The sequence below is a fragment of the Arachis ipaensis genome, chromosome B10, assembly GCF_000816755.2.
Source record: "Arachis ipaensis cultivar K30076 chromosome B10, Araip1.1, whole genome shotgun sequence".
Classification (NCBI taxonomy): Eukaryota; Viridiplantae; Streptophyta; class Magnoliopsida; order Fabales; family Fabaceae; genus Arachis; species Arachis ipaensis.
Window position 1 is genome coordinate 133,154,421 of NC_029794.2, and position 61,462 is coordinate 133,215,882.

General features: G+C 36.4%; 2 protein-coding genes and 1 long non-coding RNA gene across 10 annotated transcripts; all 3 read right to left on the reverse strand.

Annotated features, from left to right (window-relative positions):
* LOC107623374 (E3 ubiquitin-protein ligase RGLG4) lies at nt 11,024–17,885 on the reverse strand. Of its 4 annotated transcripts, none has more exons than XM_021113022.1 (12): nt 17,198–17,885; nt 14,331–14,415; nt 13,895–14,035; nt 13,699–13,812; nt 13,337–13,434; nt 13,183–13,262; nt 12,828–12,933; nt 12,630–12,757; nt 12,201–12,339; nt 11,672–11,728; nt 11,235–11,327; nt 11,024–11,157 (listed from the first exon to the last, which is right to left on the reverse strand). In XM_021113022.1, the coding sequence occupies exons 1-11, from the start codon at nt 17,522–17,524 to the stop codon at nt 11,241–11,243; spliced, it is 1,362 nt and encodes a 453-aa protein (XP_020968681.1). In that variant the 5' UTR covers nt 17,525–17,885; the 3' UTR covers nt 11,024–11,157; nt 11,235–11,240. The 4 variants fall into 4 exon arrangements, with proteins under 4 accessions (XP_020968681.1, XP_016181095.1, XP_020968680.1 ...); XM_016325609.2 differs by having other exon boundaries at nt 12,201–12,327; nt 17,198–17,883; XM_021113021.1 differs by having other exon boundaries at nt 11,024–11,327.
* On the reverse strand, nt 22,957–25,928 carry LOC110268047. The gene is made up of 4 exons (XR_002356081.1): nt 25,712–25,928; nt 25,565–25,619; nt 25,326–25,476; nt 22,957–23,249 (listed from the first exon to the last, which is right to left on the reverse strand). It is a non-coding gene; the product is annotated as an uncharacterized LOC110268047 (long non-coding RNA).
* On the reverse strand, nt 55,832–61,071 carry LOC107623337 (replication factor C subunit 3). Of its 5 annotated transcripts, none has more exons than XM_021113090.1 (13): nt 60,869–61,067; nt 60,370–60,433; nt 59,858–59,966; nt 59,612–59,722; nt 59,371–59,403; nt 58,706–58,874; nt 58,167–58,348; nt 57,399–57,535; nt 57,166–57,264; nt 56,896–56,965; nt 56,636–56,710; nt 56,484–56,529; nt 55,832–56,140 (listed from the first exon to the last, which is right to left on the reverse strand). In XM_021113090.1, exons 3-13 carry the CDS (start codon nt 59,939–59,941, stop codon nt 56,082–56,084), a joined length of 1,065 nt encoding a protein of 354 aa, XP_020968749.1. In that variant the 5' UTR covers nt 59,942–59,966; nt 60,370–60,433; nt 60,869–61,067; the 3' UTR covers nt 55,832–56,081. The 5 variants fall into 5 exon arrangements, with proteins under 5 accessions (XP_020968749.1, XP_020968748.1, XP_016181038.1 ...); XM_021113089.1 differs by having other exon boundaries at nt 59,858–59,986; XM_016325552.2 differs by lacking the exon at nt 60,370–60,433 and having other exon boundaries at nt 60,869–61,071.

A 61,462-nucleotide genomic window follows, 5' to 3' on the forward strand; every position in this document is an offset into this window, starting at 1 on the left:
CATTAACATTTTTATTTATATCTACTTTCTTTTCATTTTTTTCTTTTATTTTTCATAATTTATTTTAAATATATATCTTCTTTTTTGCAATTTCTTCTTTTTTTTTTTTCTTTCTTCGTATTCCTTAAATGAATGAAAACACACAAGATGAAGAAAGATAAAACAAGGGAATAATATAGTTTTGAAAGAATTAGTAAGGATAACGATAACCAATACTTTTTCAGAAAGAGGGGAAATACAATAAAAAATGACTTATAGTTTGCAAAAATTCAACAAACATGCATGTAAATCTAAACAAAATAAAGATTGCTTTAAATGCATTTTCTATTTTATACTTACCCTTATTTAATATACGTTTGGAATTTAGTGAAATGTATTACTTATGTTTATTTTGTTTCAAATATATGTTTATTTCTTTGTTTATTGTATGTTACATTTATTGATTATACAAAGCGTATTTGCCATAAATAAGAGTGGTGAATAAGTGTTAAAATATTTTTAATATGATAATTTCTGACATAATGGATAATTAAAATGGTTTTGAACAACAGTATACAGTATATTTTAAACTTTTAATTTTTATTTTAAAAAATAAAATATGATCTCTTATTTTTAAATAATTTTTTTATATTTTTTTAATTCCACTTATAAAATAAATAATAAAAAATTATAGTATAGTAAAATTTAAAATTTAAAAGAACTAAACCCTAAACAGTTAGATATATGATAAACAATGTACAATAAATTTAAGAAGGGTGGTACTTGCATCAAAAGCATCATTAATTACCACTGCTACTTTGTACATAGCTTTAATTTCCTTGGCTATTTGCAATTCTTGTGAATTAAGAATAAGATGAATGAATTACAAGTTTTCGGTGGTTCACTATTTTATGGTTATTCTTGTGTTAAATTTGGTGGTTTTAAATTATCGATCTTTAATTTTTCTTTTTACCATTCGATGTCGTGATCTGTGTGTTAAGTGTTTTCAGGCTTTATAGGGCATGAATAGCTTGGAGGATGGAAACAAAGTTTGCAAAAATAGAAAGAACACAAGAAACCAAGAAGCTGACCAGCAAGGATCGACGCGCACGCACGGCTCACGCGTACGCATGACTTGAAGCATTCCACAGCGACGCGGACGCGCACTTGACGCGTATGCGCACCTGACGCGTACGCGTGACGCGCACAGAAGACCATCGACGCGTACGCGTGACTGACGCGTACGCGTGATGTGCGTAATACTCTGCGACTGCAGAATTCGCTGGGGGCGATTTTGGGCTGAATTTTGACCCAATTTTCAACCCAGAAACACAGACTAGAGCCAGGGGACAGGGAGACTCAGGACATTCTCTCATTCATTAGTTTTAGTTTTAGTTTTTGGATCGGGAAGAAAAAAGAACGCTACTTCTTCCAGGTTTCTTCATAGTCATATCTTTTCTAGTTTTACATTTTGGATTGGATACTGAGAAGAGTTACTACCTCCGTTGAAGTCTTTATTATTCCAATTTGTTCTCTATTTCCTTCCTCTTTTATTTTCCATTTACTGTGTTTAGAGCTACGTATGGATATTTTCGATTTTGGGATTTATTAATGCAAAGAGTAATTTTCTATTTAAATTCATTATTTGTTTGCTTGCCTCCAATTAATTTGATTACTATGTCTTCTTTCCACTCCCTTTACATGTATGTGAAGATGACATCCATGTCAATGGAGTAGATTTCCAACTTGACTTGGGAATTGATTAATAGGAGACTCTTGAGTTGGAATACTCAAGAGTTAATTGGTAATTGGAAGTTGTTGGCTGGCTCTCTAGTCACTAACGCTAATCCTTCCCAAGGGAGAGGACTAAGACTTGTGAATAGAAGTTGGCTCAACTACTTGACTTTCCTTTATTTGGTAAAGGTTAACTAAGTAGAAATAACAACCTATCACTAATTGATCTTGGAAAAATCCAATAAGGATAGAACTTCCGATTAATCTTCTCCTAGTCAAGGCTTTTTATTTTAATCACATAAAATCTCTCGTTAATTTCCATTGCTTTAATTTGCAATTATTTATTTTTCCACTCTCCAACTCCAAAATTTCTCAGAAAACTCCTGACCAATAATTAGCACTCTCTTAGCAACTCATTGGGAGACGACCTGGGAATCCTACTCCTAGTATTTTATTCTTAAATTGTGACAACCCTTTTTAAATTGATACACGAAATTTTTGTCAGTTAAGAACTGTACTCGCAACGTGATCTCCACTATAAATTCTTAATCGGCAATTTTTCGCACGTCAATTTTTGGCGCCGTTGCCGGGGAGTTGCAACAGTATGCTACGTTATTGGTTAGTCTAAATATTTTTAAATTTACATATTTACATATTTTATTTTATTTTATTACCCCGAGCTCTATGTTTCTTTCATTGAATGACGCGTTCGTTACCGGATTCGAGCTTAGCCGCGTTTGACCCCGAAATTAAAAGAACTATTTCACGTATAAGGCGAGTTCGGCGTCGGCTAGCCTCTAAGGGTAGTGAAGTGGTTACTACCAATTCACCAGTCCTATCTGAGGGCGAATCTGAAGTGCCATTTGAGGAAGAAACAAGCTCCTCTTCTACTGATTCTATTGATTTACGCGCAGATAATATGGTGGAGCCCCGAAGGATTACTCTCCAGGAAGCAGGAGCTCCAGATTTCAGACTGCCACCGTATCAAATGCGTCATCCAAATCTGGCTACAGATTTTGAACTGAAAACTGCGCTAATCAATCTACTACCTAAGTTTCATGGCTTACCTGCTCAAGAGCCCCTCAAGCACCTCAGAGATTTTCAGACAGCCTGCTCAACTGTTAGGCGTCATGGTGCAGATGAGACTACTATTTTACTATCTGTCTTTCCGTTTTCTCTTGAAGGAAAGGCGAGGAAATGGTACTACACTCAACCTGAAGCAATTGTTACTAATTGGGATCTGCTCAGAAGGAAATTCCTGGACAAATACTTCCCTGCTGAAGTTACTGATAGACTGAGGAAAGAAATTTCCTGCATTATTCAAGGTGAAACAGAGACTCTTTATGAGTATTGGGAATGCTTCAGGAATCTCTTAGACTCATATCCCCACTACATGATTGACTAGTTGGTGTTGATTGGCTATTTCACTCAAGGTATGAAGCCTCAAGACAAGACTACATTAGATGGTGCGAGTAATGGTTCTCTGAAGAAGTACAAGACTGCAGCAGAAGCGTGGCAACTGATCACCGATCTAGCTGAGTCTACCCAGAACCACAGGCACAGGAACAACTATCCCAAGGCTGTTGCGGAGGTTTCCTCTGGTAGTGAGATGGTTGCTCTCACGCAGACTCTGGGAGAGATGACCAAAATACTGAAGTAGCTACAGCTAAATCAACAACAACCTCAGCCTCCTCCACAACAATAGTGTCAACAGCTAGTTCCGCAGAGAGTGTACGGAATATGTGCATGCTATACTCATTACACTGATGAATGTCCGCAGCTCCAGCAAGAAGACACCACCTTGGCAGCTACCCATAACTTCTATGACCATCCGAATCAAGGATACTATCAACAAGGCGATAATTATAACCAAGGTGGGAACTACAATCAAGGTTGGCAAGATAACTCCAACCAAGGGTGGAAAGGTAACTCTAACCAAGGATGGAGGGACAACTATAACCAGGGAGGCAGAGACAATGGTGGAAATCAGAGGTGGAACCACAACAGCAATCAGTAGAACCGATATCAACAGAACCAAAACCAGCCTTACCGAGCACCTCACCAAAGGCAGGCACCTCAAAACAACCAGCAGCAAGCCCCTCAAATTACTTACCCCCTTCCTCTTCCAATAATGAGTTGCTTCACTCTATTTCTCAAGGACAAAAAGACCTTCAGAACTCAATTAACTCTACTATAAACGATCTTAACTCCACTTTACAAGCTCTCATCTCCCGGTTGGAACCATCTTCCACCCCCAACAATCAACCTGCAAGCTCCAGCACACTTCCTTCTCAGCCTTTACCCAACCCCAAAGGAGGAATCAATGCCATTACTTTGAGGTCCGGAACCACACTGCAAGAGATGAGTCAGGAGGAGCTAAGCTCAAAAGCAGACATCCCAGTTGAAGACATTGTTGACGTAGAAGATATTGAAGAAGAGGATGTAGTACATGAAGTGGTTGAAGAAGAAGCGGCTCAACTAAGGAATGAAGCACCAAAGGACGTTGAAGCTACAGGGGACGCCATTCCTCTTCCATTTTCACACCTTGCTAGGAAGCCCAGAAAGCAGATGGAGCTAGATCCCAAGATGGTAGAGATCTTCAAAAAGGTTGAAGTAACTATTCCCCTTTTTGATGCCATTCACCAGGTACCTAAATATGCTAAGTTTCTAAAGGATTTATTCATGAACAAGGATAAAATAAATGATTTAGAAACCATTCCTCTAGGTAGCTCTATTTCAGCTTTAATGGGTGCCATACCGAAAAATGTGGGGATCCGGGTCCATGCATGGTTACTTGTACTATTGAGGGTGTACAATTTTTCGACTGCATGTGTGATTTAGGTGCATGTGTAAGTATTATGCCATTATCTGTATATGATGCTTTGAGGCTCCCTCCCTTAAAAAGGTCGGCAGCACGTTTTATTTTGGCAGATAAAAGCATAAGCTCGGTGGTTGGAATTGCGGAGGACGTGCTAGTGAGCATTAAGGGGCTAACATTCCCTATTGACTTCTACATTTTGGAGATGCCCCCTAATGACTCAGGAAGACCATCATTAATCTTGCTGGGGATTCCATTTCTGAAGACTTCAAGGTTCAAATTGGATGCCTTCTCAGGGACTTACTCTTTTGAGATAGATGGTAGAACAGTGAGCTTCAACCTGGATGAAGCTATGAAGCACCCACCGGAACATCACTCAATCTTCCAGTGCGATATTATTGACGAAACCGTGACTGAAGTTCATCAAGCAGGAGCAGAAGAGATGAACATGAAGCAAGGTGCAAGTGTGGGGAAGCCCTCTGAGCTTCTTGAAGATACCGTGCCACCACAAATAGCTCCAGATGATCAAGTGCCGAGCCGTGAGCAGAAAACGGAATTGAAGCCCCTTCCACCCCACCTCAAGTATGCTTACCTTGAGGATAATTAGAAGCTCCCAGTCATCATTGCAAGGGAACTCACTTTCCAACAGGAAGAGCAATTGCTTAGTGTGCTGAGAAGCCACAAGAAAGCTATTGGGTGGAGTTTGGCGGATATAGTATGCATCAGCTCTCAAGTTTGTGAGCACCGCATATTTTTAGAAGAGGGAACAAGGCATGTCCGTCAACCTCAAAGGTGGCTGAACCCCACCATTCTAGAGGTTGTCAAGAAGGAAGTGACCAGACTGCTTGAAGCTGACATCATCTATCCAATCTCGGATAGTGAATGAGTCAGCCCAGTACAGGTGGTACCAAAGAAGTCTGGCGTCACAACAGTGAATAATGAGCATGGAAAACTCATTGCAACTAGAGTGCAGAACTCCTGGAGGGTGTGCATTGATTATAGGCACCTCAACCAGGCTACTCGCAAGGATCACTACCCACTGCTTTTCATCGATCAGATGCTTGATCGCCTGTCAGGTAAATCACACTATTATTTTCTAGATGGTTACACTGGCTATTTTCAAATTCATATAGCTCCCGAAGATCAGGAGAAAACTACTTTTACATGTCCCTTTGGAACGTATGCATATAAGAGAATGCCTTTTGGCTTATGTAATGCACCGGCTACGTTCCAGAGATGCATGGTGAGCATTTTTTCCGATCTTCTTGAGAACTGTATGGAAGTTTTCATGGATGACTTTAGTGTATATGGTGATTCATTTGACCTTTGCTTGGATAGTTTAGCTAGAGTATTAGATAGGTGTGTTAGTTTAAACCCTGTACTGAATTTTAAAAAATGTCGTTTTATGGTAAAACAAGGTATTGTTCTAGGACATGTTGTTTCTAATACAGGTATTTCAGTTGATCCAGCAAAGGTAGATGTCATTTCTGGTTTACCTTACCCCTCTTCCGTGAGGGAAGTCCGTTCGTTTCTTGGCCATGCAGGTTTCTACCGGCGATTTGTCAAGGACTTCAGTAAGGTAGCCCTGCCTTTATCCCGACTGATGCAGAAGAATGTTGAGTTCGAGTTGAGTGCAGACTGCATGAAAACATTTGATAAGCTGAAGATCGCCTTGACCCAAGCCCCTATTGTGAGAGGGCCCGACTGGAGTCAACCGTTTGAGATAATATGTGATGCTTCCAATTACGCAGTAGGAGCGGCGCTGGCTTAGCGCGAAGGTAAGGACCCTTTTATAATTGCATATGCTTCTAAGACCTTAGACGCTGCTCAGTCTAATTACACTACCACTGAAAAAGAGCTTTTGGTTATTATTTTTGCTCTGGATAAATTTCGAGCCTACTTACTTGGTACTAAGGTGGTAGTATACTCAGACCACGCAGCTCTAAAATATTTATTAGCTAAGAAAGAGTCCAAACCAAGGCTGATACGCTGAATATTGCTTCTGCAAGAATTCGATTTAGAAATCAAAGATAGGAGTGAGTCCCTTCTGCCTAGTCTATAGAAAGGCTTGTCACCTCCCAGTGGAGGTGGAGCACAAGGCTTTCTGGGCGGTACGGGAATGTAACCTGGGATTGGCAAGCACCGGAGCTGAAAGGAAGCTGCAACTACAAGAATTAGAATGTCTTCGCCTAGAAGCATATGAGAACTCTAGGCTATACAAGGAGAGGGTCAGGGCTGTGCATGACAAGAATATCAAGCGAAGAGAGTTCAAACTTGGGGATTTAGTTCTCCTTTACAACTCCAGGTTGAGACTCTTGCCAGGCAAGCTGAGATCTAGATGGGAAGGCCCTTATAGGGTGGAAAAGGCTGAGCTATATGGCGTTTTCCACTTGAGTCACCCTTCGAGCCCCAATATCCTCAAGGTCAATGGCCACCGCTTGAAGCTTTACCATGGTGAGAAGATGACGGACAACAAGGAGCTAGAGATCTTCCTCTTGGAGGATCCGCTAACAGAAGAAGATTGAGCTTGTGGACCGTCCAACTTAAGGACGTTAAAGCAAAGTGCTAGGTGGGAGACAACCCACTATGGTATGATTGTCTCTTTTCATTCTTAGTTTTATTCTCTTTCATCTTTATCTGTGTTACTTCATAAATCATGCATCATCACTTGCATTCTGCATAACACAAAAAAGGGGGCGCCATTCGACGCGCAAGCGTTTATGACGCGTACGCGTCCTGCGTGGCTGCGACCACTATTGGGATTGAACAGAGAGTTCTGTGGGAGGCGTGCTGGAAGCGTGCTTTGCGAACAAACCAGTGCACGCGTACGCGTACCTAACGCGTCCGCGTCCCCTGCCTTTTTCACAACCCACACGTAAGCGTCTAGGACGCGTCCGTGTGCATCAGGAAATCGGCGTACACCCCTGTTCGAACAGAGAGTTGTGATGCCATGGCGCTGGATTCGCGCCTCTAGCACAACCAGTGGCAACGCATACGCGTGACTGACGCTCGCGCGTCGCTGTAATTCATCCAACCCACGCGTATGCGTGCTGCACGCGTACACGTGGGTCTGTCAAACGGCGTCAACGAGTATACAAACAGAGAGTTACGCTGGGGTGAGGCTGGATGCACACGATTCGCACGGATCCTGGTCATGCGCACGCGTAACTGACATTTACGCATCCCTCACCTGCACGCTCCCCCACGCGTCCGCGTAGGCGACGCGTCCGCGTGGGTTGCGCCGTGCCACTCAATTCGCGCGCTGCCCCGTTCAGCGTTCCGAAATCTTTTTCTTTTCTTTCTTCTTTCTTTCTTATCTTTTCTTTTTCAATACTAATTCTTTCTTCTTCTTCTTCTTCTCTCTCTTCACCCCTTCTTCCTCAACCCCTCTTATTCTTCTCCCACTCTTAATTACTTCCCTATTTTCCTCTTCTTCCTCTTCTTAAGGTTCTTTTTCTTTCTCCTTTTCTACTTTATATTTTTTCATTTTTATGTTGGTGTTAGAGATTTATTTGGATGATTACTTTATTCTATATTTGCTTGTGGATACTATGAGAAGTAATGTACCAATTGACATTATAGGTCTCATATTTGCTTGAATTACTTACCTTGCCTTCCACTCTTACAAGTGCATATCAAGTGTTTGTGAAAAGGCCAACATGGCATTTTGAATTATTTTCTATTCTAATGCTCTTTCTTTCCTTCCATGTGATTCTTATTGTTGAACTTAATGCTTGAGTTATGCTTCTCATGCCTCTTACTTGCATGCCATTATCCCTCTTGCATCTAGTTGTATGACATGCCTTTATGATCTTCATTGATGTCTTACCTGCATGCTGTAGCTACCATGCACTCAAGACATTGTTTATTTCCGCGGGCATTTACTATCACTTGGAATTTCTTCCTTCCGGTTCTAGCTCTCTATATTTAACATTTTTTCCCTCTTTCTTTATTCCTTAGGATGGGTACCAAGAAAGGAAAGGAGAAGGCTGCTGACAAGACACCGGCAAGGCAAGGCACTAAGAGAACCTTGGCTAAGACACAACCCTCTACGAGCGTCAAGCCGTCCACAAAGCGGATAAAGAGAATCATCAAAGTTGATGAAGCTGAGAAGGCTTTTCATGCTAGAGACTCTGCACGGTTCGCTAACCGTTAGTGTGAGCAGATGTTCCCCATCTTGGTTGAGAGGAACTACAATAATGAGCACCTACTCATTCTTCCAACACACTTTGTGGATTTGTGGAGCCCCGCATCGAGAGGAGACAGTGGGGATTCTTGCGGAGGTAACCGCAGGGGCCAATCTATCATGGGTAGTTGAATTCTACTCCAACTTTCACCTGCCAACCCTGCAGTCTGTTTATGTTCGTCAAAAGCAAGTCCCTGTCTCCGAGGGGCCATTCAGAGAGTTTTGGATCTTTCACCCAGACCAGAGGGGTTGGACGCCTATCAAGAGACCTCTTTCAAGCGCCAGACATACCAGTTTGACTGGAATAGCGTCCTCGGCGTCATTGCACAACCTGGTAGCACATGGATCTATGGACAACATCGGACTCAACCTAAGAGCATATCAGCTTCCGCACTTACCTTAGAGGCTCGCGTGTGGGCACAGATTATGTTCCACTATGTCTTCCCGAGCACCCACGAGTCCACCTTCACTGCAGACATAGCTGTTCTCATCTGGTGCATTCTCATAGAGCAGCCTCTCAATCTACCAAGGCACATCCGGCAGGCCATGGGACACGTACAAATTGCGGACAACATTCCCTTTCCCGCATTGGTTTCGGATCTTGTCTCTGCAGCAGGCGTTTCCTATAGGGCTGGGGATACCAAAGTCATGATCCCAAGGGCTGATCAATATGTCCCAAATGAGAAGTATACCAGACCCCAGTACCCTCTGCTAGCCGCTACCCAGGCCCATCTGTGGACACCCCTCCTACTTTCGCCCCACCGTCACCCACATCCCTTATTCCATCCACTGCTCAGATGTTCCTTCAGATCCTTCAGAGGTTAGACCAGCAAGACCGGCAGTTGGAGTGCATGGAGCGCCGCAACAAGCGCCGATACACCTATCTGAAGGAGCTCTTTGTTAGCGCATACCCACCTCCAGAAGAGAAGGATACCCCGGACTCTACTTCACCTACCCGCACAGGGAGCCAGGCCGAGCCCACCTGTGGAGGTGATGCTACCAGCCCCACCTTGTTCCTTACGGATGGCACGGAGGACCGTGCCAAGCCTTAAGTGTGGGGAGGTCAGCACTTGACTTCCGGAGGTAATCTCTCTCTTAACACCAATATGTTATTTTTTCTTTAGTTAGATAGGATAGATTGCATGATAATAATTGTTTGCATATATGTTCTGCTTGGTTGAAATAATGAGTTTCTCTTCAAGACCCTATTCTAGAGCATTTCACTAATTCGAATTGAAAAATTAGTGTTACACTTGTTTGAAGATTGTAATTTAGAACATAGTTTAGAGCTAAGAACACACAACCTGTGAAATTTTGAGCTTAATTACATGGTTACATTATTTAACCATGATTTTTTTCTTGTGTGTTTTCTTCTCTATGATTGTAATCTCTGCTTTGCTCCATTCTATATGTCCATTGTTTAGTATATATTCATTCATACATATGATTGAGGCCATCATTTGTTATTAGCTCACCTCTCCCAAATAGCCTACCCTTTCATTTGCCTTTGTTTGCCACCTTGAGCCTTTTTAACCCCCAGTTGTTCTTTATGTTACCACATCACTAGTCTTAAGCGGAAAAACAAGTAATTACCCCAAATGAATCTTTGATTAGCTTAAGATAGAGATTGTGTGTCAATTAAGTGTGAGAAAATGTGAGAACGTTGGTTGATGAGAGTGTGTATTGTCTTATTGACAAGTATTGAAAAATTTGGGTGTTACTCACGTGAAATTATGAAAACCATATACATTGATTTACTATGCTTCCAAAAAAAATATATATTTAATATAGGAAAATAAAACCACCCCAAATGTTAAGTTCAATAAAAAGATCAATGCATATGGAATGAACTAAAAGAACATTCAAATACATGAGTATGTGAAAAATACAAAAGTGAAAATATGGGTATCTAGGCATAGTTTTAGAAGCATCTAGAATGTGTGTATGTTAGGTGAGAACTTAGGTTAGTGGAAGATTCAAATTATAGCTCACTTGGCCATATATATATATCCTCACCCTTACCTTAACCTCATTACAACTTTAAAAAGACTTCATGATGTTTGCATTTGTACACTAGATATTTGTTGATTGGTTAGATGAAGAGCAGGGTTTTAGAAAGCATGATTAGAGGAGACTAGAATGGATTAACCCTAAACACCTAAATGATTAGAGTGCATATACATTTCCAGTGAGAGTTCAATGCTTGATTCTATGTTCTCAGCTTTTATGAGCTATCTTCCCACAAGTTTACTTGCCTATTATTGTGTAATTTGAATTAGTGGAATCTGATTTTTGTTTATCTTAAAAACAAATTAGAATTTTAAAGAAACACATCCAAATTTCAGCACACTGAAACCATTCTTGAAGAGATAACAAGCTATCATGTTACAACAAATAAGTGCATTTTCTAAGAACCTAATAAGCCACACCATCATCATTCATCAACACTTGCAAGGCATTTATCATACACATCCTATATTTTATATACAATGTCATACATTATTTTGATTTTGATTCTACTAATCAGCCAGTGAATACCCTGAGACGACTAGTGATCCTCTCACGGCATATGGGACAATTACTTAACCTTGATGCACAATCTCTGCAAGTCTGCTCCCCCAAAAATATAAATATATATATAGTTAGAACTTAGAAGTTAAAAACCACTATTAATAAATAACTCTAAGATACTATTTTTATCTGTAACCAAACATTCCTTAATGTTTGTGTTTGGCATGTATCTCAGGATAAAATGTATAGAGACAATATAAAGAGACAAAATAGGTCGTTTGAAATCAAGTCATTTTGTCCCATAATGACAGAATATTTTGCCTGTCTCTGTATTTATCTCATTCTTCAAACAAGTTATATAACTTCTTCTTTGCATTTTTATCATGAGAAAAATATCAAATAGAGCCCGATGAAAAAAGAGTTAGGGATTTAATGAGGCTCACCATGTGGCCACATCCAAAAGCCAATTCCTTTGCATTAGTGAGACATACAGGGCAGGCCTACAAAATTCAATTGGTTGCATAAATGATAGAGCATGCAATATTTGATGATACAAGAGAAGACCCTGCTATGTGTTCATGTATTTGGAGACATGATTCTAAATTTCTAATGATTATCTCAAATTCTGTAACTGTGGTGTTATGGAATATTGTTAGACTCATTTGTTGGAATAGTGTATCTTTTCAAAGTGCATTCCTTTTTCTTGCTTATGTCTGATTCTATGTAAATAATAATATACCAATGCCAAAGCATGACAAAGTATGCATCCATGAAGATTAACACGAAACTAGTCATCAAGCAACTGCAAAATTGAAAGAAAAAGTAAAAATTGTTCAATGAATAACTAATTACTAAGCAGAATTTTTTTCCCTCAAGCCTTTCACATTACTTGTACCCAAAGAAAATCAAACCTATGTCTTATCTTGTACTCATCTTAACAACGTTGACTATGGAAGTTTCAGTTAGAAATACCGTTTGGTTTCGATCATCTGGTGGTGATGCTTGTGCACTGCTCATTACATGAACAGGGGGAGCCGGCCGGGAGTAAGGAACTGGAGGAGGCTTTGGAACTATTTTCTTCGCTCTTCCTGTTACACGTCTGTTGTCCAAACTCCAAAGAGACAAGCATAGGAAAATTTTAAATACCAACTAGCAAATCCTTTCAGATATTCAGTTAAACAAACATAGATCTAAAAAATATAGACTCAAGTACCAAAATTACCCACCAAAGATCATTTTTAGTTTTTGGGTAGATTTGTCAAGCAAATCAAGTCTTTTGGGTATATATAGAGGGCAAATTTTTGTACTTTCATGGGTAATTTTGTAAGCGAAATCATCTTTTGTGGTAATTTTGCTGCTTTTAAGCTAGGAAATCCTACGCTAATGTGACAAGGATCATACCCAAGTATTCCGAATTCAACGGTTGCTTTGTATTGGAAAGGGATCTCCATGAGTGCAGCTAGAGCAAAAGCTGCTTCTTTCTCAGAGGGGCCAATATTTTTGGACATTATGCCAGTGAAGTTAACAAACTGCATAAAAGGGTAAGTAGGATATTTTCATTGCGACAGAGTGCGAAATTTTCAGCTGCAAGTTCTATACCTGAAAATTGTCGAAACCACGCGCCGGTATCTTGTCATCAAACTTCTGCATGTCTTCCCATGGACCATCACCAACCCCAACCAGAATAATTGCAAGGGGGTATTCACTGATATCAGAAATTAAATATTTACTGTTATTCAGCAACTGCATTTTCTTTTAGGCAAAGCCAAGTACGTCTCTAAGCATGATTTAACCTATCAGCATCTAATGGAGAAAACTAATCATAGAAAATCACCAATTTTACATTACTAAAATTGTTTAAGGCTAACAAAGGCTAATCAAAAGATTGGAAACAACAAAATGGTATAAGCATTAATAGGAATGCTGTAAGATTATCAATCAGATCTATGTCTACCTTGCATCAACTATAGCTTTGATTGTCTTCTGTTCTTGAGGACTCAGTTCTCCATCTTCAGTGTTGACACTCCTAGTAACCTTACAAATCAAACAAACTCATATGAATAAGATTAGAGAGAGACACATGCAAACACATAAACATAACTATGTACCTGCCCATCTGCAATGATAACCAACACATGGAATTGGCCCTGATTTTTCTCAACAATGTCTATTGCAGCCTCGATCACAGGAGCATAAGAAGTTGGTCCTGCAAACAAAAACCAAATCATTTCTTCACCAAACATACTGAACTAAGGCCTCGTTTGGCATTTGGTAATTGTCTCTAGACAGAAATACAAACCTATTTAGAGAATGAGACAAATACAGAGACAGGCAAAAGATATAGACAACTAGAACACCAAGGACAGTGGAGACAAGGATATAGACAACTTTTTGGTCTTGTTTTTTATCCTGAGACACCTAACTGATTGTAACAAAAACACGCTTAAAAAAAGCTACAGATGAAAATAACCTGAAAGTTTCAAGTTTGGAACTATCTTTTGGTAGCACGCAAGAACTTCCTCAAAACCATGACAAGGTGTATGATCACTGTGAAAGCTAAACACTTCTTGATCATGGGTTGTTGCTGCACAATAATAACAAAAAATAAATAAGTCAAATTGATTACGCTTGTCAATTTTTCTTATCATACAAAATTTATGACTTACCATCACCAAAGCCAAAACATGGAATCAAGTTATCATCATCAAAGGGAGCCAAAGTCTTGCCAACAATAGAGATGGCCTTCTCATAGGGGTTTGATGTGTCTCCAATGGCATGCAGGCTTCTATTGTTGAATGAGATTCTGCCTTCAATAACAACATCGATGCATTGGCTTCATAATAAGTTAATTATTCCAAAATGTTTCAAAAATTATGATCCAAAACCCATATTTTATTTTCTCATGAAATTCTTAAATTTGGTTCCTATACCGTGCCAGATTAGGATTCTCTCAAGGTTTAAAATAACACATATCCTCATGAATCTTTTTCTATTACTTATTATTTATTCTTTTGGCTTTCTTCTATTTTACTATATATAGTAATTGAATCAATCCTGAAAATATGAACATGAGAGGATCCAAATCTATGTGGTACAACCTACCAGTCCATTCATTGCTTTTTGTGAAATCAATTCCAAGGATGAGATTTGATGATTCTAGACCTTCTTTCCTTAAGGCAGTTGTAACCTGTATAAGTAATCGAGATTCATTGAACACAAATGATATATTAGAAACTTTATTTTATTTATTTATTTTTTTAAAAGTCTATTGAGAAGAAATATTAGAAAATTTGAACTAATGAATAAGGTTAAAACCAAATTTCAACCCAAAACCTTTAGTTAACGAATTTATGAATTATGAGCCGTAGATAATATATATCTCCCTTAATCTATTTTCAACCAAACTCACATTATATCTTGGTGATGATAAAAATAATTATTATTAAATTATGGATTGTGTTAAAATGTATGTCAACTTAAATTTCATAAATCATACATCAAAATAATCCAATAATATATATTTATCTAAAAATGTATATGCTTTCTGGTTTCATTAAACATTTTTCACGAAGCATTATTTGGAAAAGAAGGTAATAAGTTAAGCATTTTATCATAAAGCCAAGGTCCACCTCACTTTTCTTTTCTTTTCTTTTCTTTTCTTTTTTTTCTTATGGATAATCAATTGGCAAAGTAACAGTATTATATTTAATATGTACACATAAAAACTCAGCCAACAAATCATTTATCATGTACTTATGTATGTATATTTTACATTTTAATATGTATTTTATAAGTGTAGCTGATTTGGTAGTTGATTTTTGTTTTTGTGTACTTGCATAGTTGATATTTGATTTCAGTCTCACTAAACATACTTGGAAAAAAGGAGAAGGAGTTTTAAAAGTGACGAAACCTCAAGGTCAAATTAGCCTTTTAATAACAAGATTTGGATGATACTGGTTCCCAAACGGCCAATCCCCATTCCCCACCAAAAGAGAAAAAGAAAAAATAACATTATTATACCCCTGCATGGTGTTTTAAATAGAAACATCCAACAAGTTAAATAAGTAAGTGACTGAAGTAAGCTTGACCCACAAAACGCGTGTGTACCATGCTATGACTATGAGTAATGAGAAGTAGGGGTGTTCATGGATCGGATCTGATTCGCGTATCCGCGGTGTTTATCCGAATCCGATCCGAAAATTGTGGATATGGATCCGATCCGCAAGGCTTTCGGACCGGATCGGATCGGATCCGCACACTAATCGGATCGGATTGCGGATTTTGTGTTGGTATTCGCATATCCGCGTATCCGCAAAAATAAAGAAATAAATAAGTAAATATTCTTTTTATGTTTTATTTCAACTAATAATTATCATATATGTTGTATTATTTTAATTTATTATTTTAAAAAAGTAGGTTTAATATTATTTTAAGAGTAAACATATTTAAAAGAATAGAAAAATGAATTTTATTGATATTTTTTTAATAAAAATAAGCTTTTAAAAATATTTTTGTGTTTTGCGGATATATCCGATATCCGATCCGATTTGCAAATGTGCGGATCGAATCCAACCTTAAAAACTGCGGATATTAGATCCGATATGATCCGATCCGATGATTTTAAAATAATAAATAAAAATTACATTACTTCATCATAAAAATTACATTACTTCATTTGAGTTATAACTCATACCCTTATTATAATATTAATTTTCTAGCGCGCTGAAAGTAACTTGTCCAGACAAAACTACGTTCTTTGCTAAGCGCATTAATTAAATACAAGTTCTTGAATTTTTTTACTTTACTATCTCAATATCTTTAAAAGATTCTTTAACCGAATCTTTATTTCTTACAATTAACGAGGAAAAATAATAAAGAAAAGAGCACATCCTACAAAATACGGGAAAAATAATACAATTGATGAGGAAATTTTGAAAAAAATGTCTAATTTCGGGTTACCGGTCTATAAGGAAAAGACTTGCTAGTTAAATAGAATCCAACATTTTGTTGAGGATCAAAATGGATTAAGAAAATCCTAATTTTTCTCAAAAAAAAAAAAATTCTAATTCTAAAGAACAAATATACTTATTCGAACTAGATATCATGCTAATAAATATTGAATGATTCTAATAAAGACCAAGAAAGATACTTAGAAACACAAAAAAGTAAGTTTCTGCCAAAATTTAGAATTTAAGTTCACCTATCTCCCTTTGACAATTTAGTATACTTTTAACTTCAAGAGATAAAATTTGAAATTTGAAAGCAACAGCCAAATTTAAAATCTTGTTTACTTCAAAAGTTGTGTTTTTAATATAACAACTTTGAAAGATGTGAAAGACATATTAGTCTCTAACAAATTTTTTATTTTATTTATGTAAAAAACCACAAGACAAATTAAACATAAATTAACTATATATAATACTTAATTAATGGTTATATCAAGAAATAGTTATAAAATTAATTCAATTCTCAAACATAGGATTAATATCTTTACCTTGGTAACAAAAAGTAGTCCAACATTTTATACTAATCGGATTATCTCAAAAAATATCCCAAACTCGGAGTCAACTAAAAAATATCTCAGCCGCATTTTAAAATCAGAAGATGAAAAAGAAAGAGACTTATGAACCAAAACATATGATAGGTGAGAATGAACCAACAAGAGAATTATCAGCACAAAAAGCTCGAAAAAATAGAGAAATTCATACATATTCTAACTATTTCTAAGGATGAATGTGATATAACGATAGGTGAGACATTCATAAATTAAATTAGTTTTATATATATTTTTATCCATAAATCCAATTCTTAGAATTTTGTTTTCACAATATGCATACAGATTAAACGGAAATAATAAAAAAGTACACTAATAAGAGTATATTTTGATTAGGCAAATGTGTAACTTTTTTCCCCAATCGAACATACACTAAACATGTTAATGAGAAGGAATAAAGATAAAGGAGCAAAACCTGTTCAAGAGAAGTGAAATTATCCTTAATCAAAGCATATTTCTTTGCTGCATCCTTCTTTCCCATGGCTGCTGATCCCTCCTGTCCTGACTTATTTTGTGCCTTAGACATGGATTGTACTCGTTGTGGTTGCAGCGGAGGCAGTGGCAGCGAAGGATACTGTGGTGGAGCTAACTGTCGCGGTGGCCTTAATTGTGATAACGATAAAGGTCTATTGTCAATGGCTGAAGAATTATTATTACTATTATTTCTTCCACCACTTCCTTTGGTATTGTTTCTTGAAATTCGAGCACCACTGTTTTTGTTTCTGGCTATGAGGTTGCCCATGGCATCTTCCGCTATAATAAAGGCGTTACAAGAGATGAATACATGTTTTTGTGTGCCGAGAGAGAATTTATAGTCAAAAGGAATATTGAAGGCAAAAGAAAGAGGAAGGTAGAGCGTCTATTTGAGACTTTTGAGTGTGGAGCGGTTAGCTACTTCCTAGAAACCACTGGAAAAGGTCTATTTATTCTGATCTGATAGAAGAAATAAGCTAAGTAGGGGAAAGTATCTGATTCTAGCTTACTTTGTTAGCTTGCTTACCATAATTTTTTTTGAAGGTAATAGAAAGCTTTTCTTTAGTTTCTTGCCCAACACATAGGCTGAAGAACACAAAATAAATACCAAAACTGGCTTTGCGTGTCATACTGGTGTAAACATTAAACTCTGCATTTATGCTCTGAATCGACAACTGTCATTTGCATACTCATGTATAAATTTATGGGAAAAAGACAAATATGTCCTAATCTTTTAAAATTGTAATAAATTAGTCTCTCATAAATTTTAATTAGATTTATTTATTTTGTGTCTTAAAATTATTAAAAAGTTTTTATTTGAAATAGAATGTATTTGTTTTATATTTATTAAATAAAAAATTTAAAATCTTTTACTAATGGTAAGTTTATTATGTATCTTTAGGTATTATTTTGGGAGTTGCCTTAACTCTTTAAATTGAAGATTGAAGTTAGACTCTATTGCAGCATTATAGTTAGAGAATTTTTTGTGTTTAGCATTGCTCTAATGTGTAAATGTAGAGTGTATATTATATTGTACAAGTTCACGACACCAACTAATCCCAACAGGTTATTCCTTGGGTGCCCCTTCTTCAAGATAAGATAGTTATATACATTTTGAAGTAGATTGATTTAGTTAATTGAATTTTTTTTTAAATTTACAGTTGAAAAATCCATCCCACTGTAAAATTTTTGTTTGTCTTAATGATTATGTTACAGAAATTAAAGGCACAAAAAATTAATTTGTGACAATAAGATTGATAATGTGAAAGAGTATTTGTGCAAGAATAAAGTGGAACAGAAGCTGATTAAGTTGGAGAAGAAATTGGCATATATAGAGAGGAAGAAAAAAAACTAATATGTTGGTTGTTCTTGTATGTTTGTTAGTAACTAATGTTGCTGTATTTGTCATTAAGTCTTGAAAATAGACAATTAAAGAAGGTCTATTATTGTTGTAATAAAATGTGATATGAGTTCACAAATTTCAATTATTTTATCATTAATAAACGATGTTATTCTTTCATTTAAATCTATAATATTATTCTGTCAGTGGGTAATTATCACATCGATAATTCCTTCCTCTGTTCAGTTATTCTGCTCTTTCCTTCTACCCTTATCTTCTACACTCAATTCTGCCCTAACAGTAAGGATACTAGAGGAACCGTAACAATTGGGATCGGATCTGGTGGTAGTAAAGGTGTGGGAGACTAGGAGATGGGTGCTGGAGAGCTCTGGTGAATGACTCTTTCGGCTTGACGGGTTGAGGATGAGGTGGAGCCACCTGCAAGGACTCCAACGCTCAAGTCAGTGTCTATACAAGAGGCGGCTGTTAGAGTTAGGGTTAGGTGACGTACCTCTGGGGAAGGATATGTCCCTCCCCCTTTATAGTCCGTACTTGGCCTGTACTTCGGGTGGGCTCTTGATAGCCAAGCCCATACATCTGGAAGCTTCTGCCAGTTGTCCAGGTTCACGCAGGAGGGGAGGTGACGTGCGAGTCACCTCCCGGTTCGGGCTCGGTAAACCGTCGGATCGGCCGGACATCCGGACCCAGATCTTTGGTCTGTTGGGTTGGGTTGGAATAGCTATATATAGTAAATAATAGTATAGCTATGTGAATTTTATTAAATATTTTGGTACATTAAACATTCAAACATAAGATATGATAAGTTATTGAAAGGATTACAATCCTAGCAACATAAGCTAACATAACAAAGTTGGTTACCACAAAGCACCAAAGATTTGTCAAAAAGATGCTATAATGTACTATATACCAAAAAAACAAAAAGCTTAATCTCAAGTAACTTCTTAAAGTAGCTTAATCAATTCTTTGGTTTGTTGATTCTTGGAGTGGGGATGAACTAATATCCTTTGAGTTTTAGTGTTTGCTGCAGTTAAAATCTCTGGTCCTCCACTTACTTCTGCATTTAGTTGCTATGATGGTGCTGTAACATATTATTTGTAAAGAGCCTATTTACTAATTGTTGCTTGGGTCTAAAGGAAATTTTGGCTAGCCTTGCTAGAACTTGGGCTAGAGGTTTGAATGGTGCTTGGCTTGGCCTTGTAAGGACTGTAGATACAGACATTGATTGGCTTTCTGGAATAGGTTGTCGTTAGCTCATTGTTGGACCTGAGCTAGCCTGTAAAAAAATATGCACTTGCTTGAGTTACAATCAACAAAATGTATTCACAATACTTGACTTTTGCTTACTGTAGACTATGGTCTTAGAGAAACTCTATTGATGGTCTTAGAGAAACTCTATTGTCCATCCTGAATAATTACAACACAAGCATTCGTCACATGGGTGTTATAATAAAAAAAAAACAACTCAATCATTCACTTTTTTATCGGACGGATAGATTTATCCTTGAATTTTATCTTTGGTTGAGGTGCAGACTGTGACAGTGTAAGCTTAGCTTATGCTTAGTCATTTTTTGTGCCATGCTTTGCTCTTTTTGTCTTAGGTTTTCAGTTGTGATTTGAAGGTACTCCTTTGCATGTTTTATAATTGTGCCCCTTCTCACCACATTTGCTGGAAGTTACCTTGAATGTTTTCTTCAATTTATCCCCTTGTATCAGATCCTTAGCCAGAATCTTTTTTTTTATGCATCTTAGGTTTCCTAATAAGTCATTTTATTATTGGTAGGTCTAGTTTAATCAATCCAGTTCTAGTCCAAAGTTCTTCAGATGGAACTGGTTGAATACACTGACTATATGTTGTATGGAATGAGTCCATACACAACCACTTGTAGACATAATCCTCTGGTTTGTTAATCATAAATCGGTTAATTGTCATTTGTAACATGAGCATGTGTGCTTTATAAGATCAACATCAATCTTCATGTTCTTGCGACTGACCTCAAATCATTTCTTATCACGGTCACTAATCCACTCAGTATGCCATCTATTGCTAGATTTAATCATGCAATCAAGCCTCTTCTATTGAACAGGTGCAACCTTTCAATGTATGGAGTCAAGAGTGTAATGTGTTTAGTCATTCTTCTCATAAGATAACATCTCAACTCCCCGCACATTGTTAAAATGGGCTTGCAGCAATATTTCTCAAATTTTGCATTCCATAATTCGCACATGTTGCTGGTCAGACTATTCACTTTAGACCATGCCTTCGGATCAAAACTAGTTAGATAAGTTTATGCATCTTCATTATTTTTTATTTTTTAGTTTCTCCATGCTTTCAACAAACTCTAGGGAGTTGTACAATTAGCATACTCCCATACACTCTCTCTCACCTGCAAGTCCTTGAATTGGTTTATGAAGTTCTTGATTCATGAGCATCTTCAATTATTTTGAGTCATTATTTCTTTGAATAAAGTTAGTGACCTCTTGTTTTAATTAATATTTTTATGCTTTTAATCAATGTTTGTTGAAGTTTCATTCTTTGAACAAAGTTAGTGAATTCCTGATGTTAATTGAGATTTTTGTGCATTAATAATTGTTTTTTGGAGTTACTTTGTGCTTTGATATGTTTAGGGAGTTGTTGAAAGATTTGAGGCAAGAACAAATGAGGAGAAGGACAATTAAAGAAGCCTTTGGGAAAAGTAAGGAAGGTGGTATGAAAGAGGAAGCACACTCCCAGGGAAGCAAGAGTTGGAAAAAGCTCACGGAAGTTCAAAGAAAACTTGTAACCCTGACCTCTTCATACTCCAACAAGGATAATGTGAGCTAGAGAGGTCCATATGAAGCGGTCTAGCAGCATTAGAAAGGCAACTTTTAGAGCTTTTCAATGATATATAATACTTCATAGTGGATACTGAATCTTAGGGTGCAAATCATATTCTTTTCCACACACCACTCTTGGCGTATTGTACGCTAAGACAATGACCCTCTCATATTCCAACATGCATAACTTTATCTATAGATGTCTAAATGAAGAGCTTCTAGTGGCGTTAGAAAGCTAACATCCAGAGCTTTCTAACGATATGTAATATTCTATGGTGGACATTTAGTTTGGGCCACAAAAAATGAGCATCTTTTGACGCCCAAAAATTGAAGCGCCCCATACGCCTTCGAAAATAAGCACCTCCCAGGGACTTGAAATTGGCATTTTGGATGCCAAATCCTTGGCGTTTTGTATGCCTACAAGCACACTTTAGGAGCTTCATTTTGGCCTTCATTTTGGTACCTTAGACGCCATCCTCATGGGCATCTCCAACGCCAATCCATTGCACTCCTAGAGACTCAAACTTGTGCTCTATTTTGGCACCTTCAACGCCATCCAATTGGCGTATTAGATGCCATTCCATGAAGGCCAAATTGGTGAAACAATATGGCATCTTAGACGCCATTCTTATGAAGCGTTTTGGAGCCAAAGAAGCCTTCGAGCTTCAAGGAAATCCAAGGCTTGAAATGGCGTCTCCAATGCCACACATTGGTGTCTCCAACTCCACCAAGAAAGCACACTTCCAGGACTTCATTTGGAGCAAGATTTTGAGCTTCAATTCTGGCTTCTAATGAGCACCTAAAATTCCAAGTCCTTAACCACATCTAATGCTCATCAAACCCAACTAATCAAGCCCACAACCATCAAGACAACAACTCACAAGGCTCAGGATCCAAAGGGAGCAAGGAAGATCACTAGGGTAATAGTTAGTTGGAAATTGCATTTGATTTTAATTTGAATTTCATTTTGAATTTGTAATTTAGGATAGATTATAAAGAGAGATCCAGGGAACCTTTGAAAGACACTTTTGGGAGGAAGGGTCTTTGGACTCTCTTCTTCTCTTCTCATTTTTTTTCACATTCACATACCCATTTTGTAATTCTTTGAGATATGAGTAGCTAATCCTCTCTTCATTGGAGAAAAGAGCTATGTTGATTTCAATGGATTAATGTGATTGATTGTTCAACTTGAATTCATCTTTCAATTGTTACTTTAGAAAGGGTCTTCATTCTTCATCAAGGATCCAAATCTATTGGAAGATAATTTAGATCCAAATTGATGTTTTATGATCACTTAGAAAAGTGGATTCATGAAATCTGTAACACCCTACTATACTTAATCTTATGCTTAAGTCATAAGACTGAGATAGTAAGATATTACGACCTCTAAAAGTAAAAATATATATATAATAATAGTAAAAGAGATATTTAATTGGGAGCCTTGAAAAACGGGTAAAACAAAATCGCAAAATAAAAGCACAATGTTCAGGAAACGAGATATCTTGCGTGCCAAGAAAGCTGTTGTTAACAAGTGAAAGATAACAAAACTGGGAATAGAGGATCAAATATACAAAGTAACAAGCTCCTAACTTAGCCTGCGAAGCCAAGGCTGGCCGGAGAATATTTACAAACATATATACATATCCCAAAATATATAGAAAAACCCTAACTCTCCTTAAGCCTCTAAGAGGAATAAAATAAAGAAGTTTCTTGGAGAGAAAGCTAAGTACATATATACATAAGTTGATAAACACAAAAACCTAGGAACCGCTCCGCTTCAGGGATCCAGACGCCTAGCGATGAGCCTCTCGACCTGCATCTGAAAACAACAACACAGTATGGGGTTAGAACTGAAGGTTCTCAGCATGGTAAAGGTGCCACGCATATAATATATAAGGTCCTGGGAATGCCAGAGGCAATCCTAGAATGCCGACACTCAGATTATAAAACTTAACAAACTAAACAAAAACCATAAATCAGGGTGGTTCTCTAAGGCTTTCTAAACTAAATCAATTTTTTAAATCTAACTGAAACTTAACTAGAATCCCCAATCTCTCCGCCTTTCCTCCATCTCCGGTAATTATAAAGACGAACAAGCAGACAAAGCAAGCACAAGTAGAATACAGATAATACAGATATCAATTATGACAATTAGCATATTATAATCAATTAGGCAATCCCAATTAATGAAAAAACAAGTAATACATACAAATACATATGATGCATGCCTGTCCTCTGGATGTTGATATCAATTGTCGGTTACGTAGCCATCCCGATATGTTCTCAAGCTAAAAAATACACCATGGGAAAAATCCCCAAGCTGACATGGGGAAAGAACGCCCCAAGCTCAAATATATCCATGGGACGAATCCCAAGCTGACATGGGGAGAAGAGACAACACCCCAAGCTGACATGAGGGAGATAACACCCTCAAGCTCAATATATTCAATTATTTCTCATATTTGTCAGTTTCATTTTCCATACTAATTCATATCTCATCTAATCATTCTCAATTTTACTTAACCCATTGCTCATACATTTTATTATTCTTGATTAATTAACATCATCAATTCTCAATTCCTCACATTACTCTCTTACTTGCCTCATACATTTCATAATGTAGAAAATCAATCATTCGAGCCTTAACATCATAATTCATTCATATATACACCTCTCTTTTATACAATCCATCATTTTTAACCTTGACTTCACTCCCAAGTTATCTCTATTTCCTAGCTTCAGCTAACTACTCGGCTTACTAATAAATTCTAGGGTTAACAGGGCAGAAATAGGGGTTTAGAGGTTCGAAATCATGTTTAGATCATAAAAACACATGTGCTGGAAAATAGGGTGTGTGCGTACGCACACATGTGTGCGTGCGCACAACTTGAGAAAAAACAGGACGTGTGCAGACGCACAAATGCGTGCGTGCGCACACCAGTCAGGAATTACTTGGTGTGCGTGCACCTCACGTGTACGAGCGTCACCAGCAGAAAGCAAATCCTGGTGTGTGCGTGCGCACAAGGGTGTGCGTATGCACCCTTACTAAAAAACACCAGGTGTGCGTGCGCACAAAGGCGTGCGTACGCACCGATAAGTTTCTGCTACTGCTGGGTGCGTGCGCACAGTAGTGTGCATGGGCACACACCAAAATTCCTGATTCTGCTGCAACTTTCAAAATTTCAGTTTTTAGCACCAAATTTCCGGCATCCATAACTTCCTCTACAAAAGTCGGTTTTCCACAAACCTTTTATTATTTTCAAGCTTATAAAACATTCTTTATTTTAAATCAAACCTCATTTTCATCCAAAATTTGAGGATCAAGTTATGGACTACCAAAGTTCATCAAAAATTAATTTTATCCAAATTATACCAAACCCCCATTTTTACCAAATTCACATACCGTTACCCACAAAACCTGCACATTTGCAACATAACAAATCCCTTTTCATCAACACCAACTACCAACATATTAATGCTCATACCAACCCACAAAACTCATACATTATTCCAAATTCTACCATTCCAACCACAAGCTACAACTTTAAAATTCATTAACTCAAATCCTCAATTCATTAATAGCACACTATCAATCACCATTAATCAATCAACAAGCAACAAACCACAAAATTCCATTATCATGTATCAACAACATCTTCAAGTCTCCATTAATTCTAACAACTCATATTCATTAATTCTAATAACTTATATTCATTAATTTCAACACCAACATCCACATTGTCAAGTGCCCAACACAAGCCCAACACCAAATTATCCATCAACATCACATAAACTATTCATTTAACACATTTCACTATTTCAACTTATCTTATAGTTCCCTAGCCTAAGTATTCACAGAGCCTTACATATTAAATGCGTGAAACCTAAACCATACCTTGGCCGAGCACCCCGTTTAGTCCAAGGCAACCTCACAAGTCACACACACACAGCCCCTCAAGCTTGAGAAATCAACCAAAATCTCAGCACCAATCATCCACCAAGCCTCCAAGTGTCCACAATGCCAAGTTCCAATTATAACATACCACCTAACACAAATATACAACATATACATATATCCAATTCAACATCTAATACACCAATTCAGATTCTTAGATAGGATTTCGATCTCTTTACCTTACCCACGCGCAGAGCAACTCAAACCCGATAAGCTCCGCAAGCTAAAACAAACCTAGAACACCAAATTGGGCAGAGTCTCATCACAAGAGTTCAATTTCACAAATAGAAAGAGGGTAGAGAATCTGAAATGGAATTGAGGCTTACCCGTAGAATTGATCCAATGAAAACGTAGAGCTCGACGCGCTGGACACGTGGCCGCAAACGGTGCGGTGATCGGAGCTCAAACGGGAAAGTTATGGTGGATTAAAGGGTTGATGAGGGTTTGGAGCTCTCCTCTCCCCCTTGCTGTATTCAGCGTGCTCTTTAGCTGAATGGGGAAGGAGATGGCTCGGCCCCTTTTAAGTTATGGGTCCGGTTGGACCCGCGGGCCAGATTTTGGGCCCGGTTCAACCGGTTTGGCCCATCCAGTCTAATTTTGGGCCAAATTTTTTGAAATTTGTGTCAAAATTCTCGTTTGAAGAGCTTTACCCTATTTTAATATTAGATTTATATTTTTAATTTTCCTAATTATAATTTAATTTATTGACTAATTATTTGCTAATTTTGCGGGGTTTACAAAATCAAGCTTGAAAACTCTTTCTCTCAATTCTCATGATTATGGATTTGGATTTGATATGTGACGTTGAATGAATCCTATCTAGATCTTGAAGAATTGTGTGGTGATAAAGTCAAAAGAAATTGAGCTACCAAGGAATTAGAATTCAACTACTTATGATTTGCCAAGAGATCAATGATTGCATGATTGAAGTGGAGATGAGAATTATTGATCTTGGGGACTCAACACCTCTATACCTCATTGTTCTTCCCATCATTATCTTCTTATCTTGCTCTAGAATTGTCTTTAATTGATGCATTTACGTTGATTCTTTTTCTTGCACTTTACTATTGCTTTTATTCACCTTAATTCTTGCCATTTACATTCCAGTTATTTACGTTCTTGCAATTTAAATTCTAGTCATTTACATTCAAGTCATTTATTGCTTTCATTTACTTTTTTTATCAAGTCATTTAAATTTCATCCTATATTACCAATTGTTCATCATCCAAATTTGAATCGTCTAACTAGAATAATAAGTTGATCATTGCTTACTTAATCCATTAATCCTCATGAGAACGATAACCCACTCACCGTGGTATTATTTGATGCGATTCCGTGCAATTGTCGATGAGTTAAGCACATAAATAAAAAACTTCATGCTATCAAGATTTCTACAATGTTACTGGAGATTAATTGTAATTAACAAACTACCGGTTGATTGATTACCTAGATTAGATACTTTTTCTTTTTTTTTTGTTCTAGTTATTTATTTGCTTTTATTTCTTTCTTTTCTTTTGTTAGTTTATGTTATTGTCTCACTGAGAACTTTCTTAACGGTGACATGGGGAATCCCATTTTTTTGTATCTTGGTGATTGTGTTTTTACAAAGTAATAAGGAATGATGGAGTTTGCATCACCCTTTGAGCAAGCAAATTATATGGGATACTTTTCACTACCACAAAATGATTCATGTTTCCATGAATGGATGAACTATCTTGATTGTGGTTAGGAATGTCAAGAACAAGGAATGATGGAGTTTGAGCAAGTAAACCATATGGGATACTTCTCAGGGCCACAAAGTGATTCATATTTCCATGAATAGAGCAACTATCCAAATTGTGGTTGGGAAAGTCAAGACTAAAGAAATTTTAGTATTCATATCCTATCCATCAAAAGTCATCATCTCTTGATCGTGCCATGGAAAAACTATAGCAGACAATGGATACATTTATACAAATTTTTCTAACATCACCTCCTGATTATTCATATAAAAAACTTTCACCACTTGAGCTTGCCTTAGCACAACTCTTTCAAAATCCACAAAATTCCTTTCAAAATCCATAAAATCCACTTCACACTCCACAAAACTCCTTTTAAAATATACAAAATTTATTTCACTACCCATAAAACTCCTTTCATATCCCCCAAAATAACCTCAAGACAGCACCTACACATCCACAAAACCCTTCTAAACGTTCATCTTTTGAGTTGGCCTTAGAACAAATTTATCAAGCTACTACTTCATTTACCCAAACTGCCAACAATTTCTTTCAAGAGTCCATAACAAATATTAAAAACCAAGAGACTCAAGAAAAAATCTAGAAGTGCAAATGAGCCAAATGGTATAACATCTTGCTGAGAGACCTACCAATCTTTTCCCTAGCGATGCAATTCTCAACTCAAGGGAAGAATGCAAGGCCATAAGCTTGAAGATTGGAAGGGTGCTTAGTAAGAAGAATGAAAATCAAACTGAGGCTACAAAGAAAAAGTTAGAAGTGCAAAAGCAAGACCAAGAGGCCCCTGTACCAAGTAAAATTTCAATGAACAAGGAGATAATTGGGAAATATAAGCCTTAGGATTCCATATCTTCAAAGGCTACAAGAGGTGATAGAGAAACATGCAAATTTCTTTCCAAGAAAAACAATGCAAAATCCTACAAAAGAATGTGAGAGAATCAATTGAAGGAGTCCATACTCTAGTGCATAAGAGAACTCTCCACCCTCACACATAGAAGAAGGGGAAGATGCACAAACAAAGGAGGAAGCCATGCACACTCCATGCTACGTTCCAATAATTAAGGAGGATGCCATGCAAGTTTCTTTAACTCTATGCATGCAATCCCCTAGGAAGGAAAATTTGAATGCACCACCCACATTTGAATTAAAGCCTCTTCCTCCAACCTTGGTCTTGGTGAATTAGAGAGATGCATGGGGGTTAATGTTTGGTGGGTATCCTTTTTCTCCTCATATCCATTGAAGTCATTTCTCTTAACCAGCTAGAAGAAGAGAAAGAGGATACAAATTTAGCAAGAACCACAATCTTTTGGTAACTCATTTTTTGACTCTTTTCTTTTAGTGCTCAATTAATCTTGATGTGCATTGCATGGAATAAGTTTGGTGTAAGAGTATTAATTGATAAGAGATGTGCAAGCCTTATTAAAAGTCGGATTTATAAGAGAGATCAAGTATCCTTTGTGGCTGTCTAATGTGGTCGTTATAAAAAAGTAGAACGGAAAATGGAGGATGTGTATTGATTACACTAACCTCAGCAAAGCCTGCCCAAGGATCCATACATTCTCCCCAATATTGACGCCCTGGTTGACTTGGCTTCAGAGTATAAGTATTGACGGAGAAAAATCGTCGGTTAGGAATTTTCACAAAATAATTTCGTTGAAGTATAGATCCAAACCAACAATCAACCCTCAATCAAAGTTTGATTTTATTTATCACTTAAGTCAAACCAATAAAAATCAAGAGTATTTAAACCTTGGGTCGTCTCTCAAAGGAATTGTAGGAAATTATGCATATTATTGGTTATGAGAATTTTGGGGATTTTTAATATGATGAACAAGAAAGCAAAGCTAACAACCAAGATAATATAAGTGCTAAAATATACTCATGGCAAGGATTAAGAGTCAAGGTTTCCTATCATAGATCATTGACCACAACATGGTAATTACAAAGGGTTAATTCCACTTAGTCATCCTCTAGCATCGAAGAGTTAAGTCAAGTGAACATAATTGGTCCTAAAACTAACTAGCAACCCTAAATTACCAATCACACTAGACATCAATGATATCAAGGAACCTAAGTCCTCAATCACAGGCCAAGAGTATAAAAATCTACTCTAAAATCCAACCAAGCATTTTATCAAATACTTGAAAGGCATAAAAATAAAAGCATAGTAAAATTGCAATAATAACAAAATCTAAAGCTACCAAATGCAAGATAACAATAGTAACAACTCAATTAAACATCAATAAACAAATAAATATCAAACTGCACTAATAGAAATCAAAATCAACAAGAGTTCATAAACATAAAAGTGACCAAATAAAAGAAATAACATATAGAACTAAGAGAGTAAAGATGTAATAACAAGAAATTGCAAGAAAAACTAAATTAAAGCAAGATCAAAACCTAAATCTATCCTAATTCTAGAGAAAAGAGAAAGCTTCTCTCTCTAGAATACATCCTAAAACATGATTCTAACTAAACCTAATTGCTCCCCTCTTGATCCTTCTTGAATTTGGCCTCAAATACTTCAGAAATGAGTTAAATTGGACTTGAGAAGGTCCAGAAACTACCAGCCATGTTTTTCTTAAGTGAGTCACATGATTGCATTCGTGTGTACGCATGCCTGACAATGCGTACGCATGATTGTAAAAAATACAATCGTGTGTACACATCAATTCTTGTGCGTATGCATGGCTATAAAAATTGCAATTGTGCGTACGCATGGCTGTAAAATACTCCAAACTTCATTTTTTCATGAATTCTTCACTTTTGCATGCTTTCTCCTCACTCCTTCAATCTTTACTTGTCTTGTAAACCTGAAATCACTTCATCAAACACATCAAGATATCGAATAGAATTAAAGTGAATTAAAATTAGCAAATTAAGGGCCTAAAAAGAATGTTTTCAATCTTAAGTACAATTTAAGAAGAATTCACAAAACCATGCTATTTTAGTGAATAAGTGTAAGAAAAGTTGATGAAATCCACCAAATTCAATACAAAATAAACCATAAAATTGTGGTTTATCAACTTCCTCACACTTAAACCAAACATGTCCTCATGATTAACATCAAGAAAAATACAAGAAAGGGGTATCAACATTTATGCAATGCAACTAAACTACCTAAATGCAATCTATCTAAATGCATGCAACTATTCTAGTTAACACTAGCTATCTATCTATATATAAGTTTAGTCAAAATAAATCAAATTCCAAGAAAACATATATACACAATCAAGGACCAAAACAATCATAACCAAACCAAATTCACAATTGAATTGAGTCATCCAAAAGAATTTACAAACTTGCAAGATGATCATGGTCATATATGGAAGTAAGGAATCGAGCAATTGAACCCTCACCGGATGTGTATATGCACTCTAGTCGCTCAAGTGTTTAGGGTCAATCCACTCAATCCTCTTCTAATCATGCTTTCTAAAATTTGTTCTTCATCTAATCAATCAACAAATATTTAATGTACATATGCAAATATCATGAGGACTTTTCAAGGTTGTAATGGAGCTAAGGTAAAGGTAAGGATGCATATAGTCAAGTGAGCTTGAAATTTGAATCTTTGATGAACTTAAACTCTCACCTAACACATATAACAACCCATACAATTCAATTGCAAACTTAACTACCCATTCTTCACTTTTTTTCACACACTCATGCATTCTTTTCAATTTACATCCCATATGCATTATTCTTATTACTTTTCTTTGGGGAATTTTGTCCCCTTCTTATTGCTTTCTTTTTCTCTTTTTTTTATTCTTTTTTTTATACCAAAAACATAATATATATATATACACACCAAAACTCCAATGCATATGGTTTTCATACTAATACATGTACCCAAATTTCCAAGATTTTTTAACAAGAATAAAACACTCAATTTTATCTACCAATGTTTTCCAGATTTCCCCACATTTAAAATTACACAATTTCATTAACTTAAACTAATCAAAGATTTAAATTAGGGACATTATTGTTTTTCTCCTTATAGCTAGTGATGTGCTTAATCAAGAACAAAAGAGAAATTAATAGGCTCAAAGTGGTAAACAATGGTAAATAAAATGGTAGGCTATTTGGGTTAAGTGAGCTATAATGAAGTGATGGCCTCAATCACATAAATACAAAAACATATATTAAACAATGGACATATAGAATTAAACAAACCAAAGATTACAATCATAGAGAAAAGAGCAACACACAAGAATAAAATAAGTGGTTAAATGATGTAACCACACAATTAGGCTAAAAAACTCATAGGTTAGGTGTTCTTTGCTCAAAAACCATATTTCACAATGTATAAATCTTGCAAGTTTCCATGAAGAATTTCAACTCAAATCAATTTGAATTTCAATTCCCTATATAAAAGGAAGTTTCTTGAAAATTTTATTAAATTGACTAACACTTATTCTATATATGTATATATGATGTGATTAGATGGAAAAAGTAAAAAATCCTAAATTCATTTCCTAATTTCAATCAAACCAAAACATCAAGTGTATAGGAAATCAACTAGGTGCAATTATCACATCATCCAAATCACAATCATAACTAAAGGCTAAAAGGTATATGTACAAGTCAAAATTAAAAGAAAATGTAAAAATATGCATCACTACAATATAATACTAGGTTATGTACAAGTAAAGTTAAAAGGTGCAATAAACTAAGAAAGTGCAATAAATTAAGTAAAAAGTTTTCAAAATGATAAAATATGTAAAAAGTAACTAAAAAGCATAATAACAAAAACCAAAACTAAAAGTGTTCAAAAATGAAAATTGTCACCCAAAATACACTGCTGAAGTCGGACAACCTCCCCACACTTAAAAGGTAGCACCGTCCTCGGTGCTCAGAATTAGGCGGAGTGGAGGGAGTCGTCACTAGCATCACCTCCACCATCAGCTGGTGGGTCCCGGGCCTCCTCATGATCAGAATTCTCTGATGGAGTATCCGACTCAGGTGGGATGTTAGTGCCGCCGGAGATCATGATCCTTCTCAAGTGCTCATAGCGACATTTGGAGCGGCGCTCTGAATGAGCTATGTCCTCGGTCAACCGGTGGATCAGGTGGTAGAATGGCTGTATGAATAATGGTGGTGCTATTGAGTCTGAAGGTGCTAAAGCTGAAGGAGCTGAGGCTGAAGGTCCTGCCTCTATAGAAGGTGTTGGCTGTTGTCTGCCTCGTCGTCTAGGTGTAGGCTCAAGTCCAGGCCAGTCGCCATGTGGAATTACCCTTTTGTGGTGGGAGACTATTGGACTCTCATCTGTGGCCATTCAGATAACCTCAGTCTCTGTGGCTAGCTGAGTAATCATGCATGGAAAGACGAGGTTGCCAATATAGTGAGCCCACCCCATATATCGTATGATATGCCTTGGAAGGTACAATGGTTTATCTTCCAGGACACACCAGACCATGATCGTCATATCAGAAGTAATCTTAGTCTCATGGGTGCTCGGCATCACATAATTGGACAGAATCTGCTGCCAAATACGAGCCTCATCGGTCAAAGAGCGAATAGAGATCCCCTAGGGAGTCGTCTTATCAGATCCAAATATCTACAAACTCCTAGGTTTGGCAATCACAGCCAACACTCTATCCCAGTCAAAAGTCTTCATCTTCCTTTCACTTTCTGCCTCTTCATATGCATCTTTTCCACTCGGTCTAGGCAAAAAGTGAAAGGTCTGCTCAATGACCTCTTCAGTAATCAGAATATTCTTGCCTCTTAGGTGAACTGGACCGAGGGCCCCAATGTAGTAGTTTGCGTAAAATTCCCAGACCCACAATGCATTCACCGTTGGAAGTTCCCGACCTAGGAACCTCTAACCCCGTTGAGCAATCCTATCATCGATGTACACGCTTAGCTCATCCGGGATTTGGAGTTTCCTTTCGACATGCAAGTTCCTCTTTAGAAACTTTCAAACTTCTGCTCTGAATATAGGCTGCTAAACTTATACGTGTCAATGGGAGGTGTATTCTGATCAACTCTATCTCTCCCACTGATACGTCTCTCATAAAATGCAACATCTAATGTCTCAGTGGACTGTGAAGTCTGTTTCCTCTTTTCGGACCCTGTGGCTTTATCCTTGCCCTTTCTGTCATCCATCTAAAAAAACACGAAGGAAATGGGGATCTGAACATGATATAAAGACACAGAAAGCAAGAATATATAATAAACAGGCAAGAAGCAAAAAACTAAATCACAAAACAGCATATATATGAAGTGAACAGAAATATAAAACTGAATGGAAGCATGCATGAAATTCAAGGTAAAAGTAAATAACATCAATTTCCAAAGCAATCAAACACATAAGAGCCACTTGACTTGCTTGTTTATCAAAGATAAAGAGAAGAAAGAAGCATTGTTGCTATGCACATATAAAAAGAAAATAGTTAGTTGAAGTATAAGCTGGATGTATAAGCCAGACCAGGAAAAGACTTCTTTTATCACTCCCAAAGCAAACTATTGTTATGTAGTAATGCCTTTCAAACTGAAGAATGTTGGAGCCATATACCAACGATTAATGAATAAGGTGTTTTCATCTCACCTTGGAAAATTAATAGAGGTATATGTGAACGATATGCTCGTCATGATCCAAGATGACCTCACTCTTTTGACTGACCTATCTAAGGTGTTCTCCATAATAAGGAAGCATGGGATGAGGTTAAATCCTTCAAAATGCACCTTTGCAGTAGAGGTAGGAAAGTTATTAGGCTTTATGCTCACTGAAAGAGGTTTTGAGGCTAACCCAGATAAGTGTACAGCAATATTGGAGATAAAAAGCCTGACTTGTCTCAAGGAAGTCCAACAATTAAATTGGAGGTTGGTTGCGTTGTCTAGGTTCCTAGCAGGATCAGCCCTGAAGTCTTTACCCTTGTTCTCAATCCTTAAAAAAGGAACCAATTTGAATGGACTCGGGAATGTGAACAAGCCTTCTAAAACTTTAAAATATTCCTAAGTCAACCACCAATCCTTACCTGACTGTTCCAAGAGAGGAGCTTGTCCTTTATCTAGCAATAGCAAGTCATGATATAACCTCAGCCTTGGTCCGATAAGAGTCTACTTTATAAGAAAAGCCTTATAGGGGACAGAACTAAACTATCAAAAGATAGAAAATTTTGTATATGCCCTTATCATCACTTCCAGAAGACCCCGACCTTACTTCCAGACCCACACTATTAAGGTCCGAATTAATCAATCTATAAAGAATATTCTACAGAAGACAGACATTACAGGAACGATGCTATCAACCTTAAGATATCCGAGTTCAACTTAAGATATGAAACTCAGACAGCCATTAAATCCCAATATTTGGCAGACTTTGTGGCTGAATATACTGATGAAGCCCAGAGAGATCCATCAACTTGGAATTTGTATGTAGATAGATCGTCTAACAAAGCCGAAAGTAGAGCTGGAGTTATCTTGAAAAATAAAGAGGGAACTCGGATAGAGCTATCATTAAGGCTTGAGTTTCCTACTTTTGATAATCAAGCAAAATATGAAGCCTTGCTTGTTGGCTTGAAGCTAGCTAAAAAATTTGGGATAGAAAGATTGATAGTGTTTAGTGATTCTCAAGTGATCACCTGCCAAGCTAACTGCGTGAGCATCTTTTCTATCTTTTCCTAGTGAATTTGCATTTGAATTATTAAGTTTAATCAAAATTTAATTACTTTTAGCCACTATGAATGCTACTTTGAGTTTTTTGCAATTTCTATTTATTTCAGGTAGCATTCGGATGGATTTGACGGAGTTTTGTAGCAGAAAAGGAAGAAAGCGAATGATGCTGTCAACCCCGGCTTCCTTGCACTCAAACAGGAATAACTTGAGCTATAGAGATCCAATTGACATGATTCCAGTGGTATTGGAAATCTAACTTCTAGAGATTTCCAACGATGTATAATAGTATATCCTTTTTCTTCATTTCATTCGGCCTCAACGGCGCCAAACTTGGGATTCTCCAAGTTTGGCGCCACACACTCACCATTCTCCATGAAGCACACGGACATGTTGAAGCAAAACTTGAGAAACCTTAAGTTTGGCGCCAACTAAAGGAATTTGGAGAATGCATACTGGCTTGCTGAAGCCAAACTTGAGATACCTCAAGTTTGGCGCCAACAAAGGAAGACTTCAAGGACTCCACACAGCCTCAACGGCGCCAAACTTGGATTCTCCAAGTTTGGTGCCAACCTTTGCAAATCAGGTGGTCCCCTATTCATCCAAGGGTTTGCAGGAGATATATTTAATTAATTTTAATTAAAATTTATTTTATTTTAAAATAGGAAAAGATATTAGTTAGTTTTAGGAAATATATTTTTACATTAATTAGGATTAGATATAAAAGGGAAAAGAATCAGTCCTTCGGGCTAATCAAATCTCTTCTCTTCTCTTCTTCCTCATTTCGCACTTTACAGTTTTTAAAAATCCTAGTTTTCTCTCTAAACCATGAGCAGCTAAACCTCCACTATTAAGGTTAGGAGCTCTTTCTATTGTATGGATTGATATTATTATTTTTCTATTTTAATTCATGTATTGATTTCAATTTCAAGAATTGTTTTCGTTCTTTATCTTATGAATTTGGGTGGAATGGAAGTATGACCCTTGTTCTAATTGAGTTCTTGTATAATTTGGAAAAGCTCTTTACTTAAACAATAGCTTGAAAATAATTTCTCCTAAATTTCTAATTATCTGGACTTAACGGGATACGTGACATGTAATCCTCTTATATTTGGGTAATTAGGATTTTTGTGGCACATAAACTAAAATTGAACTTCACCCTCTAATTAGAATTAAGTAACCAAGGAATTGGCAGTTGATGAAAGTTAGAGGAGACTAAAAAGGTCTAAGGAATTAAGGTTTAGTCACATATAGTTTGCCATGAATTGAATCTTGCATGATTAAAATAGTTAGTAAGAAAAGTCAATCAAGAAGATAGATATCTCTGAAACCTTAACTGTTTCTCCATATATACTTCACAACTTGTTTACTGCTTGCCTTTCTGATTCTCTGAATTACTGCTTGATGTATTTGAACTCTCAACACTCTTTTCTGTTTGTCTGACTAAGCCAATCAATCAATCATTGTTGCTTGATCCATCAATCCTCGTGGGATCGACCCTCATTCACTTGAGGTACTACTTGGTACGACCTAGTGCACTTGCCGATTAGTTTGTGGGTTATAAATTCTGCACCACTAATGGCACTTATCAAGCTAAAGATCCAGCATGAAGAAGTACCTCAAAGAAGCACAAGAACAATTAGCACAGTTCTCGAAAAAGGAGGTCTGACGTATAGCTTAGGAATCCAATGCCCGAACAAATGCCCTCTCTAAGTTAGCCAGCTCCAAGCCAGGGGGCAACAATAGAAGCCTGATCTATGAAACTCTCCACACACCATCATTATCAAAGGGAGAAGATAAGTTAGATACAATGACCATATCCAACCAAAGCCTAGGGTGGATGACTCCCATAATCGAATATTTTAAATTTGATATCATCGGGGAATATGAAAAGGATGCAAGAAGGCTCATAAGGGAATTACAAAACTATACCGTGGTCCACAATGTTCTCTACAAAAGAGGAGTATCTACACCTCTATTGAAGTGTGTCCCGACCTCTAACACTAAAGAGGTCTTGGAAGAAGTTCATAATGACATATGTGAAAATCACTTAGGAGCACGATCACTAGCTAAGAAAGTGATCTGAGCCGGCTTCTTTTGGCCGACTTTGCAAAGGAAAGCGGCCGAGTTTGTTAAAAAATGACCACCTTGTTAGAAGTATGCCAACTTTCATGTAGCATCTTTAGAGGAGCTTATCAGCATCACCTCACCTTGGCCATTCGCAAAATGGGGCCTCGACCTCCTCGGTCCATTTTCACAAGCTCCAAGACAAGTAAAGTATTTCATAGTAGGTATTGATTATTTTACTAAGTGGATTAAGCGGAACCATTAGCGACCATGACAGCTCAACGAAGTAAAAAATTTCTTTATAAGAACATTGTCACAAGGTTTGGAGTCTCATACTCTATCACCACATACAATGGAACTCAGTTCACTATACAACCTGTAGGAACTCAGTGGCCAGCCTTAAGATCAAGCACCAATTCACATCGGTAGAATACTCTCAGGCCAATGGATAAGTTAAAGCTGCAAATAAGGAAATATTGGCCGGGCTAAAATTCCGAATACAAGATGCAAAGGGAGCATGGGCAGAAGAGCTTCCTCTAGTCTTATGGGCATATCGGACAACTCCTCACTCAACAATAAGGGAATCACTTTTTCGATTTCCTTATGGCGTAGAAGCCATGATTCATGTAGAAATTGCTGAGAAATCTCCAAGAGTTAGATTCTATGATGAGGTGATCAACGTTCGAGCACAAAAAGAAGAACTTGACCTCCTACCAGAAGTTCGACAACAAGCTCAGATAAAAGAAGAAGCACTGAAACAAAGGATAGTCCTAAGGTACAACCAGAAAGTCATTAAGCAAAGCTTCACCACAAATAACCTTATACTGATCCAAAATGATATCAAAGTTTAGAGGTCGGGCGAAGGGAAGCTGACTGCCAATTGGAAGGGACCCTACAAGGTTGTCAAAGTTTTAGGGAAAGGTTACTATAAGGTGTCTGACTTAAAGGGGAACGAGCTCCCGAGGTCGTGGCACGTGTGTAACCTAAAGAGGTATTACAGTTAGAAAAGCGTACCTTGCTCCCTGGTGTACTCTTTTTTTCGACTTCATCATTTTTTTTCCGTAAAGGGTTTTTCCTAAAGGGGGTTTCAACGAGCTATTACAGCGAGGGCTAAGGGTTATAAAAAAAATTCCTTAGTAGCAAACAAATTCATGTAAATCCTTTTTCTCTTATTACAAATTAAGTACTTTTTTTTCTACCAGCTTTGCCATTTCAAATGCATTATTAATTCAAGCTCGAAAAATCGTGAAAATTATTGCCCGACCTACATGGTTGGCTAGATGAAGCGACGAGGTACAAATTAGTGTAAGAAGTTACGTAAGCAGTTCGTGGACCAACCTCAAAGTATGTTACACTGAAAACAAAATGTAAAAGTAACTTGGTAAAAGTACGATTACTCGAAGTCGGAACTCTAACATCTAAGGGAAAATAATATTTACGAAAGGTCCAGAAAGGACCGATCTACTTCACCGATGTCTTTTCTAACTTAGCAAAAAATAGCATCAAAAGTTGTTGCAAAAATAAAAATTTGTGTTCAACTAAACAGCTGTACCGACTAAAGAAATATGTTTCAAACGACACAGTCATTTATCCCAAAAAACCATTATTAAAATAGTGGATGAAGGTTTTTAACAAATTATTTTTAACAAAATATTAAAATAAAAGTTGTTCAAAAATTAACTATTACAAAAGTTAAAGTGTTCATAAAAGACCCACAATTCAGGCCATCCAAAATTAGAAACTTATAGAGGATGAAGCTGTTCGCCAGTAATAACATCTTCGGGTTGAGCGAAGGAAGTCAGAACGTATTCAGACACTAGCACTGCGGGAATTGGGCGAGTTGGAGAAGGAAGGGGCTCACCACCTAAGGTCTTTGTATTAAGCATAGGAGTATCCTCCTTATCATCTGGAGCAGGAACGATCTTCCCATCCACCACTATATTATCCAGGCTGATGAGGGAGAGGTCTGTCTCAGGAGCAACAACTCTGAACTGAGCCTTCAGATTTGCAACCATCTTGTCCATACCTTCGGCTACAGTCTCCTCAAGCTCCGCATATTTGTCTCGGGCTTTAGTGACCTCATCTACTAAATCGAGTTTTTCTCCAAAGACCTTAGTGTAACTATCCTTGGCTTTCTTCTTCAACCCTTCCGACATGGCTAAAGCGGCCTTTCCCTGCTTGATTTAGCCCGAGCTTTACCAAGGTCGGAGAGCAGAAACTCTCTCTCTTCCTCTGATGAATCCATATTTAATGATAATTTTTTGCTTGAAAAGAGTGGATTTTATCAACTTACCTTGCATTTATTCCTTGAAATTGCATGTTTTTGTGAATTTTTTCCTAATTATGCTTAACTGTGAAAAACATGTTTTTTATGCTTAAAATTTCCAATTTCAATTCACTTTTCTCCCATTCGATGTCTTGATATGTTTGTTTGAGTGATTTAAGGTTTTGAAGGCAAGGATGGCTTGAAAAAGTGGAAGAAAAGTATGCAAAGTGGAAGAATTCAAGAAATGAAGAATTTGCAAAGCTGTCCATCCTAACCTCTTTGTACTGAATTGATCATAACTTGAGCTACAGAGGTCTAAATGAGGCGGTTCTAGTGGCATTAGAAAGCTAACATCCGGGACTTCATAATAATATGTAGATATTTATGGTGGACATTGAGTTGTGCATGCACACTCACCATTTTGTGCGTATGCACACGTCTGAGTGCGTACCTCATTTAATGCAGCACATGATCCGCGATTTCTAGCCCATTTTGGGCCTAATCCAACTCATTTCTGATGTTATTGAACCAAGGATTAAAGGAAAATGAACCAAGTACTCATAGTTTAGGTTTTTATTATGTTTTAGGACAATTCTAGAGAAAGAAGCTCCAACTTCTCTCTAAAATTTAGGGTTTTTTAGTTTAATTTCTTCTTAGATTTAGGTTTTAATTTTGTTTTAGTTTAGTTTTCTTTATATTTACTTGTTCTATCCTCTTAATTCTTTTAGATTTTATTGTTATTTTCTTGTTTTATGCTATTTTAGTATATGAACTCATGTTGAATCTTGGTTTTCTATTAATGCAATTTTGATGTTTTTCATGTTATTGATGCTTACTTGAGTTATCTTCATTGTTTTCTTGAGTTTAGTAGTTATAGCTTTTATTAATTTATGCAATTTATGATGCTTTTCTTTTATGCCTACCATGTGTTTGATAAAATACCTTTTTTAGTTTTAATGTAGTTTTTCACACTCTTGGCTTAGGATTGAAGACTTCGGTGATCTTGAGTCATTGATGTCCAATATTGATTGGTAATTTAGGATTATTAGTTGATTTAGTTTCCACTAACACTATTCTTTCACTAAGTTAATTAGTGAGTTGGCTAGGACTTGTGGATTAAAATTAATTATGCCTATTTGACTTTTCTCAATGTATAGAGGTTGACTAAGTGGGACTAACTCTTCATAATGGCCATGTTTGTGGTCAATGACTAGGATAGGAAACCTTAATTCTCAACCCTTACCAAGACTCTTTTTAGTATTTGGATTTGTCTTTCCCTTGCTTTAGTTGCCTTTAGTTTAATTCCTTGCATGCTCATTTACATTTCTTGCTTATTTCAACCAAAACCTCCAATTTTCTCATAGCCAATAATTGAGCACTTGATTGCAATTCCAACGGAGAACGATCCGGTATTAACACTCCCATTATTTTGGTTTGTATTGTGACAACTTTTTAAACTTTGATTGAGAGTTAATTATTGGTCTAGACTATGCTTGCAACAAAATTCTATTGAGAAATTTTAGATCGGCATTAATCCCCACATCATCCTCTAACTCCTTCATAGACTCCCTCAAGGAGGCCACTTTTGTAACACCCTTACTATCAGAATGTCACGCTTCCAGCTGCGCCACTCTGATAGCGAGAAGTATTATGACGACTTCATATACTTAATAATAAAATAGGAGCCTTTGACTCGAAACCGTATCGCTATTTTCTTTGAGAAACTAGAAATATTTTTTTTCTTGAAAACAAACAAGCATATACATATATACAAAACTTCTTATACAAGTAACTTATAATTATTATATACATACATATCATATAATCACCATTCATATTCCTCTTACAAGAATATAATAATAAAGGCAAGGGAAATATATAACATATGTATACAAACAAAAACAGCATATCTAAGAACTTAGCAAAAACTCTACAAGCTTCTTCGTCTGTCCTGAAAAGAGAAGTCTGTAGGGGTGAGAACATCGTCCTCGCTGGTTCTCAGTAGAGGATTTTTAAGAATTGTCATAAGAAGATAGTTTAAATAAAACTATCTTCAATCGCAGTGATCATCAGTTCATTATCCAAATCTAAAACTCATATTTTTCTTATAAAAATTTCACGCAAAATAATATTCCATACATTTCAAACGCTTACTAAGAAGCCATTTCAACTAAAACTTACCACCGATCTAACTAATCATGGCTTCCGGCCCAAACACAGTCAATTCATGGCCTCTGGCCCAACAAAACCCATCACTGCTATCATCAATCCACCACTAAATACTCAAAACAGAAATCAATCATAAGCACATTTAAAGAACAATTACAGCAAGTATCACAATTAACAGTTAAACATAATTCATCAGATACGCAAACCAAAACACTTAAGCACGTCTAAACAAATCAAACAAATGCAACATGATGTATGTCTGTTCTATGGCCGATGAGCTCACCTATCGGTTATACAGCCAAATCAGACATGTCTGGTAGCTAATCTGGACATTGTCTCTTTGTTGTGCACTAAAATCTCAACACATTAGCTGACCATTAGAGGTAAAGTGCCTTATCACCATTAGAGGTATTATGTGTCCTGTCACCATTAGAGGAATTACGTGTCCTATCACCATTAGAGAAATTATGTGCCCTGTCACCATTAGAGGAAATATGTGTCCTGTCACCATTAGAGGGAATACGTGTCCTGTCACACTTTTCAACATGCAAGCGGGATTTAACAACCATTCTTGTTCATCATGTTCAAATCTCTTTTCTTTATCAAACTAAATTCAAAACATAATTCATTTAATAGGAAATCAAACTCAAAACATGATTCGTTCATCAAAATTCTCCAAATAAAACTTCAAGACAAGTCCCTTGTATTTAGAAAAATAGATCCAGTTTCCATTTCAAAACTCAATTCACTAACAGCATATCAAGAACTTAACATATTCAGAAATAGCCTATTTCCAAAATCATTTTTTGGAAAAACAAGTTAAACCCTCATTTTTTTTTAACCAAAAAACTCAAACTAACTTCAATAACCATTTCAAGTTTAAAATTTTAACTTCAATTACTTTTTGAAAACCACTAAAGAATTTCAAAGCTTTTCCTCAAGGACCCAAAGCCTAAATCTTTTCCTAAAACAACCCAAGCCAAATGAGTCAATCTTATTATTCATTTTCCAATTAAAATACCTTGAATTAAGATTTATTAAATTAAACTCCATGGCAAAGTCTCTAGACTTTAGGGAGTCAACAATCAATTTCATTTTTCTTATTATTCAGTTTAATCCAAATTTATAAAAATTTCGACAGCACCTCCCCTAAAACTCAAACTTTACTGCTCCGTCTTACTCTCGCAACAACATCAACAACTTAAACCGCAACATGCAATCACCGAAACTCGACCCTACTTTACCAACATCTCAGAATTTCTAACAGATTATAACAGAATGCTGATTTCAAAGGTTTCGAAATGAAAATGCTTACCAAGAAGAAGATAGAGGCTCCATCAATGGTTTTCTGGTGGCTAGAGGCGCGACAACCACGACGGCAGCGGCTCAGTGCAGCTCCATCATGTTTCTCTCTCTCTGCGCGAGTTGTCTCCCTCTCAACATGTCACAACAGAAAAGACAAAGCTAACGGTGACACACGGCTCACCGGCGACCTCGATTAGCATCGGTGATGGTCACGGAAGCTCCAGCGATAGTTCCTGCTCCCTTCTCCATCGCGTTCTGCTCCTTAGCGACGGCCCTCCATTGACGGTGATGAAGACCTTGATGATGGCGCATGTAGTTCGGCGACAGCTGGCGATGACAAGTGTGGACAGCGGTGAAATTGGCGTCTCCTTCAACGGCAAGCACCAACGGTGACTGGACTGGGCAGTGACGATCATGGCGGCATTGTCTCTCTCCTCTCTCTTTGCAATGACGACAGCGCTTCCTCTCTCTCCCTCTGCAACAACGATGGCAGTGATGGTGGCAGTGACGCCTACCGGCACCGTTTTCTCCCTCCTTCCCCTTTCCTTTCTTCCCCGTTTTTAATTCCAAAATAATCTTGATTAGATATACTAAATCGTAAATAACTTATTATTTAACTTTCAAAAATCCTAGGTCTTACAACTTCAGCCTGCGAAGTAGCCAAGGAGCTCTGAGTAGCATTAAGGGGAGTCTTCTCTAATTCCCTAGTTAAAGTTGCACAAATGCTGGCTGTCTGGACCTCACTTCGGGCAAGGAGCTAAAGGTGGCTTTAATGACAATATCATCCATACTTATAAAACTATGTGGAAGGATGTGCTTTTCACTCCAAGCAAGGGCATCAAAATTGTGCTCATATATACTCCCCGAATCCGGAGTCTTGCATTTTTTGGGATTCGGTTCGATAGTAGAAGGCGGAGGACAGGATGTTGGCTTGGCCAATCTAGAAGAAAGAGCAGTCGGGTCGGGAATAACCTTCAGAGAGGCCGAGGCGCCTGAGTCTGACTTCGACGGCGAAGCCGTCCGAACTCCGGAGTGTCTTCATGGCAACCAACTTGGAAACCATTCTTTTTGCAACACCAAAGTTGGGATACAATTAATCATCAGTATAATTTTTACAAAACTAGATCTATAAAAGGAAGAGAAAAACTACCTAACTCAGACTGATGTTGGCTCGAATTTCCTAAATACCTTTTTGTATCTAGATATGGAGCTTGGCCCTAGTACTCTTGGAACACCCTTACCATACCCTTCTCAACCTCGTCTAAGTCATCCGAGTTATACTTGACTATCACAGGATTTTCTTCCCAATTCAAAGGGAAAGGGACTCATCCTTATCATTTAGGAAAAAGGTGGGACATTCTCTACAACTCGGATCTTAAAGAAATAATTTTTAAAGTCATGGAATGACTCATCAAAGATTGTGAAAACTTTCCTACTCTGAATGGCACGAAAAGAGAGCCAATTTTGTTTTTTGGAGCTAAAGGGTTTTGTGAGGAAGAAAAGGTAAAAGAAGACCTTAAGAGAAGGTCAGACATCTAATTTCCGACAAAAAAGTTGGTATATTTAAAGAAGCCCCAAGAATTGGGATGCAATTGAGCAGGGACAACATTGCAAAATTTAAGGACCTTGGACTCAAAATCAGAGAAAGGAAAGGTAACACCTAATTTTGTAAAGTAACAATCATACACATATATGAAATAACGTTCCGACCTATCAAGTCAGAGAAAGCAGACCCTCTCTTCAGGGTCAGCAACCATAATTTCATAATTTTTCTTGTCCTCCCGACTTAAACATAACCTATAATGTCTACGAAAGGCTTCGGCATATTCATTATCAATAACGGGAACAGGAGTAAGAACAGATAAATCTACCCAAGTCATGCCAAACGGAATCTAAGAATACATGATGTGAACTACTGAACGAGACATCAAAAATACACCTACAAAGCAACAAACAAAGAAATCGTCACAACGAGAAGTCGGGTCGGTGTAACAATCACAACTTTTAAAGATTTTTTCATACATACACACTACCACTGCATCACCAGATACAAAAATGGCACCATCTTCAGACACGGAAAATGGCACCATTTGGGGATAACATAGCAAGAAAACCCTTCTTTCGACAACAAAGACCACGAAAAAGTACAATTTCAAAACCAAACTATAGCAATATTTCTAGCATATAGTTGCATTCATATACATAGATTGCATTGCATTGCATGAGTCTCATCTTCCCCATTCATTATCTTGATCTCCTTGAGCTTAACATGAGGACATGCTAATGTTTAAGTGTGGGGAGGTTGATAAACCACTATTTTATGGTTATTCTTGTGCTAAATTGGGTGGTTTTTATCAATTCTCCATACGCTTATTCATGTAATTCGCATGTTCTACATTGGCCTTCCTAATTCCGCTCTATGAATGAAAACTTGCTTCCTAAGCCTTTAAATTATCGATCTTTAATTCCCCTTTTTACCATTCGATGTCGTGATCTGTATGTTAAGTGTTTTCAGGCTTTATAGGGCAGGAATGGCTTGGAGGATGGAAAGGAAGTTTGCAAAAATAGAAGGAACACAAGGAACCAAGAAGCTGACCAATGAGGATCGACGCGCATGCACGGCTCACGCGTGCGCGTGACTTAAAGCATTCCACAGCGACACGGACGTGCACCTGACGCATATGCGTGACGCGCATAGAAGACCATCGACGCGTACGCGTGACTGACGCGTACGCATGACGTGCGTAATACTCTACGACTGCAGGATTTACTGGGAGAGATTTTGGGCTGAGTTTTGACCCAATTTTCTGCTCAGAAACACAGACTAGAGCCAGGGTCAGCAGAGACTCAGGACACTCTCTCATTCATTAGTTTTAGTTTTAGTTTTTGGATCGGGAAGAAAAAAGAACGCTACTTCCTCCAGGGTTCTTCATAGTCATATCTTTTCTAGTTTTACATTTTGGATTGGATACTGAGAAGAGCTACTACCTCCGTTGAAGTCTTTATTATTCCAGTTTGTTCTCTATTTCCTTCCTCTTTTATTTGCCATTTACTGTGTTTAGAGCTATGTATGGATATTTCCGATTTTGGGATTTATTAATGCAAAGAGTAATTTTCCATTTAAATTCATTATTTGTTTGCTTGCCTCCAATTACTTTGATTACTATGTCTTCTTTCCACTCCCTTTACATGTATGTGAAGATGACATCCATGTTAATGGAGTAGACTTCCAACTTGACTTGGGAGTTAATTAATAGGAGACCCTTGAGTTGGAATACTCAAAAGTTAATTGGTAATTGGAAGTTGTTGGCTGGCTCTCTAGTCACTAACGCTAATCCTTCCCAAAGGAGAGGATTAGGACTTGTGAATAGAAGTTGGCTCAACTACTTGATTTTTCTTTATTCGATAAAGGTTAACTAAGTAGAAATAACAACATATCACTGATTGATCTTGGGAAAATTCAACAAGGATAGAACTTTCGATTAATCTTCTCCTAGTCAAGGTTTTTTATTTTAATCACATAAAATCTCTCGTTAATTTCCATTGCTTTAATTTGAAATTATTTATTTTTCCACTCTCCAACTCCAAAATTTCTCAGAAAACTCCTAACCAATAATTAGCACTCTCTTAGCAACTCGTTGGGAGATGACCTGGGAATTCTACTCCCAGTATTTTATTCTTAAATTGTGACAACCCTTTTTAAATTGATACGCGGAATTTCCATCGGTTAAGAACTGTACTCGCAACGTGATCTCCACTATAAATTCTTAATCGGCAATTTTCCGCACGTCAGTGGCCTAACACCATCTCTAGTAGAGAACTCATCCCAATCTCTATTTATGGCCTACCTGTCATAAAAAGTAACTCTACATCAGCTTTTGCGTCATAAATAGTAAATAGGAACTCAAAGCATCTCTCTCTTCTCCATTAGGAGGAACTAACTTTAGTTCCTGTTGTGGTCCTACTTAATTAATTAATTAAAATACTTGAAATTAATGTAATTATTTTTTTTAATAATGTAATTTAAAAATTTAAATTTAAAAATAATTCACTATTAAAAGATATTAATATTAAATAAATTTATATATAACAATAATACACAATATATAATTCGGAATTACACTAATTTGTAAAATTACTTAATACAAAGAAAAATATAATTAAGCTCTATAGTGTAAGGGTTAAGTATGGTTTTGGTCCCTAAAGTTTTTCGCCAGAATCGAAATCGTCCCTCTTGTAATTTTCGAGTTAAAATCGTTCCTAACGTTTTTTTCGTATTAAAATCGTCCTTTTTAATAAAATAATTTTTTAAAAGACAACAATACCCCCCAACCCCCAACTGCACTACCGTTCATTTTGCCTTCTCTGCCACCACCATTCATTCTGCATTCTCCATCATCGCCACCCCCCTTATTTCCACTATCAGCCATCCAATCATTTTGCATTCTCCACCACCAATGTTCATTATGCATTCTCCACCACCGTCACCGCCCCTATTTCCACTATCAGCCATTTTTTCCACAACAACAATAAAAACAGAATATACATTCAAATTTAAGAATCCATTATCAACAATAACAGAACATTCAAATCAATAATAACATAACATTCAACATTAAAAAAAATTCAAATGAACATAGAAATCAACACAAGCAGAAACATAAGCAGAAGTAGAAAGCAGAAAAAATCAACACAAGCAAAAGACAGAAGCAGAAAGCAAAAACTGAAGCAGAAACAGATGCAAAAGTTCAAGTACAAAACCAAATCAACAAGCAGAAGCACAAATTCAACAGGAAACAGAAGCAGAAGCTCAAGCAAAAGCAACAAGCAGAGGCCAAAGCAAGATCGACGGCTGGGCAGATCGGCGGTGGCAGAAACCCAACTCAGCCTCGGATTCCTCTCTCTCCTTCACACGCCGCCCTCCTCGCGTCGAGCTCCCCTTCCCGGCGACGCACTCCACGGCAGTGGCAGAAGCATGCATGAACGGCGGCGACGTTTTTGGCGGCGACTCGTGGGCGGACCGGCGACGATGTAGGTGTCGCGATGGTGGCGGCGGCTATGGCAGCGGCCTCCTCCCCTCCACCGGTGCTCCCTCTCTCTTTTCAGATCTCCTCTCTCGCTGCTCGTACTCGCGCGTGTTTTCTTTTATTTTTTTTATTTTATAATTTTTTTAAAATAGGGGTAGTTTAGAAATAAAATTAAAAATTTTATTAAAAAGGACGATTTTAATACGAAAAAAAAACATTAAGGATGATTTTAAATCCAAAATTACGATGAGGATGGTTTCGATTCTGACACTCAACGTTAGGGACCAAAATAATACTTATCCCATTTTGTAATGTAGTTAGCATCTTAAATTTTATAAATAAAAATAAATAATTCAACCAAAAATTATTTTATAATATATAAAATTCTCCATCTTTTCATTCTAATGGTCTTTTTTTTCACATATATCAGAATAAAGCCTCCCTTTATTACCATTGGAGTTGCTCTAATAAGTAAGCATGGATATGGTATTAGTCAAATTCTTGGTCTACAATTATTGACTTCAACCAAAACGCATTGAAGCTTCATTATTTTTGAATCCATTTGTCGACAACTATCCACTACCCACTTTGGATTGGTGATGCATACCTCACATTTGATCTCTATCTCTCTCGTAATAAAAAACAGAGTTTGTTTTAATTATTTTGTAAAATTTTGACCAAATAATTTATTATAAAATTTAAGAATACTGTGATAAGTATGACGGATGTGGATGCCTATTTTCTATAAAACTCAAGTTTTTAAGAGAAATTATATTTAATAAGGTTTGACAAAATAACCTTATCTATGTATATAAATAGAGGTTTTGTCTCTGATAAAAAACACAACAATAAGAATATCAAACATTTTTACTCTCTTTTTCGTACTATTCACTCTCTTATATACTTTATTATAATATTATTAAATATATTAATTATATCTACTATATTGATATAGTAATTCTAGTGATAATTACTACTTGAGTTATCTAATTATATTTCCATATTTTATATTTGTTATTATCTCTTCTTTATTTATTTATTAGTTATTTTACAACACGTTATCAGCACGAGACTCTAATCAAATTTTAGGAAGACTCAAGTAACAAATTTTCATTATGTCAAAACTTTCTCATCTTAAATTCAATGCTCTTGATATATCTAGAAACAATTATTTATCATGGAAACTAGATGCTAAAATCCGTCTTGATTTAATGGATCTTTGAGATACCATCAAGGCTGAAAATAATACATCCCAGAAGGATAAAGCCAAAGCCATGATTTTCCTTCGTCGTCATCCTGACGTATGATTGAAAAATAAATATCCCACGTTAAAAGATCCTGTAGATTTGTGGAAAGACCTTGAAGAAAGGTACAATCATCAAAAGACAGTGATACTTCCTCAAACCCAATATGTTAGAGAAAACTTTCTCAAACTTCCATGCCTTGAATGTGCTCCTGCAGCAGCAGTATCGAGAAAAAGAATTTAAAAATATTCTGAGTTAATTTCTTGCCTTATTGTTGTTGAGCGCAACAATGAATTACTTCTAAGGAATCATGAAGCGCGCCCAGCTGGCGCCGCCCCATTTCCTGAAGTAAATGCAGCAAATCATTACCGCAAAAGAGGTAAATGGCAAGATTTTGGTAATAAAAAAAATTATGGAAGGAAGAAGAATTATATTCACAAGAAAGAATCTCACCAGAAGTGAGATAGAGAAAGAAACAATGGGCAAAGTAAACCAATTGAGGATAAATGATTTCCTTGTGGTAGAAAGGGCCAATGGTCACGTATCTGTCGTACCCCAAGGCACCTAGTTGATTTTTATCAAATATCCTTGAAAAATGATGACAAAGAAAAGGAAACAAATTTTGTTTCAAATGATAAAAATTCCACCACTCATTATGATGTATCTAATTTTTTTGAGGATCCTGAAGGAAATATTGGCTATTTGATCAATAATGGAATAGTTTAATATGTGTTTGTTAACTATTTATGTGAATAATTTTACTGTACATGAACTTTTACTCATTTTATTATTATTATTATTATTATTATTATTATTATTATTATTATTATCTTTGAAGAAAATGGCAAGGACATATTGTGAAGATATTTGTCTTGCGGATAGTGCAAGTTCGCACACTATTCTTAGAAGTAATATATATTTTACCCATCTTGTGCCAAAAGAAGAATATGTTAATACTATTATTGGCTCAGGCAATGTGATAGAAGGCTCCATAAGAGCTATAATTTTGTTTCCTGGAGGAACAAAATTTATAATAAATAATGCACTATTATCTACTAAGTCTCTGAGGAACTTATTGAGTTTCAAAGATATTCGCCGAAATGGATATCATATTGAAACAATAAATGAGGGAAATCATGAGTATTTATGTATCACAACTCATGATTTAAATAAAAAGGTTATATTAGAAAAGTTACCCTCACTTTCATCTGGGTTGTATTATACCAAGATTAGTGCAATTGAATCACATGCTATTCTAAACCAGAAGTTTACTAGCCCAAATAAATTTATAATTTGGCACGACCGATTGAGTCATCTGGGAACAACCATGATATGGAGAATTATTGAAAATTCTCATGCACATTCACTAAAGAACCAGAAGATTCTTAAATCTAGTGAATTTTATTGTGCTGCATGTTCTAAAGGGAAGTTAATTTTAAGGCCATCACCAGTAAAGATTGGATTTGAGTCCCCTGAATTCGTAGAAAGGATTCAAGGTGATATATGTGGACCTATTCATCTACCATGTGGATCTTTTAGATATTTTATGGTCCTGATAGACGTATCTTCGAGATGGTCACATGTGTACTTATTGTCTTCTCGCAACCTGGCATTTGCGAGATTACTGGCTCAAATTATTCGATTAAAAGTATAATTTTCAGAAAATCAAATCAAAGCAATTCGTCTTGATAATGCTGGTGAATTTACTTCCCAAGCTTTTGATGCTTATTGTATGGCTAATGGAATAAGTGTTGAACATCCAGTAGCTTATGTTCACTCACAAAATAGGTTAGCAGAATCACTTATTAAACGCCTCCAATTAATTGCTAGACCCTTACTTATGAGAACAAATCTTCCAATCTCAGTTTGGGGCATGCTATTTTACATGCCGCAATACTTATTCGTTTAAGGCCAACGAGTTACCAGCAATTTTCTCCTATGCAATTAGCTTTTGGCCAGCAGCCAAATATTTTCTATTTAAGAATATTTGGATGTGCGATATATGTTTCTATTGCACCACTTAACCACACCAAAATGGGACCTCAAATAAAATTAGGGATATATGTTGGATATGATTATCCCTCTATAGTAAGGTATCTTGAGATACAAACTGGAGATGTATTTAAAGCCCGGTGTGCGAATTGTCATTTTGATTAATCAAAATTTTCAACATTAGGGGGAGAGAATAAGCTTCCTGAAAAGGAACTTAATTGAAATGCATCATCGTTGATGCATTTAGATCTTCGATCAGGGCAATGTGAACTAGAAGTTCAAAATATTATACATTTGCAAAGAATAGCAAATGAATTGCCTAATGTATTTTTCGATACAAAGAGGATAACCAAATCTTATATACCAGCGGAAAATGTCCCAATTCGAATTGATGTCCCAGTCGGACAAATAGCCACTGAAGCAAATTCACGCCAAAAGCGTGGCAGGCCTGTCGGTTCTAAAGACAAAAACCCTCGAAAGAGAAAAGAGGTAAATAACATTCCTGTTGAAAGAGACACAGTAAAGACACCTGTAGTTGTCCAAAATTCTGATATAGTTTTAACGCCAAAAGACATTCAGGTACCTGAAAATTGTGAAAATGACGAGATCTCGATAAATTATGTCTTTACAGGAGAGAAATAGGACCGAAATAAGACAATTTTTAATGAAATATTTGCATATAATGTGGTATTAAATATCATGCATGAGAGTAAGGATCTTGAGCTAAGATCAGTCGAATAATGTCAACAAAGGAATGATTGGCCAAAGTGGGACAAAGTCATGAAGGCTGAATTAGACTCACTTTCAAAACGTGAAGTCTTTGGACCTGTAGTCCGTACACCAGAAGATGTAAAACCTATTGGATATTGATGAGTATTTGTGAGAAAACGAAATGAGAAAAATGAAGTTGTGTGCTACAAAGCCCGACTTGTGGCACAAGGTTTCTCACAAAGGCCCAGTATAGATAATGAAGATACGTATTCCCCTGTAGTGGATGCGATAACATTGCATTATTTGGTCAGTTTATCCGCATATCATAAACTACATATGCATTTAATGGATATTGTAACAGCCTACTTAAAGGGCTCATTAGATCATGATATCTATATGAAAGTCCCTGAAGGACTAAAGATATCTAAACCATCCAATGAATATTCACATGGATTATACTCAGTCAAATTGCAAAGATCTTTATATGGTCTAAAGCAATCTGGACGAATGTGGTATAATCATCTTACTAAATATCTGGCCAAAAACGGATTCAGGAATGATGATATCTGCCCATGTGTTTTCATAAAGAAATCTGCATCGGGATTCATTATAATTACTGTGTACGTTGATGATTTAAATATCATTGGAACTCCTAAAGAGATTCCAACAATTATAAAAACTCTAAAATAAGAGTTTGAGATGAAAGATCTTGGTAGGACTAAATTTTGTTTCGGCCTGCAGATCGAGCATATAAAAAATGGGATCTTCATTCATCAAACAACATATACAGAGAAGATCTTGAAAATATTTTATATGGATAAGTCACATCCCTTGAGTACTCCAATGATCGTAAGATCTTTGGATGTGTAAAAGGATCAATTCCGTCCTAAAGAAGAAAATGAAGATATCATTGGTCCTTAAATACCATATCTTAGTGTCATGGGAGCGCTAATGTATCTTGCTAATAATACACGACCCGATATATCATTTGCTGTGAATTTATTAGCAAGGTATAGTTCTTCTCCAACCAGAAGACATTGGAGTGGAATCAAACAAATCTTTCGATATCTTTATGGAACGGTTGATATGGGATTATTTTATCCATATAGATCCAAGTCACAGCTAGTTGGCTATGCAGATGCTGGATACTTGTCTGATCCACATAAAGGGAGATCTCAAACAGGATATCTATTCACATATGGTGGTATAACTATATCATGGAGGTCTATGAAACAGAGAATAACAGCAACCTCTTCTAATCATGCTGAAATACTAGCGATTCATGAAGCAAGTCGCGAGTGTTTTTGGATCAGCAGTTTGATCAAATATATTCTATCATCATGTGGACTGATTGATCATAAGATAGCTCCAACTGTCCAGTTTGAGGATAATACAGCATGCATTGCCTAACTTAAGGGTGGATACATCAAAGGTGATAGAACAAAGCGTATTTCTCCCAAATTCTTCTTCACTCATGATCTTCAAAATCAAGGGACAATTGATGTCCAACAGATCCGCTCAAGTGACAATCTGGCAGATTTGTTTACAAAGTCACTCCCAAAATCATCATTTGAAAAACTACTACATCATATTGGGATGCATCGATTTCGAGATATTAAATGATGACGACAAGAGGGAGAGACTATACTCTTTTTTTCTTGGTCAGTTTTTTTTCCATTGGATTTTTCTTGACAAGGTTTTTAATGAGGCAGTCCCCATCACAAAGGATTTTGTACTATTTTTTCTTCACTAAATTTTTTTTCCATTGAGTTTTTTTTAGTAAAGTTTTAATGAGGCATAATCCTAAATGGTCATCCAAGGGGAGTGTTGTGATAAGTACAAAGGATGTGGATGCCCATTTTCCATAAAACTCAAGTTTTGAAGAGAAATTACATGGGTAAAGTATACTTTTTGCCCCTGAAGTTTGATAAAAGTTTCAAAAATACCCCTAAGTTTTATTTTGTTTCAATTTTGTCCCAGAAGTTTTCGATTTGCATCAAATATACCCCTACCGGCTAAATTTTCAAAAAAATTAAGACCAATTTAACAATAATGCATGAAAATTATGCTTGATTTGCTTGTGTTGAGGGTTGTTTTTATGAAATTGTTGTTGAATTGGTTTTAAATTTTTTGAAAAATTAGCTGTTAGGGGTGTATTTAATGCAAATCGAAAACTTCTAGGACAAAATTGAAACAAAATAAAACTTAGGGGTATTTTTAAAATTTTTGTCAAACTTCAGGGACAAAAAGTATACTTTACCCGAAATTACATTTAATAAAGTTTGACAAAGTAATCTTATATATGTATATAAATAGAGGCTTTGCCTCTGACGAAAGACACAACAATAAGAATATCAAACATTCTTCACTCTCTCTTTCGTACTATTCTCTCTCTTATATACTTTATTATAATATTATTAAATATATTAATTATATCTATTATATTGATATAGTAATTCTAATGAATATTACTATTAGAACTATCTAATTATATTTCTATATTTTATATTTGTTACCTCTTCCTTATTTATTTAGTTATTTTACAACACGTTATTAGCACGAAACTCTGATCAAATTTTTAGGAAGATTCAGGTAATCCCAAAAAAAAAGATCAGGGACCGAGTTGGATTTTTTTTTTTTTTTTTCTTGGGGGCCTCGTTGTCCTTTCGAAATAATTGTAAGGGCCGGTGGGGTATTCACTCTTATAATAATGTATTATACATTTATACTCTCTACTTTTTCATAGAACGCATTAACATTCGTTCTTGTTTTTTGATCGACATGATCACTTCACTTGTCAATAAAACTCATTCTTAAAACTTATTTTTTTCATAGAATCAATCCAATATCTCAATATATATCCACACTCTTCTTGTCAAATCTACCAACTGATGAGTAAATTTGCATGGCCGCCCCAAGCTTGTAACATTGTCCACATTTACTAACGGTTTCAACTAAATTCTAATACCACCTGTCGTTGAGACCTTTGAGTGTAAAGGATAGCAAGATTTTGTTCCCTACTTTGGAGGATGACATATATGTTCCTTTTTGTGTTCATTGCATCAAATTTTGATTGAATGGGCCAAATATTCTACTGGATGGCCGGCAACCGAGTAAGACAGAAGGCCAAGTGCTTCAATCGGTTTAATTAGAGGTTAAACCAAAGTTAAATATAAAGTATATGGTCAAAATAAATATTGGCTGAAAAATAAAGAATATAATCCAGTTCAGTTAGGAATTATTGCATGATTGAATAGACTCTCAACTGTGTCACTGTGTAGTGAAAGGGAAACAACAGACAATGAAACAGAAAGGTATCATTTCAGTTATATGGGTCATCGCCAAATCATGTCACTTACTGAAGTTACATAACGTAGACAATGAGAATTGAACTTACTCCCTCAGTTCCTTGTAAATTGGGACCTCGCAAATTATTTTCTCCATATCATATCATTAAAAGAGAAATTCTTAGATTTCTTCCTCTACATCATCAATTAAATTTTTGTTCTTATCACTCATTTTTTTTCTGTCGTATTTTTTTAAATTTTATAGAGAAAATCACTTTATAAAGAAAATCTAATTCCATGGAATATATAAACAGGTCTCCTTATTTTACAAACTTGCCTAATTTGGTCGTGAAAATCTGAAAGACCCTAACCTCAACATCAACCTCCATCTCAAGCTCAACATGATTCCGCAACATCATGATTTTACTCTCGAGCCAATTGATCCCAAAGTCATAGAACGGTGCTCCACAATGATTTGTGGATTTTGTGCTTTACACACTACATTTCCGATGGATGTTGGTTGAAAGGTTACACTAAAAAAGTCAAAGTATGCAGTATTCTTTTTGCTGAATTATATACGATTTGGAGAGGTTTACTTCTAGCTTGAGACAGTGGATTTCGTAAAATTATTTGTAAAACAGACTGTTTAAAAACTCTTTTCTTGGTAAACCAAAGAATGCTTGGTAAAAATATTCCAAAATGGAATTTGACAAAGCATATACAAAAAGTTATGAATTGAAATTGGAGAGTCTCTATTCTTTTAATTCAGAATAATGTAAATAGTTCTGCAGATTGTATAACTAGAGCAGCTGCTTCTGTAGCGAACATTCACTGAAATCAGAGTCAACCATGGAGTAAACTTCAACTTATAATAGATTTAGATATGAACCTAGCCAATTGATTTGGTTGTCTCTTTTTTTTTCTTTGTTTAGAACAGAATGTATATTATTAAGACCCAAATCAACAATGAAGATGTGAGGTATAACTTCACATACTGGAATAGAAGATTTGTAACTTCGCGTGACTAGGTAATGAGTTGTCGAGTAGAGTTGTTTGAATGGGTTGTAGAAATAACAAAATTGTTCATAAATCGTGTTGTTCCCCTACTAAGTAATGGAGCATGAAACGCCTCTACAAGCTAAACATGTTAATTTTAGTCATGATAATTAGGTCACATACATAAGATACTCTTTAGACATAATGAGAAAACTCTTGTATGTACCAGTACATAAGGGATTTAACATGTAGCATGAACAGCAAACTATCGCTAGATCTTCAGCCGAATGTTGAAATCAGGAAGGATTTGTAAATGCTCATGAACTTAGCCACAAACGCTGCCATTGTCAACATATAGAGCAAAAAGAAAGATATATGGTCAGCAATAAATTCTTGTACAGGCCAAACATATATCATAGCATATAAGATTATAACTGATTCTTGGATGCTTCAGGAGAGACATGAATTGTGCTTACAATCATATCTTGAAAAGTCACTCCTTGTGGCCAAGAATACCTTAGTATGGGGTTGCTTCAGTATAACCCCATTGCTACTCACATATTTAGACCATTACAAATGCTAATATAGATAGAAAAATTGTCTATAAGAATTCGCAATGGTTAGCCCACAAGCTCACATGATATAGCTAACAATTTGACTTTGACCACAACGAAAAAATACCTTCTATGTGAAAAATGGCCTTCTGTCCAAGTCGCATTCTATGTTCCTGTTCCAATGAAGGGAAAAAAGAATAAGAGACTCCATATTTCAAAATAGAGGAATTAACGGCAAGAAAAAATCTTCTACTGTATAGTATATATTAATGCACTTACATAATACGCTGCCCAATGGCATACTTCATGCTTTAGTTCATAATCCAATTTCCTCAGCAGTTCATAAAGAAGCCTCTGAAAGAACAGCCAACAGATGCAAGTTGAAGTCAATGAGTCAACTAGTCACGTAAAATAGAATTTAACCACAACATATGCTCTGGATCAGCTAAACCAGACCTAGGTCCACATCCAGTATCCTTAATACTTCCCATATAAATTTTAGAATGGAATGAGGAAAATTTGCAAAGGAGGGCATTTACCTTCAAAATGATCTCTGGGGGAATGCAATTGATTAGCAGCTCATACACCTTTCCTCGGACTTGAAACAACCTATAAGGCATATATGTGTGAGAGACTAAGCGTTGTGATAAGAGATGTAATGCATGACACATAAGGTACTTAGGTGAAGAAATTCAGATTAAATTGAGCACACTATTGAATATGAAACCAGTAGACCTGATTGTGATTTCAATGCTCTAGCAAAATATTTATGAGGAAAATCTAGAGGGTAAACTATGTATAAAGCAAACCTTTTTGGGCTCTGTTCCTTCATTATATCAGATGAAATTTCGGAAATATATTCCTCCCAGTCCATTGGGGGAATTGTTTGTTTGTCAGTGAAAGGATACCTAAAAGAAACACAGAAACATGCAACAAAATGAAATAGAATTAATGTCAGCAGTTGCCATTAAGTTGTGCCTTAGAATTGAGATGATGAATTAAGGTGAGGCATCCACTAAGGTGAGAAATGCATGGGGCTTACTGTTGTACACGGCAAGTCTCAAAAGACAATATGGCCCTCCTTAAATTTCGATTTGATTTCTCTGCTATGCGACTAGCAAAACCAGGGGGAAGTTGCAGCCCTTCTTTCTTACCAATGAATTGCAAAACTTCAACAATCTGCCGCAGAGATTCCCAAAGATTAAGTACAGATAAATATTCAAATCAGAAAACTAGAGAAGATATAATCATATAATAGTACTTGACACTATCTTATCATACAGTGGATACTGGATACTGGTCAGTCGCATATTATATTATATCATATTGTACGAAATTCAAAATCTAAACAAGAGTGACAGCAGCTTCAGATATATTGAAACAAACAGCCAAAATATACCATTATCCAGGCAGTTCTTAGTTTTCTTTCTTCAACAAATAGTATGAGCTTTTCTCCATTGAAATACTGAATAGCAGTGGTTAACAAGCATATCTAAAATTCTCAGTAGAGAACATGCCAGCAAAGCTTCACAAAGTAATGATAGAGATAGTTGTAAATCAAACATTGCACTTATCAGATCAACAAACTCATTCTATACTCAATTATACTTCCTTTTCCAACTTTCTTAATCAGCATAATATCGTACCTACTTCAATAGGAAATAGGGAACGAAAGCTACTAATTAGTACATCCCCACCAGAGAAAGGCAAAAAGCCTCAATGCTGAAAAATATTTTTCTTATAGAAACTGGAAAGCAAAAGATAGTTTCCTTTCTTCCCCTAGCTACTGTAGCATATATTAAGTGCTGACCTTATCTTCACTTGGTGCATTTATTCGCACATTCAGACAACGAGAGCGGATAGCTTCTGTGACTCTTGAAGAACTATTGCAACACAGAATCAATCTGCAATAAGCACTGTACTTTTCCATGGTTCGGCGGAGAGAATGTTGTGCTTCTCTAGAGAGTTTGTCCACATCATTGAGCACCAGTACTGATATGGGACAAAAATATCAAAATGCAATTGTCAACAAAAAATAAGGAAGGCATAGTGAAAGCTTTTAGTCCATATATATTAATTATAAAACCCCAGGGGAAAGAGGTTGCCCCTTTAACATTGCCAAAAATAAAGGGACAACAAGAATACTTTCAATTAGAAAATGGCAGATCAAACAGCAATATAACAGTCCAAGATAAAATATTTCAAAAGATGAATAAATAGAGGAACCACGATGACAAAATTGTGCAAAAAATCCAACCAAACTCTTAGTTGACTATGCGAAGGTGCCTACTTCCTATTTGATTGAAACCATACTCATGTAAAAAATTAAAAACAAAGAATCCAAGTTACCTTTAAATCCTTTCTTCCCTTTGGTATCAATGGGTCTATTCTTAGCCATTTCTTTGATTATTTCTTGAACAATGTATCTATCCTGAAAACCCGCATCACTTGGACTCATTTCAATGTGGTTGGCACTTGATAGTGTTGTCAGCTCAAGATCAATCGATCTACTACCAGCCTGAAACCAATTCTCAAGTACTTTAAAATAGAAACAAATAATTTATAAAATGTCAAATTGCCAATGATTCAGATTGCTATATGTGTAATCCATTGGAACATAATTCAAACATAATCTGTTATGCATCATAATCCACATGTGGGGGAAAATAACCCAAAATTGAACAAGTGTGATCCCCTGTGGGAAGCACACACAATAGTGAGTAACTTTTATAAGAATGGGATATCTTTTTTTAAGTTAAAAGGATCAACACAAAATATTTTGAGGAACATTGAGGCATTCATTATTTTCCAAGTCAAGTCATATAGTTTACATATTATTGCCTCAGAATTTTTTTCTTTGAATAATTATAATCTTTAAAAATCACATATTAGTGACATGTTGATATCAGCATCTTCAGGACTTGAAAGTTTATCAGAGAAAATCTCCCCAATCATAATACTAAGGAAGTATTTCTAATAAGGAAGAAGGACTTCATAAATAGAAGGAAACTTACATCCACTTTCCAGGTCCTGTTTTCCACCTTCACCTACAATGTATATGAAAAAAAAGAAAAAAATTAGAACAAATCATATTGTGGGTGCCAAGACAATAAACCAAAACTGAACTACATTACTCACTACTCATGTTATACAAATTTTCCTTTTATGGTTTTTCAGAAAGCCAATCACTCAACACAAATAATGCACATGAAAAAGCGAAAAACAAACAAACAAATAAAAAGGTCAGAAAAGAACCTTTTCAGCACCAGGCCCAAACATTTGGCGGAGAAGAGCCATTATTAGAGTTTTCTTGCCAGAACCAGGTGATCCATAGAAGAGCAAATGGGGGCAATCCTGTTCTGTAACCTGCAACAAGTAATCACAGGAAGACACATCCAAACACACATGAACAACAATAATAATAGTAAACAAATTAAAAACTTGAGCAACAGATTGATTAAATTACATTTACATGCAGAAAGAAAAAGGAAGGAGCAGTACCAATTTCTTGAGATTTTGTGCGATGTCGCCATGGACCATAACCTGGTCGAGAGTTTTAGGCCGGTACTTGTCCACCCACAACATCCTTTGCCTTATGCCTCTTGTTAGCCTTCAAGTGTTCAAACTCAACTATACGTCAAAGAAGTAAGAGATGCGCATGTCACACAGGAGCACAGATGGCAAAGCACCCTGCCCCGCCCCACCAAACCCTGCCAGAAAGGGCGCCGGACCAGCCCAGCTTGCCAAAGAAAAATAGGCTAGATATAATCCACCCCTTTTTTTGGTGGATTGGCAGGTTGGTGGCATATATATTAAAGAAAAATTCTCATTTTTTGTCCAACAACAGTTTTCAAACAACTGTGCCAATTTCAATAACACAACGCCTAATCTATTTATGCAACAATTAACAATTTCAACCACTTCAGACCTTTCAACAACAATACAAAAACAATTGCAGAAAATACATAATAAATAAATATTAAGGAAAAAATGGCATGGAGGAGAGAAACTACTCGTCCGGGAACGTGAAGAGAACTGCCGGGGAGAGAATGACAAGATTAGAGCTGCCGGGAAGAGCTGTCGGCGCCAGCCATCAGTGTTGCGAAGATAGAACGGCGAAGGGAAAGCCGTGAGCACACCGTAATGAGTGATGAGAAGCCGACGAGAGGCGAGGCGAGGCAAGATAGGAGTGTGAAAAATTTGTAAAACTTAGGGTTTGCATAGATCAAATACAAAAACATAAAAATTTCAAAAATTTCGCACCAAATGAGAGAGAGAAGCCGCAAGTTGAGAGAAATTAGGCTATTCACCAAAACATTAAAATTAAAAATAAAGAAACAAAATTTCAGTACGTCTTCATAGAACTTAATCAAAAGAGCACAAATTGCAGTAAAGGAAATCAACGAGCGAAGAACATAACAGGAAGAAATTGAAAATTGAACGATTAACAATAACCAGTGACTCGCTAATCACATTTAAAAAAACGCTAAAACTCAGGGCAATGGTACAAACCAGATAAGAAGCAGCTTGCGTAACGGAGAAAAACTACACCTGCCTTTGCTCGCTGGGTAGTGCTCTGTTCGGCCAGTGAGGGGTTTAGGGCTCGATAACGAGTTAGGTTAAGCACTTAAGTGCATCTCTCTCCTTTAGTGGCGGGAAAGGGAAGCCCGCGTTTCCTTTTTTTGTTTGGAGTCCAGTCTGGTAGAAAATTTTTCACGGCAATTACTCAAACTAATCCAAAGTTTTAAAGAGTGGGTATTTTAGTTTCTAAAAAATGTAATATACAATGTTTATTTTTGTCAGATAACATCATTTTCGGCTAGATTTTTTTATTATTCACTAAGATACACGTTAATTTGCACGCATCTTTGATAAATCTTCACGTATAATAAGATAGATAAGTCAATGTCAAATTGAAAAAATAAGATGAATAAATCAATCTCTAAAAATAGTTTAAAATGAGATAGATAGGATCTCTAACAATTTCAAAAATAAAATAGACAAATCAATCACTATAATTTCAATATTAATTAGGTATATTCTTAAAATTTGATAAATAAAAAATAAAAAATTATAGTTTATTTTCTTCAAAATATTCAGACACAA

Bases quoted from the DNA above. Each gene is read 5' to 3' on its own strand.
- LOC107623374 (XM_021113022.1), bottom strand. From the start codon at position 17,524: ATGGGCAACCTCATAGCCAGAAACAAAAACAGTGGTGCTCGAATTTCA. The intron at 13,435-13,698 runs GTTATTTTCATC...TTTTGTTTGCAG, and splicing joins TCCAAACTTGAAACTTTCAG to GACCAACTTCTTATGCTCCT. The intron at 11,729-12,200 runs GTATTTCTAACT...TGAATTTTGTAG, and splicing joins CAGATGATCGAAACCAAACG to GCCTGCCCTGTATGTCTCAC.
- LOC107623337 (XM_016325552.2), bottom strand. From the start codon at position 59,941: ATGTTGTGGGTGGACAAGTACCGGCCTAAAACTCTCGACCAGGTTATG. The intron at 56,966-57,165 runs GTTTGCTTTATA...TATGCCTTATAG, and splicing joins AAGGAACAGAGCCCAAAAAG to GTTGTTTCAAGTCCGAGGAA. The intron at 56,141-56,483 runs GTATTTTTTCGT...TGACAATGGCAG, and splicing joins GGCCATTTTTCACATAGAAG to CGTTTGTGGCTAAGTTCATG.